We start from the raw sequence: 72,089 nt of genomic DNA, 5'->3' as shown, positions 1-72,089 counted from the left end.
TAGGCAGACCTTTAGTAAGGCCCCCTGACCTTGCCCCCTGCCCCCTACCCCACCCTTTGTTGAACAGAATAAAGTGACGTTGAGTGGTGTTAGATAATTATGCAGTGATGACAGTGGAAGTGATTTAGATGCCGAGGATTTTAACATTGATATTGGTTTATTATCAGATGATGATGGCGAATTTGATGATGCATTGATAGCACTGGAGGCAGTGGTAACAGTCATCATGGTGTGGTGTGAGGCTAATACTATGTAAGAGTGAATGTTGAGAAAAGTACTATATGTAACTAAGTATGCACTAAAATAAGTATGTATACATGTTATAGCATGACAGTAAATTCTTTGTTACATTTATTTTGTATTTATTTGCATGTAATACAAGTCTGGGGGTGAAGCTCCTCTATTTATAGGTATTTGTTATATTAATTCACCCACAGGGTATATTTATGAAAATTTATTCACCCTTAAAAGAGTTAGACCAATTTATTTTTGCTCTCGGGCACCCCTCTCCCTTCCGGGCCCCGAGGCTTTAGCCTACTCAGCCTAATGGTTAATCCTAATGGTCTATACGCACAAAGTCTATCTGTATTATAGCTGCCATTCCTTTTTTTTTAATTTGTTCAAAGTTATCGCTGGAAAGCTCTGCATTTATTGCTATTCTCTGATAGATAATATGTAAGGATGTTGTGTTAATCCAGCAAGAAAAGAGATAACCAGGAATTCGGTAGAGATCGCAGCTGATATGGAGCCCATGCTCTCCGTAATTGCACCACACACTCAAAATCCGTAGGGCACAGTCACCAACAACCTGTCCTGGTCCCCCCATGCCAACACTACAGTTAGGAAAGTCCACCAACGCCTCTACTTTCTCAGAAGACTAAAGAAATTTGGCATGTTAGTTACGCCTCTCACCAACTTTTACAGATGCACGATAAAAAGCATTCTTTCTGCACTGCCCAAGTCCTCAAGGAACTACAAATGTTGTGAATGTAGCCCAATCCATCATGCAAAACAGCCTCCCATCCATTGACTCTGTCTACTCTTCCTGCTGTCTCAGCAAAGCAGTCAGCATAATTAAGGATCCCATGTACCCTGGACATTCTCTCTTCTACCTTCTTCCTTCGGGAAAAAGATACAAAAGTCTGAGGTCACGTACCAATTGACTCAAGAACAGCTTCTACTCTGCTGCTGTCAGACTTTTGAATGGACTTACCTTGTGTTAAGTTGATGTTTCTCCACACCCTAGCTATGACTGTAACACTACATTTTGCACTCTCATTTCCTTCTCTATGAACGACATGCTATGTCTGTAAAACATGCAAGAGACTATATTTTTCACTGTACGCTAATACATGTGACAATAATAAATCAAATCAATTAGCGCGGTTAGTTTCCAAGTTCCAATGTTAATGGCCAATCTGCCATTTTTGTGGTAAGGTTTTGTGCATTATGTGGGTGACTTAATCGACAAAGGGAACCAATAATGACAACTTGCATTTATTTGGCATCCAATAAAACATAGGAAAACATCCAAAGAGAATTCACAGCAGCATAATCAGATAAAAGGTAGAGAGGGCAAGGTACTGTGGAAGTTTGAAACAAGGCTGAGAACGATAAAATAGAAACATTGCCGAAATGGGGATCTATGTAGAATCTGTCACGTTTTGTTTATATAAGAGCAAGTTCTAATTATTATTTATCAAGCAAAGTAATATGATCCAATTGTCACATTGTCTTAAAATAACTAGTCAGAACCTATTTACAGCATCTTAGTGTGTATATAAGGGATGTTGAATCAAAGACTCTTTGGGTGCATGAATGAGTATGGAATTGTAATCTCTGGTTGGAAGTTCATATACATGTTGAGGCTGGAGGAGAACCGGGAATGTCTCTACAACTAAATAAGACGCTATTGGAATAGGTAAACTTGAAAGGTGATGAGTTCTTCACCTTTCTCCATCTCTGTGACCCCCTTGGGTTCTCTCACATTCCAAGATCTCTGCACTCTTCCTATCCTGGCCTCTTGAACATCCCTGTTGCAGCACCATTGGCTTCATGGCTTTCATTGGCTCAGCCCTAAGATCCTCAATTTAATCCTTAAAAGTTCTCACTTCTCTACCTCTCCCTCCTCTTCCAAGATGCTAAGTTGGTACACTCGACAGTGACATAGGTTGTTCTTGATATCATGTGCAATTAATCCCTCTCTCAGTTTTGAGAATGAACATGCAACAGCTACATTGGGTCAGAATCAGGCAGGAAAGTAGAGTGGGGGATGCCAGTCAGAACAGTGCAATGAAGGCAAGGATGGAGGTTTCAGCAGCAGGCAAGCTGAGGTTGGAGTGAAGTGAGGCAGTGTTACAGAGGTGGAAATAGGCAGTGTTGATACCATGGATTTGTAGGCAGAACCTCATGTCTGAGTCAAATATTGCAAACAATATTTTGTTTGGCCTCAGACGTTCCCAGGGCAAGGGATAGAGCCAGTGGCGAAGGTGGGGAAGTGTAGAAAGTACAACTCAGCATTCCCCTTGTCTAATTTCATTCTGCCTATTTTAAACCTGTCAAACCTACATGGCACACAAGAAACGATACTTTTCACTGTATACTCATACATGTGACAGTAATAAATCAAATCAAATCAGGGATCAGCGCTGGGTGGGTAAACTGTTGAGTGGCAAATTGGGCTCCACTAAAGAAAAGGCCATCAAAACTTTGGGGCTGACATGGATATCCATTTGGTTCACTACTGACAAGATGCACTGCAACCCTCTTCACTTTGTTTTGCCCATTTGTGGCTCCAGTCTTATATTATGCAGTTGACCATTAAATGCCCCTTAAGTGGCCTAACAATTCACTAGGGTTCCCCAACCATGGTTCGAAAATGGGCAGCACGGTGGCAGGTGGTTAGCACTGCTGCCTCACAGCACCAGGGACCCGGGATCAATTCCTGGCTTAGGGTCACTCTCTGTGCGGAGTCTGCATGTTCTCCCCATGTATGCGTGGATTTCCTCAGGGTGCTCTGGTTTCCTCCCACTGTCTGAAAGATGTGCTGGTTAGGTGCATTGGCCTTGCTAAATTCTCCCTCAGTGTACCCGAACAGGTGTCGGAATGTGGCGACTAGGGGATTTTCACAGTAACTTTACTGCAGTGTTACAAGCTTACTTGTGACAAATGAATAAACTTTACTTTTACTTTACTGAAATGATTTTGAAGATTTCACCCCATCACCTCCAATTTTCCATTCACCATTCCATCAGCTTCTTCCTCCAACCCATTACTTGTAACCAAAAATGTCCAATGAAAAATGGGAGGAAAATTTAGAATCACAGGGTAACAGGGTCAAGGAGAATCCCAAAGTTTTTTGTGCATATATTGGGAGCAAGAGGGTAGCAAGAGAAAGAGTAGGCCCACTCAAGGACAATGGAGGGAAATCATAGTGTGTGGAGCCACAGGAAGTGGGTATGATCCTTAATGAGTACTTTGTAATGGTATTTACCAAGGAGCAGGACATGATGGATGTTGAGATCAGGGATAGGAGTGTGAAGGCTCTAGGAATGTCAATATATCAAAGGAGGAAGTATTGGGTACCCTGAATTGCATTAATGTAGACAAGCCCCCTGGGTCTGATGGGATCTAAGCCAGGTTGCTGTGGAAGGCAAGTAAAGAAATACCTGGGGCCTTGACAGATACCTTCACATCCTCTTTGACCACAAGCAATGTTCCAGAGAACAGCCAATGTTGTTCCCCTGTTTAAGAAAGAAAGCAGGGATAACTCAGGAAATTTTTGGCCGGTGAGCCAGATGTCAGTGGTGGGGAAACTTTTGGAGAAGATACTGAGGGACATGATATATGCACATTTGGAATGAAATGGACTAGTTAGTGATAAGCAACATGGCTTTGTACATGGAAGGTCAGGTCTCACCAACTTGATTGAGTTTTTTGAAGAGGTGACAAAGAAAACTGATGAGGGATGGGCTGTGGATGTAGTTTATATAGACTTTAGCAAGGCATTTGATAAGGTCTCACATGGCAGACTGGTAAAAAAACTAAAATCACATAGACAGAGAATAGTGGTGGGAGGGTGCTTTTCAGAACACAAATCTGTAGCTAGAGGTGTTCCGCAGGGATCAGTGGTGGGGCCTCTGTTGTTTGTAGTATGTATAAATTATCTGGAGCAAATTATCTTATGGTCTCATGGTCTGATTAAGACCATGAGACCATAAGACATTGGATCAGAATTAGGCAACTAATTAGTGGTCGCCACACTACCAGGAGAATGTGGACGCTTTGGACAGAGTGCAAAGGAGGTTCACCAAGATGTTGCCTGGTCTCAAGGGCATTGGCTATGAGGAGAGGTTGAACTAGGATTGTTTTCACTGTAAAGACGGAGGCTGAGGGGAGACCTGATAGAGGTCTACAAAATTATGTCAGTCATAGACAGGGTGGATAGTCAGAGGCTTTTTCCTACAGTGGAAGTGTCAATTACAAGGGGTGACAGGTTCAAAGTGAAAGGAGGAATGTTTAAGTGAGATATGCAAGGTAAGTTTTTCACAGAGAGAGAGGTGGGTGCCTAGAATGTGCTGCTGGAAAAGGTGGTTGAAGCACAAACATTAACAATATTTAAGGTGCATCTGGATAAGTACATGAATAGGGACAGAATTAAAGGATACGGACCGAGTAAAGGCAGAAGGTTTTTTAAAATTTAGTTAGGGCATCATGAATGGCACGAGCTTGGAGGGCTGAAGGGCCTATTCCTGTACTGTACTTTCTTTTGTTATTTGTTCTTTTTTTTTATGAGTAAACCTCTGAATTATTTAATGTGGTGCTAAGTTTACAAAAGTAATTTGTTGTGTTTTATTTGATCCTTATTGCTTATTGATGTGTTGAATGTAGAACATAGAACACTACAGCACAAACAGGTCCTTCGGCCCACGAGTTGCGCCGATCACATCAACACCTACCAATCTATAGACCTATCTATAACCCCCAATCCCATTAAACCCCATATACTCATCCAGAAGTCTTTTAAAAGGCCCCAGCGAGTTCGCCTCCACCACCACTGACGGCAGCCAATTCCATTCACTCACCACCCTCTGAGTGAAAAACTTACCCCTAACATCACTTCTGTACTTGCCTCCCCGCACCTGAAACCTGCGTCCTCTCGTAGCGATCATTTCAACCCTGGTGAATAGCCTCTGAGAATCCACCCTATCTATTCCTCTCAACATTTTATAAACTTCTATCAGGCCGCCTCTCAACCTTCATCTCTCCAGGGAAAAGAGTCCCAGCTCCCTCAACCTAACTTCATAAGGCATGCCTCCCAGTCCAGGCAACATCCTTGTAAATCTCCTCTGTACCCTTTCAATAGCTTCTACGTCCTTCCTATAGTGAGGCGACCAGAACTGCGCACAGTACTCCAAATGAGGCCTGACAAGGGTCTTATAAAGTTGCAGCATTACCTCCCGATTCCTAAACTCAATCCCTCGATTAATGAAGGCCAGTACACCATACGCCTTCTTGACCACATCCTCCACCTGCGAGGCTGATTTAAGAGTCCTGTGGACCCAGACCCCAAGATCCTTCTGCTCTTCAACACTACTAAGACTCCTGCCCTTGATAGTGTATTCGTTCATCCCATTGGCCAAAATGGACGACTACACATTTATCCGCGTTGAAGTCCATCTGCCACTTCTCCGCCCAGTCCTGCATCCTATTTATGTCCTGCTGCAACTTTTGACATCCTTCCAGACCATCCACAACACCACCGACCTTCGTGTCATCAGCGAACTTACTTACCCATCCCTCCACTTCCTCATCTAGGTCATTTATGAAAATGACAAACAGCAAGGGTCCTAGAACAGATCCCTGGGGCACTCCACTGGTGACTGACCTCCATGCCGAAAAAGACCCATCCACAACCACTCTCTGCCTTCTGCAGGCAAGTCAGTTCTGGATCCACAAGGCCAAAGCCCCTTGGATCCCATGCCCTCTCACCTCCTCAAGAAGTCTTGCGTGGGGGACCTTATCAAACGCCTTGCTGAAGTCCATGTACACCACGTCCACTGCACTTCCTTCGTCAATGTGTTCAGTCACATTTTCGAAGAACTCAACTAGGCTCGTAAGGCACGACCTGCCCTTGACAAAACCATGCTGACTATTTCTGATCATGTCAAACCTCTCCAAATGGAGGCTGCCTCGCTAAATATTTTTAAGAAGCGGGTTGATGGGTTCTTGATAAGAGAGGGGATTAAGGGTTATGGGGAGAGGGCGGGAAAGTGGAACTGAGCCACAACAGATCAGCCATGATCTTATTGAATGGCGGGGCAGGCTCGAAGGGCTAGATGGCCTACTCCTGCTCCTATTTCTTATGTTCTTATGTTCTTATGTTCAAATGCTCGTAAATCTTGTCCCTCAGAAGCCTCTCCATCAGCTTACCAACCACTGAGGACAGACTCACCGGTCGGTAATTTCCCGGGCTATCTCTGTTCCCTTTCTTGAAAATAGGAACTACATCCGCAATCCTCCAATCTTCTGGAACCTCTCCCGTCTCCACTGACGATGCAAAGATCATCGCCAGGGGCTCTGCAATCACTTCCCTCGCCTCCCACAGTATCCTGGGGTACATCCCATCTGGTCCTGGCGATTTATCTATCTTGATAGAATTCAAAAGTTCTAACACATCCTCCTCCTTAATATCCGCATACTCAATCTTTTCCATCTGCTGCAAATCCATAGCAAAATCTCCCAGATCAGTTTCCACTGTGAATACTGAGGCAAAGTACTCATTAAGCACCTCTGCCATTTCTTCTGGTTCCACACAGACCTATCCCCCTTCACCTTTTATAGGTCCTATCCCTTCTCTTCTCATCCTTTTACTTTTCACATATTTATAGAAGGCCTTGGGATTCTCCTTAATCTTACCCGCCAAGGTCTTCTCATGACTCTTTCTGGCTCTCCTAATTTCCCTTTTAAGCTCCAAAAATTTGTGGGATTTTTTGGATGCGTTCCATTCATTTCATATTTAAAATAATTTTTGACATCAATTGCCTGAGGGAAAAATGAAAGAAAATAGAACAGATAGTTATATAACTTTTTAAATTCTTTCTCTGAGTATAGACAATGCTATCCTTTCACAATCTCTGGATCTCTCAAAGCAATCCACAGCCCTTTACAGCAGTACTTTGCTTGAGGTGCATTCAAGTTGCAATGCAAGGTATGTGATAGCCAATTTCCAAACAGCAAGATACCACTAATGACAATGTGATAATGTCCAAACGATCTGTTATTTGGTAATGTTGGTTGAAGGATAAGGCGGTGCTCGACAGACTGGAGGGGCTGATTGTGGACAAGTCCCCAGGACCAGATGGAATGCATCCGAGGGTTCTGAAAGAAATGGCAGAGGTGATAGTGGATGCCTTGGTGGTTATTTTCCAGACGTCGCTGGATTCCGGGGAAGTGCCGGATGATTGGAAAATGGCTAATGTTACGCCGTTGTTTAAGAAGGGTGCCAGGCAAAAGGCGGGGAATTATAGGCCGGTTAGTTTAACGTCTGTGGTAGGTAAAATGTTAGAATCTGTCATTAAGGAGGAAATTGCAAGGCATCTTGAAGGGAATTGCTTGACAGAGCAGACGCAGCACGGTTTCATTAAAGGGAAGTCGTGTCTGACAAATTTACTGGAGTTCTATGAGGATGTGTCTAGGGCAGTGGATAGAGGAGAGCCGGTGGATGTGGTCTTTCTAGATTTTCAGAAGGTGTTTGACAAAGTACCTCACAAGAGGTTATTGCAGAAGGTCGAGGGACATGGAGTTGGGGGTAGGGTGTTAGCGTGGATAGAGGATTGGTTGTCAAATAGGAGGCAGAGAGTGGGGGTCAACGGGTGCTATTCGGATTGGTGGATGGTGACTAGTGGAGTGCCCCAGGGGTCGGTGCTGGGGCCTCAGCTTTTTACCATTTATATAGATGATCTGGAGGAGGGAACCGAGTGTAGGGTGTCGAAATTTGCTGATGACACCAAGATTGGGGGAACGGCAAATTGTGCGGAGGGTGTGGAGAGTCTGCAGAAGGATCTAGATAGGCTGGGCAAATGGGCCAGGAAATGGCAAATGGAATTTAATGTTGGCAAGTGTGAGGTGGTCCACTTTGGTAGGAAGAATGGTAGGAAGGACTATTACTTACGGGGCGAAAAACTGCAGCAGGCGACGGTGCAGAGGGACCTCGGGGTCCTTGTGCATGAGTCGCAAAAACCCAGCTTGCAGGTGCAGCAGGTGGTCAGGAAGGCGAATGGGATGCTGGCCTTCATAGCGAGGGGGATTGAATATAAAAGTAGGGAGGTCTTGCTGCAGCTGTATAGGGCATTGGTGAGGCCGCAGCTGGAGTACTGTGTGCAGTTTTGGGCGCCGCACCTGCGCAAAGATATTTTGGCCTTGGAGGGAGTGCAGAGGAGGTTTACTAGGCTGATACCGGAGTTGAGGGGGTTGAGCTATGAGGAGAGGCTGAATAAACTAGGCTTGTACTCGTTAGAGTTTAGAAGAATGAGGGGAGATCTCATTGAGACGTATAAGATGATGAATGGGATGGATAGGATAGAGGTGGAGAGACTCTTCCCGCTCAAAAAAGACAGTAGGACTAGGGGGCACAGCCTCAAGATAAAGGGGGGGCGGTTTAGAACGGAGTTGAGGAGGAACTTCTTCACTCAAAGGGTGGTGAATCTCTGGAATTCTCTGCCCGTTGAAGTGGTGGAGGCTGCCTCGCTAAATATTTTTAAGACGCGGGTTGATGGGTTTTTGATAAGAGAGGGGATTAAGGGTTATGGGGAGAGGGCGGGAAGGTGGAACTGAGCCACGACAGATCAGCCATGATCTTATTGAATGGCGGGGCAGGCTCGAAGGGCTAGATGGCCTACTCCTGCTCCTATTTCTTATGTTCTTATATTGGCCAGGACCAATATTCTCTGGAAGAACTCCCTTGCTCTTCTTCATATTAATGCCATGGGATTGTTTACATCCAGTTGAGAATGGTGACTGGCCTTCAGTTTAACACCTCACCCAAAAGATGGCCACCAAAATCTTGCTGCCATTCCCACTGGTGAAATCTTATGATCCTGCCGATGGCACATCGCTGCTGTGTGTTTCACAGCAGCCAGGGGTGCATTCAGCAGGAAATTCCATTGATGACGGTGGGACTGTAAGATCCAGTGAGCAAGGCACTGCCTCCCATCACCACAAACCACGCCGCAAAGGGGATGGAAAATCAGGCCCGGCATCTCCAACAATGCAGCGTTCCCTCAGTATTGGACACTCGATTATCAACCTCAAAGTCCTTATGTCTTGAAAAGAGAAGACTACAGACTAGCTCAACAAAGGCTTTTAAAATTATGAAAGAGTTTGATAGGATAGATTTGATTTGATTTATTATTGTCACATGTATTGGCATACAATGAAAAGTATTGATTCTTGCAGTTATGCAGACAAAGCATACCGTTCATAGAGTACATGGGGAGAAGGAAAGAAGGGGGTACGGAAGGGAAGTATAGACAGAGTCAATGGATGGGAGGCTGGTTTGCGTGGTGGACAGGGCTACGTTCAGAACACTTTGTAGTTTCTTGTAGTCTTGGTCAGAGCAGGAGCCACACCAAAGTCTGATATATCCGGAAAGGATGTTTTTTATGGTGCATCTGTAAAAGTTGTTGAGAGCAGTAGGGGACATGTTGAATTTCCCAGGCTCCTGAAAAAGTCAATGTAAAAAAGATATTTCCATCTAACATGGTGGCCAGGGCCTCAGACCATGATTATAAGGAGGTTATTAATAAATCCACTTAGAAATTATCTCAACCAAGGAAGTAGTTAGAATGTGGAACTTGCTACCACAATGAATAGTTGAGGTGATAAGAATCAATGGATGTCAAGGGAAGCTAGATAAACAGACACACAAGGATATGTTGATGGGATTAGATGAAGAAAAATTGGGTACTTATTTGAAGCATCAAAACAGGCAGGTGGGCTAAATGGCTTGTTTCTGTACTATAAATAATACCAATACTGTAATACCTTGTAAGTACAATACCAATGAATCATACACCCACAAAAGGAAGATCTCATTGTGCATTCTGTTAGGTGAAAACATCGCACTGGCCCTAAAGTGAGGGAGGACACTATCAAATTCAAAGAAAACCAGGAAGCAAAATGCACTATTTATCATTTAATTTCTATTAATTTTACAGGGAATAATATAAGGATTGGGACATACATATTACAAGCTAAAAATTATAAATAAGCATAAAAGATTTTTTTCATGGAATTTTTTATTGTATTATGAAAAAATAGAGAGTATATAAGTATACAATTAGTTTTCTAGGACCAGTGAGCTTGCTCAACAGTATTTAGTATCAGACTTAGCGCGCAATTAAAATCATCTCCATGATGTGGAGATGCCGGCATTGGACTAGGGTAGGAACAGTAAGAAGTCTCACAACACCAGGTTAAAGTCCAACAGGTTTATTTGGTAGCACGAGCTTTCGGAGTGCTGCCCCTTCACCAGGTGAGCTCATGCTACCAAATAAACTTGTTGGACTTTAACCTGATTAAAAATCCAGTTACATCTCATTAACAAGAGATTTTTTTTTGGCAGGTTTTCACAGCGATATTACAGCATAAGAAGGGGAACTTGTGTCAGTTCAGTGATATTCTGAAGGTTGTCATCTGTGGGGACTTCAACAGCACATCCTTTTGGAGGAGCAGGCAATTACCATTCATGGCAATTTCTGGATTTGGAGATAGGGATGCCAGGTGTTACTGTCCGTTTCACAGCTTCAATGAAGGCTGACTGTTTCACGATCATCGCAATCGCAAAGTTCCGGTTAACCTAATTAGAAGCTGTCAATTTTAGTTGTAGCGGGAACTAATTAGAGAGTGGCATGGCAGCACAATGGTTAGCATTGCAGCCTCACAGCACTGGGGACCTGGGTTTGATTCCCAGCTTGGGTCACAATGTGTGGAGTCTGCACATTCTCCCCGCGTGTGCGTGGATTTCTTCCCGATGTTCCAGTTTCCTCCCACAATCCAAAAGACGTGCTGGTTGGGCGCATTGGCCATGCTAAATTTTCCTTCGGTGTGCCCAAACAGGTGTCGGAGTGTGGCGACTAAGGGATTTTTGCAGTAACTTCATTGCAGTGTTAATGTACGTTTACCTATAAATAAACTTTAAACTTCTACTTTTCACAATGTTGGCAACGTTCAGCAGTGGAACCATGGCAGTTGAATATTTCATTGATATTCCCTGGTGACATGGCATACTGTTTATTTTAGCTTTTGTAGGTGACTAGTTGTGAATGAGACACTGTCAACTGTTAAGAATATGCCTTTCATGTGCCTAATCTATTAATGGTCTACAAATGAAAACAGAATCGGCGTCTGGCTGGCTCACTCACACGCATCGAGCAGCTGTTTTGACCAAATCTTTTCAGATGCTGCATACACTTGTTAACAAATTTCTACAGATTTTCTTAAAATCTCAAATTGTCCACGTCTAGTTTGTTAAGTTATAGGATCGGTGAATGAATTAACTAATTGAATGAGGAATGTGATTGATATTGCCAGTAAACGGTTTAGCTGAGTTGCTTTGCTGTCGCTGTGATTTACACGCTGAGTCTCCCCGTTGGATTACAATGTTTAATTTAGCGAGTCAACAAGTGATTCAACACCAGATGACTGACACCTTCAAGTAACCAAGGAAAGTGATGTAATCCTGCATATGTTTTACAGTAAACATGTAGCTTAATCTAAAAGGAATCCAGGAGTGGATTTTTTTTGTATGTGTGTCCATTATGTATAATTCCAACGCCTTGTAGATTTGATACAGTTTTCCATTTGGAGATTTCTGTCAATCAGAATTATTCTGTCAATCATAACTAAGGATCCCATGCACCCCAGACATTCGATCTTCCACCTTCTTCCATTGGGAAAAGATACAAAAGTGTGAGGTCATGTACCAACCGATTCAAGAGCAGCTTCTTCCCTGCTGCCATCCAACTTTCAAATGGACTTACCTTGCATTAAGTTGATCCTAGCTATGACTGTAACACTACATTCTACACTCTCTCGCTTCTTTCTCTATGAACGGTATGTTTTGTCTGTATAGCGCGCAATAAACAATACTTTTCTCTGTATGTTAAAATACATGTGACAATAGATCAAATCAAATCAAATCAAATCAATCCTGCTAGCAGTGTGTCTCGCAATCTATGGGTTATGGACTAAGTTGGAAGATTTTTGTAACTGTGCTTTCACATCACCTCGTCACACTTTTCAGAATTATCTCCCAGAGCTTCAGAGCAAGACTTACACCGAAATGCAGTGACTGTCTTAAAATAGAAGCAATTCTTCACACAAAGTCCCACAGGCAGTAATGCAAATCTGACGGGATTCTAAAGTGATTTATAGATGTTGAAGTACTTTTGAAATATAGTCACTCTTGTAATAGCGCCATGACAAAGGAGGCTATTCGGCCTATCTTGTCCATGCCAGCTCCAGGACACCCAAGTGCCCTTACTAATCCCACCTTCCTGCACTGGGACAATAGCCCTGCAGCTTAAAGCACTTAAGGTGAAAATCCAGATACTCTTTAAAGGAGTTTGGGGTCTCTGCCTCCGCCACCAACCTGGCAGCAAATTTTGGACACCCACCGCCCTCAGCAGTGGAATCATGGCACTTGAATATTTCATTGATATTCCATGGTGACATGACATACTGTTTCTTTTAGCTTTTATAGGTGACCAGTTGTGAATGAGACATTGTCAACTGTTAAGAATACGCCTTTCGTGTGCCTAACCTATCAGTGTTTTGTTTAACCTATCAAAAAGCTTTTCTTCATGTCCTCTCTATACCTACTGCCACTTATCTTGAAGTGCACTGCACGTGTGCAGACATGCATCTGCAACATAGAACATTACAGCACAGTACAGGCCCTTCAGCCCTCGATGTTGTGCCAAGCTTTCTCCAATCCCAAGACCAAGTTATCCCACTCCCTATCATTCTGGTGTGCTCCATGTGCCTATCTAATAATTGCTTGCAAGTTCCTAAAGTGTCCGACTCCACTATCACAGCAGGCTGTCTATTCCTCACCCCAACCACTCTCTGAGTGAAGAATCTACCTCGGCCATCCCTCCTATATCTCCTCCCATGAACCTTATAGTTATGCCCCCTAGTAACAGCTACACCTACCCAGGAAATAGTCTCTGCATGTCCACTCTATCAATCCTTCTCATCATCTTATAAACCTCTACTAAGTCGCCTCTCATCCTCCTCTGCTCCAAAGAGAAAAGCCCCAGCTCCCTCAACCTTTCCTCATAAGACCTACCCTCCAAACCAGACAGCATCCTGGTAAATCTCCTCTGCACTCTCTCCAAAGCTTCCACATCCTTCTTATACTGAGGTGACCAGAACTGAACACAATATTCCAAATGTGGTCTCACCAACGTCCGGTATAGTTGCAGCATAACCCCAGGCTTTTAAACTCAAACCCCCTAACATGTGACACCATCCTTATGCGTCCCACATCCACAATGCCAACAGATCCAGCTGGTGTATTCCTTAATGTTGCTCCTGATGTGGATTCACTCCGGTCTTTGAGTTAGAAATTGAGTTCAACTTCGGCTCCAAGACTTGAAGTGCAATCAAGGCTGATCCTCTTGTGCAGCTCTGAGGGAATACTGTACTGAGAGAGGTTCTGTCTTTCAAATACGATGCATCAAAGTCCTGTCTGCCTTCTCAGTTGGATGCAAAAGGTACCACGGCACCAAATGAAGAAGAGCATTGGCAGCTTTCCCTAGTCAATGCTATGAAGTAAAATTGATTGCTCATTATCATGTGGCTGTTATTGGGACATTCATGTGTGAAAATTGAGCCCTGCAATTTCTTGTTACTCTTGGTAACTTGAAACTTGGATGGCACCGTGGCACAGTGGTTAGCATTGCTGCCCCACAGCGCTAGGGAACCAGGTTCAATTCCCTGCTTGGGTCACTATTTCTGTGGTGTTTGCACGTTCTCTCCTTGTCTGCGTGGGTTTTCTCCAGGTGCTCCGGTTTCTTCCCACACTCCAAAGATGTGTGGGTTAGGTGGATTGGCCACGCTAAATTGCCCCTTAATATCAGGGGAACTAGCTAGGGTAAATGCATGGGGTTACGGGGATAGGGCCTGGATGGGATGGTGGTCGATGTAGACTTGATAGGCTGAATGGCCTCCTTCTGCAGTGTTGGGATTCTACAATGATGACTCTATGATCTATGAACAAGTTGCTTACAGTGGGCAGATGTACTGCAGATTTAAATACTCTCTGAAATTATAATCAAACACAATTTGAGAATGAATCATTGATCACTCATGGTGCCAGATAATTATGTTGCTATATTTATCTAAAGAAAAACAGAGAGGCTTTGCTGACGCGTAACACTGTTTTCAGTTATTGGGGTTATCTGCCAGAATTTTACCACCACACCCGCCCCGGAATCAGGATGGCCGCAGGTTGGAGGACGGAATTCTTGGCTGGCTTTGGGTGGGATTTTACGAGCCTCGGCTGAGCATAAAATTCCGGTCATCATCTTAAAGGAGCATATGACAATGTTCTCAACCTCACAATGTAATTAACAAGATAGCCAATTAATGCACAGCAAGCTCCCACAAACACCATTATAATAATGACGAGGTAATGTATTGACTGAAGGGTGAGTATTGGACAGAGCAGTTGGGACATCTTGAGACACTAAGGGACAATTTAACTTGGCCAATCCACTGAACCTACACATCTTGGGATACTAACTGGCAATTTAGCATGGCCAGTCCACCTAATCTTCACATCTTCTTCAAAGTTGTGTCTTGGAATCTTTTACATCCACCTTAGAGAACAGAAATACCTGAATTTCAATTCTCTCTTAAAGGTAACATGGCAATGGAATATCCACCTAGACTTCTACACTCAAATCTCTGGGATGGAACTTGAACCTAGAAACTTTCGAGTCAGACTAAGAACTCTCACATCACCAGGTTAAAATCCAACACGTTTATTTGGACTCACAAACTTTCGGAGCGCAGCTCCTTCATGAAGTGAGTGCTTTCATCAGACTCATCTGGTTTTCAAAAGGGCTGGATTCCAATAATGGGGTGAAGCTGTGAGTCAAGTGTTTTTTGGCACTGAACTATGCCTCAATTTGTTACAACCCAGCAATGCACAACAGGCTCTACCTTATCCCATACTGAACAGTTAACAGAAATGTTGACCTCATAGTGCAACCGCAACTGCTATTTAAGCGTCATGTCTCACTGCCCATGTGGTTACTCTGTAACTAGCTCTTACAATGACCGTCTGATTTGGGAGATAGTAGCAACTGAGCAAGACCAAGAATTCAGGAATGTTGGAGTGAGTCATGTCTGGCATCATTGACATGACTTGTTAGGCGCTGTCTGTGTTTTCCCCCAGTGTTGTCCCCTCTCCTCTTCAAGGTGCTGACCTGTTGCTGGCTCCAATAGGCTGAAACCAGTGTCTGGTACTTTGCCAAGTTCTCATTTTTCAACATCTTCTTTAATCTTGCATCAGTCGTGTTTAATTACTAACCTGACCTACTGCACGCAAAGAATGTGCCATAAGCTCATACCGCTGACATTTTGAGAGTCAGCATAGCGTGACAGCTTCCAGTCTTTGTGTGGAAGTGAATCAGAGTAACCGTCAACGTGTTCTCTCCGTCATGCTGAGGAATTATTTTGTTTTACCTCTGCTCCAATTCTTTTGCAAAGACAGCAAGTCTTGATAGTATCCATGGTTCAACAGGTTCTACTTGCCATTCGATACTTATCCAAACATTGGCGTGAGGCCACAAAATCAGAAAACACTTGTTTTCACAATAAGAGCTCCGTAACTCTACAATTCCCTTCTGCGCCCCCCTCTACCCCCAGAAGCTGTTGGGGTAGAGATGCTGGGGGCTAATGGGAGCTTTCAAAATTGAGGTCAATAGATTTTATTTGTTGTGCCTCATCACAGGTCCCATGGCCACCTAACCAGCTTCAACCTGCCAAGCCAACATTGGGCACTCCTCAACCCTTTCTGCACTGGCCAAGGTCTTTGTGCAGCAAATTAGCACAAGTGGGCTCTTGGAGGGAATGCAGACTGCAGCTGTGGTGCACCCCAATCAATGACTCACATCATTGAAGACTGGCCCATTCTCCCGACAAAGTTCAGCGCGGCAGGGTACCTCAGAATGCCAGGGACCCAGGTTTGACTCCAGCCTTGTGCGACTGTCTGTGTGGAGTTTGCACTTTCTCCACGTACCTACATGGGTTTCCTCCCCAGTCTAAAGATATGCAGTTAGGTGGATTGACCGTGCTAAATTGCCCATAAGTATGCCAAGATCTGTAGTATAGGGGGATTAGTGGGGTAAATACATGGGGATAGGGCCTAGGTAAGATGATCTTTCTGAGAGTCGGTGCAGACTCAGTGGGCCGAATGGTCTCTTTCTGCACTGAAGCATTTCTATGATTCTGAATGAAAGTGCAGTGGAAGAGTCAGAGAGCTCCATTTAGCCACAGCAGAAGCTGATGCCTGGCTTGGTAATCACTGCACACGCTAAAACAAAATTGTTATGCAAGGTCACCAAGTGTTCAAAGGCAGGTAAATGAAGTTGAGATGGAGATGAGCCACGATCTGACTGGATATTGTTAAGGGGCTGAATAGTCCATTCCTGTGCCTATGTTACTGTCTTGATGTGTAAAAAGGTGTCATTGAATACCTAACCACACAGAGTGTCACAGCTCTGTTGGAATTTGTCCTCAATGTCTGTATATTCAGGAGCAGGAACTATGGCTGATTTTATGTTTCCTTCATTACCCTTTTGGGCCTTGGTTTTATACTGATGTTTTAGTCATGCCACATGCTTTGGAGCACACATTTAACAAGATTGCTAGAGAGTCTATGGCTTTCAGATGATGAGTTCAGTCTAATTGAGACAATGGCAGAAGAAATTTAATATCTACTTGTTCACACTGATGTGTGTAATAATCAGAGATATGTAGTGCAGGTTTGTATGACATCCTGCAGTATCATACTGTTCAGGAGGAGTAGATCCACATTTCTTTCATTGGTTCTCAGTAAGGCTTTTAACCTCACATCCCACATATCACTGAGTTAGGAACACCAACAACTACATTTATACGGTGTTCTTAATGCAGGAGAACGTTGCAAGGCTTTGCAGGAATTTTATCAGATAACGAGAGCCACGAAGGAAGAGAGAGAGGGAGGAGAGCTTCAAATTTCTAGGTATCCAGGTCACCAATAACCTGCCCTGGTCCCTCCATGCCAAAGCTATAATTAAGAAAGACCAGAACACCTATACTTTCTCAGGAGGCTAAGGAAATTCGGCATGTCTGGAACAACTCTCATCAATTTTTACAAATGCACCATAAGAAAGCATCCTCTCCAGATGTGTCAGAGCTTGGTATGGCTCCTGCTCTGACCAAGACCGCAAGAAACTATGTTTCGTAAGTGAACATAGCCCAGTCCATCACGCAAACCAGCCTCCCATCCATTGACGCTGTCTACAGTTCACACTGCTTTGAAAAAACAGCCAGCATAATTAAGACCTCCACGCACCCCAGACATTCTCTCTTCCACCTTCTTCGATTGGGAAGAAGATGCAAAAGTCTGAGATCACTTACCAGTCAACTCAAGAACAGCTTCTCCCCTGCTGCTGTCAGACTTTTGGAATGAGGGAGGGATGAGGGCATGCAGGGATTTGAGAATGGGAATAGTCAAATTTTCCATACCAGGAACCAATGTAGGTCAGTGAACAAGGTGTTTGGGACTTTGGTTAGGAGCAAAACAATAGAGTTCTAGATAAGCTCAAATGTTAAATAGAAGAAATGAAGCTGACAAAGAGTGCCTTGGAACAACTGCACCTGAAGGTACAAAAACAAAGTTGAGGTTCTCAACAGCAGATGGGCTAATGACAATGGCCTCGCTTGAATGAGACTGGAAACTCCCCTGAGGTCAACGGATCTTTCCATTGTCCACCCCTCATCTGCTCTGATTTTGTGGTGGGCCGAGCGGTAGAATTCCGGCAGTGATGTTACGGAGGTCAAAGTAGGTGGTCGTTGTAATGGAGAGGTGTGGGGGCTGGAAGCTGAGCTCAGGGTCAATAAGATGCTGAGTTTGAGAACACTCTGATACAGTTTAAGCCTTGGTGTAGGCAGAAGCCAATGGTGTGAGCATGTGGTGGGGACCTAAGATAATGGCTCTGGTCTTTCCAATATTCAATTGGATGAAATTGTGGCTCACCCAAGCCTGACAACACAAACACAGGGTGTGGCGTGGTGGCACAGTGGTTAGCACTTTAGTATGACCAATCCACCTACCCTGCACATCTGTGAACTGTGGGAGGAAACCAGAGCACCCAGAGGAAACCCAAGTAGACACAGGGAGAATGTGCAAACCCAGCACAGACAATCACCCAAGGCTGGAATTGAACCCTGGTCCTTGATGCTGTGAGGCAGTGGTGCTAACCACTATGCCTCTTAGAAATAGTCTAAATACTAAGTTGAACTGGAGCTCCATCTCAGACATAAGTGAGGGCAGGCAATGATATATGAGAAAATTGTCTTACAGGTGTAATTGGAAATTTTGCTGCAATTAACCACCATAATAGTGTAATTACTGGGTGGATAAGCCAGGGAAAACATCTAGGTGTGATCTGTTCTTAGACGCGCTTTCTGTGAATGCTAAGGTAAACATTGATTTATTATCGTCACATGTATAGGTATACAGTGAAGAACACTGTTTTTGCATGCTATACAGACAAAGCATACCGTACATAGAGAAGGAAAGGAGAGAGTGCAGAATGTAGTGTTACAGTCATAGGTAGAGTGTAGAGAAAGATCAACTTAATATATGGTAGTTCCATTCTAAACTCTGATGGCAGCAGGGAAGAAGCTGTTGTTGAATCAGTTGGTTTGTAACCTCAAGTTTTTGTATCTTTTTCCCGAAAGAAGATAGGGGAAGAGAGTGTGCCTGGGGTGTGTGGGCTCCTTAATTAGGCTGGCTGCTTTTCCAAGGCAGTGGGAAGTGTAGACAGAGTCAATGGATGGGAGACTGGTGTGTGTGACCAAGAAGTGCGTCTCTAGAAAGTCACAGATTTGTGCATCAATTTTGTCAGTAAATCTTTGGGCCTTGGGCAGCTGAGGAAGATACAGCTTCTAATCATGAACAATTATAGTTGCGAATGTGTAAGAGACCAGAGTTTTACACTCTTTTAAGATTGAGATGAGGTAAGGTCAGAGAAGGCTTGTGTGGAGAACAGCAGCAGAAAACCAGTAGACCAAATTGCCTTTCTCTATGCTGCAAATTATGTGTAAACCTATGCTTAAGGTTAACTAGCATGTGACCTGCCAATATTGCTCATTGAGGTTACAAGACCTATTTAAACAACTTGTGGAAATAATCACAGCTCCACGTGTTTGAATAGGTTTGCAATCTGTCTCGATCTTTTTGATAGTTAATCTCACTCCTTACCATTTTTTCTAACACTAAATAAACTGATTCCATCTTACAGAAGGAAGTTATTGAATTATCACTTGGTGTGATAACATATTTAACTGACAACACTTCTTCTTTCCAATTGCTACCCTTCTGAAAAATACAGGAAAGTTCTAAACAAATATTTGTCTATGATTTTGGACTCACTCCTAATGTTTTATCCACAGTGGATTATTTCTGCCGTCAAAATTTGTTTGGCCGCCCGTAACCATTAGACTAATCCCGTTGACTGGTGGGGAGGGGGAGAAACATAGAAACAAAAAATAGGCGCAGGAATAGGTCATTTGGCCCTTCAACCCTATGCCATCATTCAATATGATCATGGTTTCAGTATCCCACTCCCGCTTTCTCTCCATACCCCTTGATCTCTTTAGCCACAAGGGCCACGTCCAGCTCTCTCCTGAACATATCTAATAAACTGGCCCCAGCAGCTTTCTGTGGTAGAAAATTCCACAGGTTCACAACTCTCTGAGTGAAAGAAGTTCTTGCTTGTCACGGTCATGAATGACTTATCCCTTATTCTTAGGCTATGACCCCTGGTTCTTCACTTCCCCAACATCAGGAAATTAAAGTTTATTTATTCATCACAAGTAGGCTTACATTAACACTGCAATTAAGTTATTGTGAAAATCCCCTAGTCACCACACTCCGGCACCTGTTCGTGTACACTCAGCGACAATTTAGCACCTAACCAGCACATCGTTCAGATTTTTGGAGAAAACCTGAGCAACCAGTGAAACCCATGCAGATATGGGGAAAATGTGCAAACTCCACATCGACAGTGACCCAAGCTGGGAGTCAAACCCAAGTCCCTGGTGCTGCAAGTTAGCAGTGCTAACCACTGTGTTCTTCCCATATCTAGTCTTGCTAGTCCCATCAGGATTTAATATGTTTCTGAAATCCTCTCTTATTCTTCTAAATTCCAGAGAGTACAAGTCCAGTCGATCCAGTCTTCAAATGTCAGTCCTGCTATTCCGGGAATCAGTGTGGTGAATCTTCGCTGGACTCCCTCAATAGCAAGAGTGTCCTTCCTCAGATTGGGGGACCAAAACCGCACACAATACTCAAGGTGTGGCCTCACCAAGGCCCTGTATATTTGCAGCAAAACATCCCTACTCCTATACTCAAATCTTCTTGCTATAAAGGCCAACATACAGCTGGGTGGCACGGAGGCTCAATGATTAGCATGACTGCCTCACAGCACCAGGGATCTGGGTTCAATTCTGGCTTCAGGTCACTGTCTATGTGGAGCTTGTACATTCTCCTTGTGTCTGTGTGGGTTTCCTCCAACAGTGTGTGGCTTAGGTGCATTGGCCATGCACCTGGTTAAAAAGAAAAAGGAGGCTTATGTCCGGATGAGACTAGAGGGCTCAGGTAGTGCACTAGAAAGCTTTAGATTGGCTAGGAGGGAGTTAAAGAGAGAGTTAAGAAGGGCTAAAAGAGGACATGAGAAGACTTCGGCTGATAGGATTAAGGAGAATCCTAAGGCGTTCTATAGATATGTTAAGAACAAAAGGTTGGTTAGGGCAAGATTAGGGCCAGTTAGAGACAGCAGTGGGAATTTATGTGTGGAACCGGAAGAGATTGGAGAGGCATTGAACCAATATTTCTCTTCGGTGTTCACGCAGGGGGACATAAATGTAGCTGAGGAGAACACTGGGTTAACAGGGTTGTAAACTGGACAGTATTGCAGTTGATAAGGAGGATGTGCTAGATATTCTTGAGGGTTTGAAAATAGATAAGTCCCCTGGGCTGGACAGGATTTACCCTAGGATTCTCTGGGAGGCAAGGGAGGCGATTGCAGAGCCTCTGGCTCTGATCTTCAGGTCGTCGTTGGTCACCGGTATAGTGCCAGAAGATTGGAGGTTAGCGAATGTTGTCCCATTGTTTAAGAAGGGGAACAGAGACTTCCCCAGGAATTATAGACCGGTGAGTCTTACTTCTGTTGTGGGCAAGGTTTTAGAAAAAATTATTAGGGATAGGATTTATAGTTATTTGGAGAGTAATGAATTGATTAGAGATAGTCAGCATGGTTTTGTGGTGGGTAGGACGTGCCTTACTAACCTTATTGAGTTTTTTGAGAAAGTGACCAAAGAGGTGGATGGGGGTAAGGCAGTTGACGTGGTATATATGGACTTTAGTAAGGCGTTTGATAAGGTTCACCATGGAAGGCTTCTGCAGAAATTGCAGATGTATGGGATTGAGAGTGATCTAGGAAATTGGATTAGGAATTGGCTGGCGGATAGGAGACAGAGGGTGGTGGTTGATGGTAAGTATTCGACATGGAGTTCAGTTACGAGTGGTGTGCCTCAGGGATCTGTTTTGGGGCCACTGCTGTTTGTAATTTTTATAAATGATCTGGATGAGGGTATAGTTGGGTGGATTAGTAAATTTGCTGATGACACCAAAGTCGGAGGTGTGGTAGATAGTGAGGAAGGGTGTCTTAGTCTACAGGGAGACTTGGACAAGTTGCAGAGCTGGGCCGAGAGGTGGAGGATGGAGTTTAATGCGGAAAAGTGTGAGGTAATTCACTTTGGCAGGAATAACGGATATGTAGAGTATAGGGCTAACGGTAGGACTCTGAATAGTGTGGATGAACAGAGGGATCTAGGTGTATGTGTACATAGATCCCTGAAAGTTGGGAATCAAGTAGATAGGGTTGTTAGGAAGGCATACGGTGTCTTGGCGTTTATTGGTAGGGGGATTGAATTTAGGAGCCGCAGCGTCATGTTGCAACTGTACAAAACTCTGGTGCGGCCGCACTTGGAGTATTGTGTGCAGTTCTGGTCCCCACATTATAGGAAGGATGTGGAGGCTTTGGAGAGGGTGCAGAGGAGGTTTACCAGGATGTTGCCTGGTATGGAGGGGAGGTCCTATGAGGAGAGACTGACGGATTTGAGGTTGTTTTCGTTAGAAAGAAGGCGGCTACGAGGGGACCTTATTGAAACATATAAGATGATTAGAGGTTTAGATATGGTGGACAGTGATAGCCTTTTTCCTCGGATGGAGAAAGCTAGCACGAGGGGGCATAGCTTTAAATTAAGGGGTGGTAGTTATAGGACGGATGTCAGGGGTAGGTTCTTTACCCAGAGGGTGGTGAGGGATTGGAATGCCCTGCCTGCTGCAGTTGTAAATGCACCTAGTTTGGGGGCGTTTAAGAGATCCGTGGATAGGTATATGGATGGTAAGGGTTTGGTTTAGGTTAGAGGGTCATTGTTTTTTAACTGGTCGGTGCAACATCGTGGGCCGAAGGGCCTGTTCTGCGCTGTAATGTTCTATGTTCTATGCTAAAATTGACCTTAATGTCAGGGGATTAGCAGGGTAAATGTGTGGTGTTGTGAGAATAGGTTTCTGGGTGGGATTGTGGTGGGTACAGACTTGATGGGCTGAATGGCCTCCTTCTACACTGTAGGGATTCAATGCCATTAGTTTTTCTTGCCATCTGCTGTACCTCCATGCCAACCTTCAGTGACTGTTCCACCATGACACCCAGGGTCATGCTGCATTTCCCCTTTTCCTAAACTACCACCATTGAGACAATAACCTTCCTGTTTTTGCCATCAAGCTGGGTAACCTCACATTTATCCACACATTATGTTGCATTTGCCAAGTATTTACCCAGTCAGCCAGCCTGTCCCTTCAGGGACGTGGGGGATGGGATAGACAAAGCCTCTGCCGTTTGAAAAAAAACGTTGACAACAATGACGTGACCGCTTTCCCATGGTAGCCAATGGCCAACCAGGCACTTCCGCCACCAGCCAATGGCAGCGTTGTTACTAAGGTTTGGCGCGGCAGGAGGGGAAGGGGCGGTGCCTAGGGTAGGGCCCGCCCCCTCTAGGGCTGGAGTAAATGGGAGGACAGGGGGCGGAGCAACAGGGAGGGAAGGCCCCGCCCCCGGAACGGGGGCCAATGGGAAGACAGGGAGGCGGGGCCAGTGAAGCGGGACCCGCCCTCCCAGTCTGTTGTCCGCAGGAAGACGGCCGCCATTTTCTAACGTCAGGAGAACAAAGAAGAAGCGTCGAGAGGAACAGAATAAAAACCCTTGGCAGGTAAGCGGGCAGCCTTTATAAAAACACCCAGCAAACATATCCTAAAGACCCCCGGATAAATATAAGCCTGTCCCAAATAATACGAAGAAACAAAAATTATTAATTAATGAATGGTTTCCTGCTGCAGCATCTTTGACCGTGAGGCTCCTCTGTGGTTGCTTAGTGACTTGAGGCGAGAGCGCCTCCATGTCCCACCTCGATATTCTCCCTTTTAATTAATTCCCCTGTTAAAATGAATCGACTGATTGGTGTTTTTGTCTGTGTGTTTGTTAAATTAATAATTAATTTGAATCTAATTTCCTGCTGGTGTGACCATGCTATTTTTTTTCCCCCCAATTTGGTCGTGAGATTTTCCCCTAAGATCTTGTCTTTTTTAATTTATCTTAAAAATACTTTATTTTTGTTTTCCTATCTTTCCACCCTCCGAACGACTAGCCGAATGTGATGAGAATTCAGCAAATTTGATTTAAGTAGGCCCTTTTACATTTTTATATTCACTGAAAAGTAAATTATCCCAGATTTCATACATTCAGTGGATATATGATTTTGTCTATTAAAGTAACCAAGCTCTTGACAGTTGCACCTTTTTCTTGGAAAGCTATCCAACCGATGATTAAAATCTAGTCTATTGCCAAATTTATATTTTGCTGTAGAACCAGGCTCTGAAATTCACCCAGTAGAATGAGAAAACAAGTGTTTGATTAAACCCTTATCATTATAATAGTATGTATTTAAATCTACAGCAATAAATACAGGGTTTAGGATCTCATTCACTCATTTCCCTGTTATCTTAGGGTGTGATTAAATATAATTGGCCCAGCCAATTTGCAGAGTATTGCACCTATTTTTTCAAAATTTCAATTAATTGTTGCTTTGACTAATCAATAATGCAACTCTCTTGCAGGGCTCTTGTTGTGACGGAAACTTCGTTACAGTAACTGGCCCCTATTATTCACCCAGTCTTGGGATTGCTCGCTGAGCCAATTTCATCGCCTGCTGCGCATGTGCTTGGTGTCCTGCCTGGGTCCACGGTCAGCAACCAAATTATTTTGTGCTGGTCCCTTAGAAGTGTTCTTAAATGCCCATTTTATCAGTGATTATTGAAATACACCCAACCTTGTCTTGTTTCTGCATTGTATGTGTTCGCTTTGACCAGCCTCACTCAGTCTTGATCTCCTGATGATGTGTAAAAAAAATTAATGTAATCATTGCTGGTGCTAGTGCACAATCATCATGTGAAAAACACAGGTTATTAAATGACACAAATTGTGATCATAACCTGTAATTGTAAGATCATCACTGGGATTTCAGCAAAGTATCATGTCCTGAGTTTTCTGCCTGGGTGAGAATGTGAAAGTACTTTTGTTTCTCTTATCATTTACTCTGATTTCATTGTTTCCCATTACACTTTATCAGATTTGAGAGAGTCTTTTCCTTGCCAATGTAACCAGTTTTACATAAAATCATAGAATTCCTTCAGTGCAGGAGGAGACTGTTTAGCCTGCACTGATAACAATCTCATCCAGGTGCTAACCCCATAACGCCACATATTTACCCTGCTAATCCCCCTGACACTAAGGAGCAACGTTGCATGGCCAGTTAACCCAACATGCATATCTTTGGAGTGTGGGAGGAAACCGGAGTACCTAGAAGAAACCCAAGCAGACACAGGGAGAATGTGCAAACTCCACAAAGGCAGTAACCTGAGGCCGGAATCAAACCTGGGTTCCTGGATGTGTGAGACAGCAGTGCTAACCACTGTGCCAACCTATGTTCCTAAATTGCAGAGTGATTCTGGCTTTATCAAAAGTGTCTGCTTGCCCCTTAGTCAAAAAGTTGCAGGCTATAAGCCCTGCAGTACACTTGGACAGAATAAATAGAAAGGACCTAGTTAAGCTATCACATCATTTTCTGATACCAGAATACCATTCCTGCTTCAAACAACAGCACCAAAAGGGATCCAAGTTATTTGGTGTCTCATTCTATTAACAGGAGCCTTCTGTATATCAAACACCATCTCGAGGGCAGTCAAGGATGATGAACAGTCAGCAATGCTCAATATGCCATGAAAGCAAGCACATCAGCTATCTCTTTATATTTTAAAACAATGGCCAATATATTTGGAGTGATTCATCATCTTGAAAGATATAAGGATGCAAATATAGAAGCAAGTTTTTTTAGGGTAAAAATCTGGCACTGATAATAAGAAAATAACTCCAAATGCCCAGTATATTCTCCCAACCTAGTGACAGTAATGGTTGCTCCATCAAACAGTTGAGATTTGGGTGCATTTTCCAAAGGAAAATAGTACAAAAAGCATTCATTACATTTCCAGTATCATTATCTTGTGTAGGTTAAAGGTATTTTGTTTCTGAGCCCTCCAGGCCTGATTTTTAGGTGGAAATCAGAAACTCTGCATTGGTTAATGTGTTGGTCTAGTCCTTCGCGTCAAATTGAAGACGGTTGGCCCTCTTCTGTGAAACCTAACATTGTAACCCTGCCTGACTATAGTAGCTATGGAACAGAAAGTGTATCTGACCTTTGTTGCAGTAGGTATGATCTTTCTGGTGTGGAATTACGCTGGCAGTAGCAGTGGGAGATTTGAGCCAGGTATCTTTTGCAGAGCAGGGAATTAAGGTAAGCTTAAAGTTGAAGGAGTGTTTTGTAATCTCTGTAACACATGATGCCCTGGCAAGTTTGGGAAGCTGAACAATATTCTGTTTTAATACATTTTAAAATAGAAACAAAACCTGCAGGAAAATGCCATTTATTTTTAGATGAACTTGTACCCATGACATTGCAGAGTATTTCACATTTAATCTGTGTTGATAGTGTCAGATATTGGTGAGGACTTCGTCTTTTGATTCCAGCCTTGTCCTTTGTTAGTCCCAAATTTCAGTGTTCTTCAAGCTGACCTCTCATTCTTTCTTGACTGTAAAATTTAGCTTCTCTAAAACTGCTACTTCTACACTGTCCTGCTTGTCTCTCATCCTGGCCCTTTAATGATCCACAGTGGCTCCTGACCATCCCAAAGGTTTGAATGCTGAAATTCTCATTCTCTGGTCCAAATGTCTGCTCCATCCTGTCTCTTTAACTTTCTCCTTCAGATCATAACATTCCTGCTGCGCCCCTAGACCTTGCCCTTTGTGCAACCCTCTCCCTTCATTTGCAGCTGTATTTCCATCTGTCCAGGTGCTAACGTCTGAAATTATATTAACACCTTTTTCTCTCCTCCATCATTTCTTCCTTTAAACCAATCTGTCAGCCTTTTAACCATTCTGAGAATCTCCTTTGGTTCAGCGTCCATTCATGTGTGATTAATCCTCTGACATCTTAAAGTAAAGCTTAAGTTTATTTGTTAGTCACAAGTAAGGCTTACATTAACTCTGCAATGAAGTTACTGTGAAATTCCCCTCGTTGCCACAGTCCCGCCTGCGCCTGTTCAGGTCAATGCAACCAACCAACACATCTTTCGGACTGTGGGAGTAACTGGGGCACTTGGAGGAAACCCACACAGACACGGGGAGAACATGCAGACTCCACACAAACAGTGACTCAAGCTGGGAATTGAACCCGGGTCTCTGACCCTGTGAGGCAGCAGTGCTAACCACTGTGTCACCATGTTGCCCGCCTTGGGTATTTTTGCTTAAATTAAAGATGGTAACTAAATTGCCAGATTTCCTAGCCATATGTTTCAGGCTTCAAACTGCCTTCATATTTTTTGGTAAAATGTTTAGGGTATTTTTGCTCAAAACATATCTATGAGCACAGCGCAGTAAAAGAAGAAGCAAGAGGAAGTGATGCTGATTTCATCAGTTCACATCAATTACAGTTGGCAACTGTGTTGAACTTAGTGGTTACCTCATTTGGAAATTTTTGAATTCTCCCTTGTGGCTGTTTTAATCTTTGGCTGTAGTTTAGACCATCTAATTTGTGTTAAAATAGCTTCCTGTACGTTCAAATTAGTGCTTTTTGAACAGTGGATCCCTGTAATTTGTAGCTGAATCTAAAAAAGAATGGTTAAATTTGTCTCTTCCTCCTCTCCCCAATCCTCCCATCCCCCAGTAAAATGAGTAGATTAGCAATGTGCTGAACAATGAAACAACTCCAATGAATAGATAACACAAGTAGGTCAGAATTGGAGAACTGTAAGTACATTTTCCCCATTTTTAAATTAACATTCCACATTAATTCTGTAAGCCAGAGTTCTGTTTACTTAAATATTTTATAGGTTGTTCGTAGCAGTACGTTTAGCAAACGTACTTAAATCCAGTTTCAAATAAAAGTTTCAATATCAAATTTATTCTCATGAAGTTTGAACCATGACTTACATCCATCAAACTATGAGATTCTTCACAAACAAGTCATCAAAACTATCAGAGCTCACAGCATAAATTGCAACAAATCTCATTTTACAGAAGGCTGCTGAAAGAATCCAAACAAACATCAGTCTTGCTCAGAACTCAGGGCAACTGATTTGCTGTCGAAAAAATGGGATTCCGATCAGCTGCAGTTTCTTCGGCATGACTACGTGCACAAGCACTGTGCGTGCAGTTTTATGCCTCTGCACGTTGGTAGTATTTAATTAATGTACTCAACGTTCATGTTGTCAAATTAAATTACTTTGCCATTTCATTTATTTCAGGTATGTAACCTTCAGATTCAGACTGTCGAAGTCAGGATGTGTATAAGTTAACGCTAAAAGAAATTACTTAATATAAGTTTTCTTTGTAAAAAAGCAAGGCAGTTAGTCTGAACAGGCTGGAAGATTTTCCTAATTCCAATACATTTACTTTTAACAATGGGTAAGCACATACTTGAGCCAAGCACAATTTCATCCTGACCCATGAAAGGGAATAGGGAAAGAGAAGCATTGAATTTAAGCATCTTAGGAACAGAGGTAGGCCATTCAGCCACTTGAATCTGTTGCAAGTTTTGATAATTAAGCTGTTTGTGATGAAACTGGTAGCTTGATGGCTGTACATCATGATTCAAACTTTATGTAATTTAATGGGGAAGTGAAACCTTTACTTGAAACTGGATTTAAGTGTGTTTGCTGAATGTACTGTATTGTAGAAGCTTGAGCAAATATGTGTTTTAAATTTTTCATATCTGCTTCAGATCCTAGCTTTGCAAAACAACGGTATTCAACAAAAGGAAGAGAACTAAACTTGCAGAAAAGGAAAATGAAACTTGGATGTTTAGTTGAAGTTTCAAATTTAGTAATGGATGGATTTTTGCTTGAACTGCTTATCATGCACTTGGTTGTGCTTGTACACCGCAGTAGAATTGATTCAGTAGAGTATCTTTTTTTAAAGTTAAATCTTTCGTGCTAATTTTATGAATGATGGAGTTGATCCTTTTTATGGGCATGCCTTTGGTGAATTGCTAGAAAGTCTCACTGAAACCATGGCTACTTGAATAGTTAAGTCTTATTTTTGTTTCAATGATATTTGAAATTAAACCATAACAGCAATTTGTAGTGAAAGGTGATGCATATTATAATATGCAAATTTAACCGCTCTTCGGAGAATTTCTAATTAGGCACCTAATTTTTAGGTGTGGGTTCTTCTTCCTAGAGGAAGCTCCAAACAATTTAAATCCGTGACATGAATCCTCAGTGATGATTACTTTGGTCGATTTAACCTTTTACAGGTATCAGACTCCATCTGGTATGCTTGTGATTGAGCAATTTCTGGAATGGGGATTTTCTGGATTTTGAATGCCGGGTTTGGGGGTGCAACAGTGGTGTTGGGTGAAATTGAATCTCTCACCATGGTTTCAAGAAATTTTGCAGTTTATCAGATCCAACAAGCTGTTGGTGTGTAACAGTGTCTTCTGATGCTAATCCTGAACCCAAAGAGCGGGGGGCTGGCATGCCATGACTCATCCAACAGTGCCAGTTGAGGTTTTGTTGTTTCCAGGATGGGATCAGTTTTCAGACACTGATCTGATTGATACCTGTAGATTATTGTGCATGCTTATAGCCAGCCAGACTTATTCCTGATCATGCTGAATCTAGTTTGTAAAAGACCCAGTAAACTATCTTTCAAGATGCAGATTTTAAAATAGTGAGGTGTTTGCTTGTACCTTATTATACAATTTTGCTTTCAATTACCTCTAAGTTTGAGGCACAAATTTGGATCATAACAGGAAGTAGCTGGTTTAACCAATTACATTGCAGTAACTGGCATCAAACCGTTATTAAATTTCTAGTGATTATAAATACACTGCCATCATCTCGAAGGCAATAAGGATGACCAGAAATGCTTACTTTACTTTTGATGCTCATATATCATTAACAACTTTTTAAGAGTTTGAAGGGATAGAAAGAGGATGTTCCAGAATTGCACAGCCATTGGCTCTGTTGGACTTTGTTATGTTGAAAGGCCAGTCACTTTTTTTGAAAATTAACAAGATTAATGCGTGATCTGTAAGTCGAACATAGCCCTAGAGTGTAATGCACAAAGATAAATTACTATCATATTTACTATGAGAGCAATTAAAATAATTGGACAATTTTGCATGTTCTTCAGATCATTTAGTGACTTAACAAATGATAACTTTTAAGCTCTTAATCCAACTACTGGATAAGACTGACAACTAGTAATTGCATCCTCTATTGTAAAGTCAAAAAACATCAAAAATTCCACCTTTTCATTGAGTGATGCAGAAGTGAAATTGTCAGAATTAGTCTTTCGTCACATCTATAATGTAAACTAATTTTTCAGCACGAAAGGAATGAAACTTGTTTTCATCAAATTCAGTTTAGTTTATAAATCAAATGATTTTTGAGTAGCTACATTTATTATGCCCAGAGGTCCAATGGAAATGGGGGAGAAGGCAGGAAATGCACACTTGAATGTGTGGGCACTTTAAGAGAACATTCTTTGCATTGTAAATAGAATTTAACTTTTAAATGTCAAGAATTGATGTTCAGATATTCAAGGTATTATGAGTACTGTTGAATTTAGTAGTTGCAAAGTTCTATGCTTTGGCATTGGATGCTGTACTGATTTCGTACTTAAGTAACAACATGCATTTATATAGCGCTTTTCATGATCACCAAATGTCTCTTATTGCTGATGATTAATTTTGAAGTGTAATCAATGTAAGAAACACAACAGCCAATCTAGATCAGCATGGAAACTTCTGATAGTAGGCTTGATCTGTCATGACAACTGTCAAAACTTTTGTATGTTTCCATTGTAAATTTTCAGTTCCTTTTTTAAAGTTCTAGAACTTCATTTTGTTTTAACGCGTAGTCAGGATACCATTTATGCAGTATGTTTTGTTCAGTGTTATGCTGTAATAAATGATGGTTTTGTATTTTCAAACTTTTTATAAGTTTGTACTTCATGCTCGTGTGTGTGTTAGAATAATTCCTTATTTAGCAGAGCCAATTTACATTCATTTCTTTCAGATTGTTACAATTGGTACACAATACTGTGACTAACCTGGATCCATTCTATGCATTTGTCTTGCAAATAAAAGAATTAGTTCAGAATCCTAATAATTTTGTGAATGTAGGATTATTATGAATCTCACGTGCCTAAGAGGCTTTCGTATTTCTAGACTGCAATCACTTATTCAGTTTAATGGTTCTCCTTTACAGAATTGTTATTTAGACTGCATAAAATAAATCTGATATGTTATCGGGAAAAAAAATAACAATATCTTTGACTAGAGTTTCATGTCAGATTTGCGCCTCCTTCAAAGGGTTGAGGCAATTTTAAAATGTTGTTTTCCAGTTGATATGTGCTGTATAGTCATTTTATAGTCCCATTTAGTTACATATGCTGTTTTAAAATGTGTTTAAGTCTCCCTTTCATTATCTTATTATTATTAGTCTCTTGGCTGAGATGGGCAGTGTTGTACTGAATGTCAAGATGGAATGTAAATCGTAGAACCAAGTTAATGTCTTGTACTAATGTCCAGCTTTGAGAAATGAAAGTAAGTTAAATCGCAGTGGCTGCCTTTGCCATGATTCAGCTTCAATAATATAATTTGGGTCATCTAATCCCCTGTAGCCTCTTATAAAATGCACAATATCAATCATAGTTCACCTGGGGCTACTTATCAGGTGACTGGAATGCTACTGTAATGTACGCACTTCACAGAAAATCAGACAGTCTTGTTCCAATATCATAGAAAATAATGGGAACTTAGTGTTCAGTTAGGTTACTGATTGCTGTTTTTAATTTCATAGGAGAAAATGTAATAAGTTCAGTCTGTTACGTGAAGCCAGTTGGTTTTAGGCTATAAACAAACATGGTTTTTGTTTTGTTTACGGATATGCATCTTGCTTGGTGAGCCTTAAAATCAGTTAGTTCCCAGTAAATGTCGAGCATAAATGATATAGATGCTTTAGTAAATTCTATGCAAGCCCTGCCATAGGTAGAATTTTGATAATGTATACTGCCCCTTAATAGGAGAGGATTTCAGCAAAAGAGATGTTGTTTTGACTGATATCCAGAGCAGATGACAGCAATTTCTTTAATCGTGCAGGTTGATTGCATTGTGATGAGGAATATTTTCAGCTTTGCAATTATGAAAGGTTTGGAGGAATAATTTCTACGTTTTGCACTTACAATATTAATACAAGCAAAATTCTATTTGTGCTTGAGTGCAAACTTGATAGTTTATTTCACTTGGAAACTGAGAAGTGCTTTGGATGATTAGTCCTGGAGATAATCTATCACTTTGCACAAGACTCCATTTATTCTGGGATATTATATACAAAATTAAATAATTTATTCAATTGGAAGCGTAATTTTCACATTGTTGATTGCAAAAAGCTTTATATACACTATAAAGAATCATTTTAGAGAAAGGTATTTAAAGTAACTGCAGCTGTGGAAAAGCTGCTTGTGACATGCGGCAGAGCTAGTCCCTGTTTTTAAAATGCCTTCTCTTTGCCACTTCTCATCTAGTAACTTTCTTTAAGTACTACATAGTGTAAATGTTCAGTTTTGTCATGCTAAGTTCACCTTTTTGTTGCTGGATTAAATGTTTATATTGTGGTGTTACCCCAAAATGATATAGCCTAGTTGTGGTTCAAGATTGTCCTTACTAAGTAGTAGTTATGAATAATTTGGGATGTACTGCTGGCTTCGGAAGCTTGTATTCTGTGGTATTTTACATCATGTTAATTGTGGATGTTATAGTTCAAAACAACCCGTGCAGTATTTTCTGTTACTGGAATAAAATCTTTAAATCTTACATCGCAAAATAACGTTTCCAAAGTTAGCAGTGTTATTTAGTTTCTAGCTTAGAGTCAGAGAATCCCCACAGTGCTGAAAGAGGCCATTCAGCCCATCGAGTCTGCACCAACCACAATCCCACCCTGGCCCTATTTTCGTAATCCCGCATATTTACACTGCTAATCCCCCCAGCAAGATCAATTTACCATGGCCAATCAACTTAACCCACACATCTTTGGATTGTGGGAGGAAGCCGGAGCTCCTGGAGGAAACTCATGCAGGTATGAAGAGAACGTGCAAATTCCACACAGTGACCCAAGGCTGGAATTGAACCCAGCTCCCTGGAGATGTGAAGCAGCAGTGCTAACCACTGTGTCACCGTGCCACCTTCAAAACTGTGTCGCAATAAATTGTTGATATGTTTATAATTCAAGTTATTTTTCACTTAGGAGCTGAGATCCAAACTGGGAAAACAGTCTAATGAAATTTGATATTTTGTCATAACCCAATTTTTTAACTCTATTTGAGCTTAAAAGTGGTGGGGCAGATTCTCAGGCTGTTGACACTGGAGAGGTTCTCTGGTCTCGCTGCTGTGGCCGGAGGTTTGGCTGAGCATCAAATTCTCTGGCCGTCATCTTTTAATCCTATGGTGTAAATCTTATGAGAATGTATAATTAATATAACGTAATGACATAATCAGATTATGACACAACTACTTTTCATTCATAGATCTATATGCATTATCTGGTCAGCTTTCAACTGCATTTTTCAGCAGTTTGTAGATTTATTTTTGTAGATGCTTATTTACAATTTTTTTCCAAAACTGTAGATAGTATCTTCTTATTTATACCTAATTTGTAGAATTAAAATCCTGAGATGCGGTCTAAATCCAGATTCGGATGTGTTTGGTTTCTAGAAATCTTGCGTTGGTGTTTTGTTTAATTTAGTTTTTTTTTGTATCAATGCATATTGGAGGGAATAATATCATTCATGTGCCTATCCTTAACTGATGCTTCTATGAACAGACTTCATCATTCTATTTTGCAATAATAATGATTTTTAACTTGATAGAAATGACAATATAGAACCCATGCAAATTGCTATTTATGCTCCACAGCAGTAATTCTAGATCCGTGTATCTGGTGCTCTGTTTCTTATTCCTTTCTTGTAACCTATTAAAATGTCAACATGGTCTTTGCTCCAGTCATTGAATATGTTACATCGTGCCTCAACCCTTTTAAACAAAAAAGCTGCCTAGCTTGTTAGCATAAATCTTGCATTTAGTTTATTTGTGTCCACTGAAAACCAAAGTGGGGCTTTCATAAATGGGATTGAAACCATTTGTGGCACTTGCAATGACAGAATATATTGGTCTAATGTCATCATCAGCTTTCAAAAAAATCTAAACTTTCTACACCAGTGACCTAATTATGGAGCTTTGATCAGTAAGATCGGCTTAGTCTGAGAGAATGTTTTCTTTCTCAGAACTGTTCAAGCTGTTTCAGTGGGAATAAATAATACAATAGTTACATAAGTGTCCATCAGCATAAATGTTGGTGCTTGCAGGTTTTGCCAGCTGCATTTGTTTATAGCTCCAAAGGAGTAGAAAATCATCTTTTCTATTTTAAAAGTATGCCTCCATTTCTTTAATTAAATAAAACAAACCCATTAATTTCCAGTTAGTCTTGGGAAGGATTCATCAATAAGGTTACAGTTGCACTGTCATCTTGGGTAAATTATCTACTTAGTTGACGATGTGTGAATTGTTTTTGCCTCTTATTAAGCTAAATTTACATTGCAGAATACCCTCAACTATTGGCACATGTTCTACTTTTGTGCACCCTGACGTCCAATGTAGCCAAGGTTAAGACAGGAAACCGAATCTGCATGTTTTGGTTTCTGTACATAGGTAATGGATGTATTGCGAGCTAATGGAACGGAGGGAACAATGTGAGGCATTTCTATTTCAGGAAGTCTCGACTATAAAAATATGATGGAAAAGCTGCTTTGTTTAAAGCATCTATTTCTCAGGTAACTTGTTGCTGTTTTTTGCAAATTCCGTAATTTGAGGCTGAAGTGACTTGCTGATGCATTAATTTCTGTAGTCATTGTTCTCACTTTGGAAAATAAATCTTTGTGAGGGTTATTTAATAGCCGATACAGGTCTATAAAGCAATTCCTATGATAGAGTGAATGAGTAATACAATTCCATCTCTTTCAACTACAATAAAACAGCTTTCACTTACTATAGCAAGTGGGCATTAGACTAATTGGAGAAATAACTCTCAATCTCTCTTGTCAGTAATGACTAAGAAGGCTAACATTGAAACTTGTTGAGTGAAACTCATCATGTTCTCATGTTTCTACTCTGAAAAACCAATTACATCCCCTTCCTGACTGTTGTTTGGTTTGGTGTTTCTAATAATATCAGATGTTTGAAGTGGGGAGGGAAGGAATTTTGGCTGCTGTGAAAGTTTCTGATTTGCAGATGCTCTTGCAAGGGTATTTTTAAGTTTATTTTCAATTTGCAGCAGTGTAGAAAGACTGCTGGAATGGTAATTCTGTCGAGGGCTGTAGTCCAAAACAGAGAGCAGAGCTCAAGTAATTTGTGTGAAGGAGGAAAATGGGTGGAATTTTCTCCTGGGCCCCTCCCTAATACAGAAGAATTCTTAAAACAATTGCTTCACTGCTACTTGTGTAACATGAGAACCTCAACTTGCCACCCTATGTAAAATTTAATGCTACCTATCCCTTTCTCAAGTTAATACCTCTAGTATTCCTGCAGAATAATCAAGCATTTACCAATATAGTTAATGTACAATACCAGTTGATTATAATGCAGTACAGTTGAGGTTTTTCTTGATTAGCTGAGCTTCTACCTTAGCATTCTAGATTGCAATATTTTTGCTTCACAATTCTTACATCTCCAGAAATTATTAGAATTTCTGGTGACATTTTATTATAACATGAAAACAAAGATGGGAAAAACTATAGGTTTGTGCGCAACATGGTGGCACAGAGATTAACACTGCTGTTTCACTTTGCCATGGGCTTGAGTTTGATTCCTGGCTTGGATCACTGTGTTGAGTTTGTATGCACTCCCCATGTCTCCGGGCACTCCTGTTTCCTTGCACAGTCCAAAGTTGTGCAGTTTAGGTGGATTAGCCATAGTAAATGCAAGGGTTTAGGGTGGGTGTAGGCATTAGTAAAGATGCTGTTTCAGAGGGTCAGTGCAGACTTGCTAAGCCGAATGGGTTCTATGGTTAGCATCTGAAAGGGGAATTTATTTTGCTATTGCTGTCATTGTATACTGATGAAGCTGGATTTTCTTCCCTTAATTAGATGATGAATTATACTTGGATTATTTATCAGTTAATTGAATTTTATTAAAAACAGGATGGGGGGTGTTAAACCAGCCCTGTATTACAATTAAATATTTAGGATGGACATTATAAATTTTGAGTCATAAATCACACCTGTAAAAATTGTGGAAGTGTTACAGGTTATCAGACTGTACATGAAACAGCTATTTTAACCAGTGGCAAGTGATGGAAACCATATTTTCATGGCTAAGCAAAAATATTGTTAGGTGCAACTGTACAAGATGATAAATAATTTTGGAGGAAGGGCAAGGTATTGCCAGCAATATATGAGAGTTCGCGGAATATTGTATGTTCCTTTGCGAACGTATAGATTGTAACTTGTTTTAGGCATTCTCACTTCCATCAAACTTGTGTTAATTGAATAACCAAAGTATTTCTTTAACATTATAAACCTAATAGCTGGAAAAAAAAGATTTACTGGAAAATTATGCATTATAAATGATGTGCTGCACTCACCTTGCAAGTTGCATTGAATAACATTTTTGCATTAATCATTTGTAATCTAGTTCAAAGGGCATGATTGTGTATTCAGTATTTGTTCAGTGACCTGTTTTAATACTAGAAAAATATAATCCAAACAAGTCGGGGCTTGCTTTACACAATTTCATTTTTTTCAACTATTTACTTCCAGCTTTGTGTTCAAATTTTCCCATTGACCAAATTTTCTCATATCTGAAAGTGGTATAATGATCTGCAGATTGATTGTGTAGAGCAATGTGGTTTATATAAAAAAACTTCTAGTTGTACCTCTGTTGCACAGTGCAAGTTATATTTACTCATTTCTCTTAGCTGATTTGTCTGAGCTTTTAGTTTTAACTGTTAACATCCACCAACACGCAACCAATTATTACACCACATGCAGAATATAAAAATAGTATGCAATTCAGTATACCAATGGAAAGAACCTCTAGTCATTGCGTGGATAAAGCTGACAGATGGTGAACAGGTGATCAACATTACTCTCCGAGCTCCCAAAAGCTTGTTTACATTTCAAAGTTCCTCTTACTTGACAGTTGGTTCTATCAGTTGCTGGTCCACTTTTCAATGAGCGGTCTATCCTTGTATCTTTCATTTTAAGGTATTGATGAATGCTGTATCTAAAGAAATATAAAATCTGAGATTACCAAAAACTTTTTTTTGCTGATACGATTGTCTAGAAAATTCAAATCTTGGAAATTTTGATAGAAACTATTCCATAATCTTTTAAATAAGAAATGGTTTACAATATTGATTTGTTTCAAATACCTGAGCCCATTTTTTTAATCATTTAAGATACCATTATGTTAAATCTATTGTGGTTTTTTGCAAATAACAAGTTGTAATTCCCAACCAACAATTGGGCTCTCTTTCTCTCTCTGTTTTCTTCCCCCCACCGCTGCCACTGCCACCACACACACACAATCCTCTTCAGTTTCGACTATGCATTATGTATGTTATTTTTTCTTTTTCTGATATTTGACAGCTATGATGCACCCGCCAATGCTTGACCTTTTGCATAATCACTGAGTGGACTCAAAATATATAAAGTTAGCAGGTAGCAACAAATATGAAAGTGAAATACTACAGATACTGGAAATCTGAAATAGAAAGAAAGTACGGGGATATGCTTAGAAGAGGTCTTTTTCTAAAGAAGTCGTATTTGGCTCAGCATTGGCCCTGCTAAATAAATTTGTGGCTAATGTTTAAGCTTTCGTTGCAACCAAATTATTTTGTTTTCTCATACAAGTTAAAATTGGAATAATTATCAAATGAGGCTGTTCAAATGATTCCAAATTTACTCTGAAAAAGGAATGTGCAAAATTATGGGGATACGGCAAGGGTTGGGACTAGGTCGATTGCTCTTTCAGATAGTTAGTGCAGACGTGATGGGCTGAATGGCCTCCTGCACTGAAAAAAATTCTGTGATCCCGTACCCAATTATTCTCTCTCAAAACATTTTTAAAATTATGCTTGAGCCCATTCAAGGTTTTGATGTTAGTATATGATGCCTCGTTAAAATGTTGAGTCATTGTCTAATCTCACACCATTAACACAACGCATAACTTCAAAATTCTGTTTGCTGTTGGTCTGGAATTTTTGTGTGAGGTTTCCCATTGTCATACTGGAGAGTTAATGAAAGCATTGTCTGACACGTACTCGTGATTTCCAGTGTGAGCTAATTTCATTTGAGTTAACATTTGTGCATATAAGGATGAGAGTACATTCAGTGTATCACTGATCAGAATCTCTGCCCTGGTAAGTGGGAAATATACAGAACACAGTTTCAGATCAAAACAATTGCAGGAGTAGGATGGTGGATGAAGCTGGTGTTGGGTATAAGGCATATTCAACACTAGTGTCAGAAAACGCTTCCATTGGCTGTTAATTAATCCTGACAACCAATAGAGAATCTGTGATGGGGAAATGATCGTGATCATTTCAGGGTTTTTTTTGTGGCCTTTTTAGTAAGCTATCACATTTGAACATTGAAAGGGCAATGCGATACTTTTGAGGTGGTTGTATTTGCCAGAACCCTGTGCACTTGTACCACAAGGTTTCAAACTATACCTTAAACAGGATTTTAAGTATCATAATTTGTATAATTGTTAACCTTCAGAATGTTATGTTCCATCCTGAAGCCATGAACTGCAACCACATTTGGAATTTGCTTAAAGCAGTTTTTATGTTAGCTTTGACTTCTGGATACCTTGGCTGTGCAAGTAAAATTGAATCGTCTGTGGGTTTCATGTACTCGCTGATATCCAAACAACATGCCATAAGTCCTTGTACAAATTGTATATTTAATTTTTTAAAGAGAATATATCGTGCACTTTTTCATATTCTGTTAAACTCATTAAGCTGCAGCTGACTCTATCCCAATCTTTTGGCTCTTTTTCCAATTGTAGCATGCTAGTGAGGAGTAGATATGAATACCCTCTGCTTTAAGAGGCAGGGTTCGAAGGGCAAAAGCAACCAGGTAGGTTGCTTAGACCCCCATTGTGCATGAAGAGATATGTTGTAGAGGGCAACCGGTGTTCATGAAACTGTCATCAAGTTGCAATAACATTTTAGAAGTTCAAAGTCTGTGGCAAACTAAACATGGTCGTCAATTTGTAAAAAAAACATATTTGTCACCATCATGTAATACTTGTGGGAAAACTGGGTGTACTTAATGACTTTATTGATAGAGCCATAGCAATGATCCTTGAGAGAAAATGTTCTTGCTGATGAATTGCTTATTATAATGGAATTTGTCACTGATAGATTAGGATTAGTAAGAAAATCTGGAGGCAACATGTTAATGTAAATAATAGATTATTTGACAACATAGGATGGGGAAGAACCTAAATGGCCAAAGTTGATTGGACATAGATCTGTACCTGCTGGTGTCTGGGCATATGACACCAAACCATCTGATATTTTAGTCAGAAATCTTCAATAAAATTGCTGGGTCATGAAGAGATCACCAAATCTCTGTTGGAATAAGTTGAAAGAGGTCCACCCTCCCAAGAATGTAAACTTGTGAAATGTTTCTAATATTGTGCAAATGTTTTGAAACAAAAAAAATCTGTAATATGTTGCATTCTTGCAACCCTCAGTAAACACATCTGACCAATTGCTTTGTGTATATTCCTCAGCAGCAAAGGAACCATTGTGTTCGATCTGCCATTTGGTTGTCCTTGTACCCATTAATCTTGTTCAAATTGTAGTTCAGGAGGAATGTATGTGGTTGTGTTAGTTTCATCATTGAGGCATGGGTGTAATTGGACTTGTTTTCTTGCTGCAAGGGCGTGTTTTTAGACAGCAGGAGCTATGGCCTTCAGCCTTCATTGCAATTAGTATTCAGCAGTGAGATTCATTAGCTCGTGACTCAACAGATGGCGCCACTTGTTTGTGCCTGTAATTCTATTTACAAAATCCTTTGTCTTGGACTTGCACTGAATCTGAATTCTACGAAAGTTTATTGTATTTTATGCTTTACTGTTGGTGAAGTGATTGTTCTTTGCCCTTTGTTTTCCCCAACACCCCTCCAACAAAAAAACCTGTTGCTGAAAGTAAATAATTTAAGAGCAAACATATTGGAAGCAGATGTAAACCCAGTAGTTGATCTTTTTTGATTGTCAAGCCCATACTGCTTAACCTGAGATTTTATGCTTTTCCAAGAGGATTATCACTTCTGAAATGCTTAGAAAGTGCTGATTTTTGCGTTTAACCATTTGCTACAGTAATTTTACTTGTAGTAAATGAGGATGAGTGGATTGCTGGCTGTTGTTTTTGAAGTTGCATCATTTGTTCTGCAAAACTGATGTTGCTGTTCATGTCTCCTGACTGGCACAGCCAGTTAGTAGTTAAATCTTAAATCTGATAGCTGAAAATATGTCCCAATAATTATTTAATCAAAAATGGTTAAAAGTTGACAATAACAGGCATTTTCACCATTTATTTCCCTTTGCCTTTACTCTGTGAAATGTCAAAGTTACCGACATCCTACTTATTATAAAGTCTTTTGTAATCATCCAGCAAAAATTGCATCTGTGCATTGAAACACCACACGCTGCCAGCTAGTAAAGCAAGAGTTTAATTCAGTTTTGAGTAACCTTTAGGACCATTTTTGTCAGTCTCATCTGGAAGACTCCTGCACAAAATTAACTTCCAAATAGTTCCTCTGACTTACTGAAGTGTTTCTATGTGCTTGATGGTTTCTTCTTAACTTCTATATTTAAGAAGATATCAGTGCATTAGAAATCTTTTCATTTAACTATTTAATCTGTTAACCAAACTTGATAAAAGACTGGGATAATTGCCTTTTTAAGGATAGCTTCAATTTGAGTGCACTGTTCAAGTGCTTTTATGTTGCATTTTGATCCTTTTGCGATAAGGAAATGCTGTGAAATGGATAGAAACCAGCTGAGGGCAGCATTGTTCTGCAGCTTTCCCCAGCCCCGCTCTTTCTCTGGCTCACTGCCATTGCCTTCCCACTGCAAGTTAGTGGCTGTCAGTTGGTCACACTTTGTGACGAAGGAGGAATATAATTGGATCAGTTATTTTTGTGTGTGTGACCTCACAGTTCAGTATTTCATTGCTCTTCCCAGTGTTTCAGCTTAGTTGCGTCTCAGCTCAACTAATGAAATTGTTTACTGGAATGTTTGGCTGACATCCAAGAGGACTTTATCTATCGGCTATATGGTTGAAAGAACCTAAACCCTGGGAATTTCATTGTTGTTACAGGATCCTGGCAGTATTATTGACCACCTGAGGAAAAAGACACTCCAACTGGATTACAGCCTCTGTCTTCATAGAGCCTGCTGTACTTGTTTTGTCTAATGTGCTTTAAGGATGAGCCCAGCACTAGGAGCAATGGAAGTGGAGAACTATGCAAAGGGAGTCCTCCTAGAACCATTTGTTCACCAGGTTGGAGGACATTCGTGTGTCCTCCGTTTTAATGACAAGACCATTTGTAAACCCCTCATTCAACGGGAACACCAGTTTTATGAAACACTGCCTGCAGAGATGTGCCAGTTTACACCACAGTATAAAGGTAAGTACAAAAACCCTTTTCCAGTGTGACAATGTATTCATGTTTTGTGTTTTTTCTTTCCTCCTTTGTTCTTGTACCAAGTCTAATGGTGTTGGGTTATCTTGGGAGGGTGGGGAGAAGAATATTTGTCTCTTGTTTTTTTTCAAATTTATCAGATGAAAGCCGTGTTCTGACAGGTGGTTGCCAACTAGATCGCAGTGTAGTTGCGTGACGCTTGAGTAGCCTGTAATCTGCTATGCTTTAGTGAGTCTGCTGATGGAGGTAAGTTCACCCAAGAAGGATGATAAAATGTTAAGTATTTGTAAAGTTGTTTTTCAGGTTTTAATCTTGAACTGAAGTAGATTTTAAATAAATACAGTTTCTAAAGGCTTGCCAATGTGCAAAATTGTATGTTTTTATTAAATTGAAGTGTAAATGAAACCGCTGGAGCTTTTCTCTCTCTAACGATTTCAGTAGGCTTTAGCAGGCTTTTTAAAGTTGAGGTAAGAGCTGGAAAAGCAGCATTCAGAGCCTGCCGTCTTTCACCTAGAGGGAACGGGATCGACTTGGAACAACTAGCTCCACCAGGGTGTGAGTCAGCAGTTCTGTTGTAGGCTGTAGTTGGGAAAATTCCTAGTACAGTAAGTGACAACATCTGGACATTGCAATCTCATGTGCATTTTTTCTATTTATGAGGAGAAAATAATGTGCACAAAATGTAGAGGAAATATGTTCATAGATTTAGTTTCTATCAGTATTTGAAGCAATAAAGTATTTTAAAATGAGGAGGTTAACTTCAGTACTGGGATATTGGCAACAGTTTTTATTCTTTAAAAGTAATTTATGCCAATCATATAACATTCATTGGAATGCTTTAATGTGAAAGATTAAGTTGTATATTTTCAGAAAGATATAAGCTTCTAACCTTGTTGTAATGAATAATTTTTTTAGATGAGAATTTTGTAAAATTAAGTTTTAGACTAATTTAGGTTAACATATATCGCATGTGCTTGTTGTCAATTTAGAATTATTTTCAGGGATGTGTTGTCTTGTGCTTTGGGGGAGGTGGGGCTCACAGCTCCTCTTTGTCCCTTCATGTTTTTTTTCCAGGATAAAGCCCTAGGCCTTGTCCTAGCTTCCCTTAGTTAACCCTGCCTGTCTGAAGGACAACCTGGGTTCCGCCACCCCCTGGTTAGATCCATTCTTGATGTGTACTCCATGGCCAGCTGCTCAGTGCACGAATCTGAACTGCGGTTCCTTCATCCAGAATGCTCTGTCTGGCAGTCGTGCAGGATGACAAAAGACCCATTCAGGCTGCTGTTGGACTGGTCAAAAAAAAGACGAAGTTAGGATTGAAGCAGCAGTCATCCAACAGCTGAACCAAATTCTTTGTAAACTCATTAAGCCAAACCAAAGACTGGCCTCAGATTTACTTACAGACCTCTTCAATGAACTTGCGAAACAACAAGCACAGGTCATTGACTGTGTGTTGGGGAAGGGGAAATGCACTACATCTACAATAAATTGCAGAACAGTAAATGGAAATATGAATTGGTGTTTTTTGCATAATTGGCAAAAAAATTGGAATGTAATAGTTCTTGACTTAACCCTGTAATTGTTTGTATGTAGAGCTTATGGGGGATTATGTGCTGGCTTGTCTGTCTCATAATTGCAGTTTACCTGAGATTAACAAAGCTTTACAGGATTCTGTATTTCACTGTGTCAGAATGTTGCAGCAAGCTTTGTATTCACTATTCTGCATCAGCCTCTTTACCATTTGGCTTTATGAATTGAATTGCTATGCTCTGTTTCATAATTGGAGAACTATGGTGCATTGGCCTCCATGATTTGGATGAAATGGTATTTTCCATGTTGCTCTATTGCATACATTTTCTCAATAAATTGCACAAAAAAAAACTTCAGTTCCAATAAACAACTTCTTCAAGTCTATTTGTCTCACTTGTTTTATTGACTCCTATTTTATTATGTGCTGATGTATGTGCAGTGCATGGGGTGGGTTGTTTTGTATAAATTGGAAGTCTATTTTTTTTCCAGATTACAAAGGTGTCTTTGTCTAGTTTTTTTTGATTTGTTAGGTTGAAAGCCGGCACAACTGCATAAAAACTGAAGGCTTGGGTAAGCAAACAGGCTGTTTTGTTGTCACTGTTACTCTGTATAATCAAGTGACTAAATTAGCTGTTAAGGGTTTTATGTCTGCTTTCTGCCAACCTGACAACAATGCCTTTTCTGCTCTTCTTGTAGGCGTCGTTTCTGTAAGTTTTGAGGAAGACGAAGAAGGAAATCTATGCTTAATTGCCTACCCATTATCAGGGGACCAAGCTGATTTGGAAAATGTAGATAACTCCGAATGTGAACCTAAAAATAAGCTAATAAAATGGAGTAATAAGAAACCTGTATTATTAGAAAATGACAATTATGGAAAAGAGCGGGTCAGGCAAAACAGGAAAGAAGAAAAAATGAAAAGGTTGGTCTCAGAAGTGAAGCACTTGATTTTTTTTCTTAATTCTGTAGAATTTTAAAATTAAGTATTATTTAGCTAAACATGTTACCTGTTGGGATAGAAATCTTTCACTCTGTGGGTGCCTATAATTGATTGGATTTATGCTGTTAGTATATTTGCACCACAATAGAATTCCTTTTGTCTTTTCCATACATTTAGTTTAAGGGGTAAATATATGGCCTATTGGCCTTCAATTTATGTTATTAGTTTTCTATTAAAGAATAAGTACCATCCATTTTTGGAACTTCTAAATTATCCTGCTGTGCTTTGGCAGAAATTGCAATAGTAAGAAGCCATGTCCAACTTCTTCCCCAAAGTAATTTTTGGAGAATAGTGTTTAATGTGTTATTCACTCATTTATTCATCAAATCCGGCTTCTTCAACTTGCCCTTCATTACTGCAACAATTGCAATTTGACTTTAATAAAGAAATGTACACTTAAAATACATAGTTTTATATTTAATCAACCAGGAGATACGGAGTTAGGTGGTCTGCTTTGTGTACTGATTAAACAGTGATGTTTTAAAAACTCTTTTGTGTTCTCAGAACAGAGACTGAATTTAACAACTAAGCTTTTTTGATTCTGTTTTTACAGCCATAAACTAGATGAGGAATTTGAATCTAAGAAGTCGGAGGTATTATATTATAGTATTGAGAAGAAATCGGGGAAGGTAAAGCATAACCCTTGGAGCATGAAGTGTCACCAGCAACAGCTGAAACGTATGAAGGATAATGCCAAGCACAGAAACCAATATAGTATCCTTTTCTTGGCTGTAACATATGACCTAAGCTCATGTTTTCCCTGCCTCTCACTCGTCCGCTCCCCTATTTTCAAAGTGTGTATTCACAAACAATTTGTGGAAGTGTGCAGTGATGTTTTATAAATAATTTGTACATAGTGAATGCATGTTTCTTGAATTACTGTGCTGGGATCAGGGCAGATTGAAGTGATTTGCTTGATATAATTTCTTGGGGATCAAGTGGTTGTGGCAGAATAGTTGAAGTACAGATGATCATATCTTTTGGTTTTGTTGCCTTTCGTGGTGGGTGCGGTCTGTCCTGTCTGAACCACCTAGAATGAAACCAGGCTGACTGGTATGTATGTGCTTCCAGCTGGAGAGTGAACATGATTTATTTTGATTGGCGGATGCCCAGTTTTATACTCCTTCAGCAGGTTGGCAGGCATTTGCGCAGTCTTTGGAGAGGTTTGGAAGGGGAGTAAGATGTACTCCAGCCATAAACATTTCCTTTATCATCGAGATTAACGTTAGTGCAGACATAAACATGCATTTTCTGTTTTTGTTTCAGATTTCTGTCTTAAATTATATTTTGCTTTTGTATGCAGTGAAGGTTTATCAGGCTGATTCCTGGGATGGCAGGACTATCACATGAAGAGAAACTAAGTCAATTAGGATTATGTTCATTGAAGATTAGAAAATGAGAGGGGATCTTGTAGAAGCTGAAAATTCTTAACAAGGTTAGACAGGGTAGATTCAGAAAGAATGTTACATATGTTGGGGGAGTCCAGAACTTGGTCATAGTTTGAGGATAAGAGGTAAACCTTTTTGGCCAAAACGTAGTGTGATTTCAAGAAGAAATTAGATAGCTTTTGAGGCTAAAGGGATCAAGGGATGTGGGGAGTGGGGGAGGAAGGCAGGATCAGGATATGAAATTTGATGATCAGCTATGATCAAAATGAATGGTGGAGCAAGCTCGAATGGCCTACTCCTATTTTCTGTGTTTCTCTATTAACTAACTTTATTCTGAATATCTGAGAGTTGCCTTAACGCTATTATCAGAATTTATTTTACTGGAGAATTTAACCTGCCGGTATGAAGTCCCATGCGTTCTAGACTTGAAAATGGGAACACGCCAGCATGGGGACGATGCATCTGAGGAAAAGAAGGCTAATCAAATCCGTAAATGTCAGCAAAGCACTTCAGCTGTTATTGGTGTTCGGGTCTGTGGGATGCAGGTGTGTATATTTACTGCCATGTTAAAAAGCATTTTACGGGGTAATGGTGGTCATTGTATTTTTTTTGTAGTGCACAGGCTCTTTAATTTGCTTGTTCCACTCCACGCTTGCATTAACTTAAAAGGGGCCAACTTGAATGTGCCCTGTGTGGGGCCTTTGGGTTCCTGCATGGCCGCGTAACTTTACAGGAAAGAAGATTAGTGAGTGGGAATGGAAAGGAGACTTTTACAGAACACCTGTATTGGGTGTAGCAGGTTGAAAATTGAAAACTTAAGAAATTGAGACAGGACTAGCCCGTACAGCCCCTTGAACCCACTCTTTCGTGGCTGAAGTTCCATCTCAACTCTCCTTTCTTGTTCAATCCCCAGAGTAACTAGATTGCACAGCCTTTGTAATGTTTTGGCTTGAATTATTTAAACCCGTAAGCAGCACATTCATTGCCAAATTTAAAGATCTTGCTGCATTCTATGTGGAATATGTTCAACATTTCAAAGTCAAGGGATATACAATTAAAGTGTATTTCAGTAGTTCAGTTTAAAAAAAAATTGAACAGCTGAGAGACTTTTATCAGGCTGGAAATGGATTTCTGTGGCACCACATTGAGCAAAATGCATCAATAGTGATTTGGTAGCTGCGAGCCCTGAGTTGGCTGTGTACATATTTGAAGGGATAGACAATTATATCAAACCAGTTGTGCTATTTTTTAACAATTGGGTTTTGGGGCTGGATTGTACGCTGTTCCTGGGGGATGCTGATGCTACATTATGACTTTAGAAGCTTTAAGCTTTTTCTTTCCAATACAGACATGTTCATAAAATGTTATAATGGGAAAACTAGATTTTTAACACTGTTATTTCTTTGTCTAGGTATATCAGCTGGATTCTGGCCAACTCATGTTCATGAACAAATACCATGGAAGGAAGCTTTCTGTACAAGGGTTTAAAGAAGCACTTTACCAGTTTTTAAATAATGGGAAGTACTTGCGCAGGGACCTGTTTGAACCTGTTCTTAAAAAACTGTCTGAACTCAAATCTGTTCTGGAGAAACAGGAGTCATATCGTTTTTACTCCAGCTCCCTGCTTATCATTTATGATGGCAAAGAGTCTACTATGGATTCCGATTCTGAATATTCTGAAGACCTTTCTGAAGAGTCAGCTGATGAGTCTGCAGGAGCCTATGCTTATTCAAACTCCAGCAGCAGCATGGTTGACGTCCGCGTGATTGACTTTGCTCACACAACTTGCAAGTATTTTGGGGAAGACAGTGTGGTCCATGAAGGACAGGACACTGGCTATATCTTTGGACTTCAAAATTTAATAACTATTATTAAAGAAATAAGAGATAACAACAATGAATAAACTAGAAAAGCGTAACGCTGTTGTGAATGGATTTTATTTGTAGTCAGACTATCAACTGACCAGTCTCACGGTCTTGATACTTGCGGACCCGGTGGGAGACACTCATCAGCAGGAGACAAACAGAATGGGCATTTCCTACAATGGTGCTGGAAATTGGCACTTACAGATATCTATTTATTTTCAATATTTCACAAACATTCCATATTATTTGAGATGTCAAATACCTCTGTATTCCTGTGCGTAACTGTTCATAAATAAAATCTTGTTTTGTGGTAAAGTGTTTCTTATGCTTTTGTTTTTATTTGATTTTTGTTTTAACTGATTTTTCAAAGTGGGTTCTGCTGCAATTTGATGCATTAAGACTTGCTTTTTATGATACGAGATGAACCCTGGTTTACTGACTGAACAACGAGAAGAAGGGTGCTCAGCCATTTACTGAGCTGAGAAGTATAACTGTAAGCCCATTCACCATTAACTGAACTGGAGAAATATGATTATAAGCCTTTCCCTCATCACGACAGCCAGCTTCTCAGCTGCTGGGCATGCTGAGATTATCATCCGATGGGTGTTGATATCGGTGTGATTACCTGAGCTGATTATTTTATGTGGATGCAGCTGTTTATGGCGGGGTTTTACTTGGTGTGTGGGACGCTCTAGGCTGCCAGTGGCAAAAAATGATGTCTGGCAAGAGTGAACTTCGAGTGAAATGGGGCTGGTGTTGCTACAGCAAAAGGATCAGGAGCCAAATATCCAGCTCCTTCCTTTACTTAGCTTTAAACAATCAGTGATGACAAAGTCAAATTCATTTCTTCCAGTTATCCCTGAGAGTTCTACTAATAATTTGAGATTAATTCTGTCTAAAAGTCATTGCTTGATTTTATGTCCTAACTCACACCAGGCCCTGTTCAATCAATGAGCTTGCCGACCTACATTGGCTCTCCATCTAGCTACCTCATTGTCAAATTCCTCTATGGGCCTTTCCCTCCCTTTTTCCAAAACCACCTTCAGTGCTTGAGAACCTGCTGTTCTTCCAACTCTGGCTTGTTGTGCATTCCCTACTTACTCAGTTATTGGACCTTGAGATGTCTAGGCCCTAAGCTTTGGTCAAGTCCCTTTTCTGCTTCTTGTGTTTTAAAAGGCTCCTTAAAACCCATCTCTGACCAAGCTTTTAGTGATCTTTTGACTTATGCTTGTGTGAACCACTTTGAGGTACATTAAAGATTCAAGTTGTAGATAATTTTTAATGTCCCCCCCCCCCCCCCCCTTTGCATTCCCTGTATTGCCTCAGGTGACCTATTGTATTTGGAATTAAATAGATCAATTCTATTTTGCTGTAATCACCAGGGAACATAGGACTTAGGAGCAGAAGTAATCATTTCAGCCCTTTGAACTTGTCCCATCATTCAGTAAGATCATAGCTGATCTGATTATGGTTTCAACTCCACTTTGTCTTCTGCCTCTTCTGTCTAAACCTGCCTTAAATAAATTCAGTGACCCAGTCTGTACTGCTCTCTGGGGAAGAGAATGCCACAGGTACATTGCATATACGAGTTTGAGATTAGGCCAGGGGTGTAACTTCTCACTGATGCAAGGTTCCTTAACCTTACTGAGTGCATGCGTTAAGTGAAATGGTTCAATGTGTATGCAGTATTTGCAAGATTGAGGTATTCTGAATTTTTGTGTTAAAGTGAAAAGCAAAATATTGTGGATCTGAAACAAAAACAGAAAATGCTGTCAAATCTCAGCAGGTTTGACAGTATCTGTGGGGAGAGAAAATAGAGCCAACGTTTCGAGTCTGGATTACCCTTCATTAGCTCTGACAAAGGCTCATCCAGACTCAAAGTTGGTTCTATATTCTCTCCCCCCAGATACTGTCAGACCTGCTGAGATTTTGCAGCATTTTCTGTTTTTATTACATTGTATTCTGTGCAAGTCTTTAAAATGTTTTGGCAATTAATGACCTGGAGGAATTGTTTCCACTGCATGTTTTTCCAAATTTCTTCACTTTCTGTAACCCATGATTCATGTCGGCTAGTCCCAGCAGCCTTGATGACTGTTAAGTTTATTAGTGTCACAAGTAGGCTTACATTAACACTATAATGAAGTTACTGTGAAAATCCCTATTATTGTAACGATGACCATAATTGTGGAACAATTTAACAAAGAGTTCAAGGGAAATCGTGTTCCTGGACTGATCATGTACTCGAATCGAAATGGACTATTAACAATTCAGACTGGGAATCCTGTGAACATTTTAGAATGCAAATAATCTTGATTCTTCCCTTCCTTTTCCCACCCCCCTACAAAGAGTGGACACACACAAATTGTCATTCTGTTGCCTGAGTTGAGATTGGCACAGTAAGAAGTCTCACAGCATCAGATTAAAGTCCCAACAGGTATTTTTTTAGAATCACCAAGCTTTCAGAGCACTGCTCCTTCATCAGGTGACCCTCCATCACTCACCTGATGAAGGAGCAGTGCTCTGAAAGCTCGTGCTTCCAAATAAACCTGTTGGACTTTAATCTGGTGTTGTGAGACTTCTTACTGTGCCTACCCCAGTCCAATGCTGGCATCTCCACATCATGAGTTGAGATTCATTTAGATGGGTTGAATCTTTAACCTTTATAGAGTCAGAGTCATAGAGGTTTACAGCATGGAAACAGGCTCTTCAGCCCTTTTTTAAAAGCCCTAAGCTAATCCCAATTTCTGGGTTGTAGGATGCAAAACAAGGACAGCAATGTTTGAACATCAAAATAGTTGCTAATGGAATAAATTCATACTGAAATCTAATGTATTGCAAGCCAGGTACATAAGTTAAAGTTTATTTATTAGTCACAAGTAAGGCTGACATTAATACTGCAATGAAGTTACTGTGAAATTCCCGTAGAAGCCATAGTCCGGTGATTCTTCGGGCCAATGCACCTAACCACTGAATGAAGCTTTCTCTAATTTGTCTCACTGATTCATCTTCAATTATGCAAGTCATTTACAGTGTTGTCTACGACAAATCTGAGCAACTCCATAGCGCAGGAATTTTCTCTTCGAAAGTCTAAATCCATAGGCTCCCTATTGTGCAGAAGTAGGCCATTTATCCCATCAAGTCTGTATCAACTCTGGCAGAACATCTTACCCAGTCTTATCCCCATAACCCTATATATCTACCCTGCTAATTTCCGCCCCCCCCCCCCCCCCCCCCCCCACTCAACCTACACATCTGGTGACACAAGGGACAATTTAGAATTGCCAATCCACCTAACCTGCATACCTTTGGGGGGAAACCAGTGCACCCAGAGGAAACCTACACAGATACAGGGAGAACGTGCAAACTCCACACAGTCACTCAAGGTTGGAATTGAACCCGGATCCTTGGTGCTGTGAGGCAGCAATGCTAACCGCTGTTGCCCCAAATCCCAACTAATGCAAGCATTCATTTAAACATAGACAGGGAATTCTGCTTGTGTGCTCTAAACAGAAAGGAAACCTGCATTTATAAAGCTTTCGACAACCTTGTGACCTTCCTATGCACTTTCATCCCAGGAAAGTATATTTGATGCAGTTGCTATTGTAGAGAAAGTTGGTGATAAATTAGCATATTACAAGATCTCACCATGGCAATGAAATGGTGGATCTGTCAGTTGAGGGATAAATGCCAGGCAGGAGTCCCTTTGCTTTAAAATATTCCCACAGGCTCTTATACTTCCCTGAACAGATTTTAAACATTTGCCTTAGAAGTGTAGGGTTTCTCAGGGCTGCAGTACAGGGCAATAACCTAGCTTTTGCATAAAAATCTCTGAACTAGAATCCATAACCTTTTGACTAAGAGGAAAAATGATACCACCGAACCAAGGTTGCCACTGACACGTAGCTCATAAAGATAGAACGGGAACTTTGGACCCTCGTCTACTGTACTTGGACCTGTGTAACTCATTTCTCAGTGTGCCTTGTGGTGTCCTGACATTTGATTCCGTGTAATTGTTTTCAGCAGGGAACATTGGAAATAAGTTCCAGTCGTCCAAATTAAACCCAGAAATCTAGGCTAGATTGGAATCTGCGTCATAGGCTATGCTAACTTTCAAATGTACGTTTCAGAAATGCAGTGTGTTTACACACACTTTTGATAATAGTTTCAGATTATAGCAGCAAAGTGTAGTCCAAAGATACAGATAACAATGTCTGTAATGGTGTCAGTGCCCTCTGTTTTAAGAAAGAATTTCTTTGCAGTCGGCCTGTTAGTGAACTATCATTTTCTTTTTAAGAAGCAAACATGTTGCTGAGAATGGGTGTATAAATCTTCAATAGAATTCACTCTCCTGCACCATCTCCACATCCCTTGATTTTTTTAATATCTAGGATTCTATCAATCTCTGTCTTGAACATAATGACTGAGCCACTACAATCCTCTGGGGCATAGGATTCCAAAGATTTGCCAACCTTTGAATAAATTCCTCATCTCAGTCCTAAACCGTCTTCCCCAAATTCTGAAACTATGTGCCCTGATTCTCGATTCTCTCTCTTTCCACTCCCCTCCCACCACCCCAGCTAGGGCGGCACAGTGGTTAATACAGCTGCCTCACAGTGCCAGGGACCTGGGTTCGATTCCCAACTTGGGTCACTGTCTATGCGGAGTTTACACATTCTCCCTGTATCTGCACGGGTTTCCTCCAGGTACTTCAGTCTCCTCCCACAGTTTGAAAGACATGCTGGTCAGGTGCCACCATGTACCCGAACAGGTGCTGGAGTGTGGCGACTATGGGATTTTCACAATAACTTCATTGCAGTGTTAATGTAAGCCTACTTGTGACTAATAAATAAACTTCAAACTTCAGGGGAAACAACCTGCATACCCTGTCAAGGCCTGAAAAAATTTTGTATGATGAGATTACCTCTCATTCTGCTAAACCCTAGAGAATACAGATCCAGCCTCCTCACAGGACAATTTGTCATCCGTGGAATCAGTCTGGTGAACTTTTGCTGCACTCCCTCTATAGGAAGAATATCCTTCCTCAGATAAGGAGACCTAAACTGTATGCAATACTCCAGCCAAGGGCTGGGATTCTCTGGTTTTGCACTGCCACTGCCAGCGAGACAGAGAATTTGGGACTTGGACAAACGTCCATTCACAGCAGCGGGACTGCAGAATCCCAGCCACAGGCAAGGTTGGGGAAACCTAGCTGCAAGTGAGGTCAGAGAATTCTGACCACGGTCTCACCAAGGCCCAAACACTGGATCATAGATCACAGAATCCTACAGTGCAGAACGAGGCCATTTGGCCCATCGAGTCTGCACTGACCACAATCCAACCCAGGCCCTATTCCTGTAACACCACATAATTTACTACCTTTACCTACAACATTTACCCTGCTAATCCCCGACACTAGGTCAATTTAAGGTTTAAATCCAACCGATTTATTTGATAGTAAACTCGCAAACTTTCGGGGTTTGCCCCTTCGTCAGGTGAGTGGAGAGTTCTCTCCATTTAAACCTGGTGTTGTCAGACTTCTTATTGTGTTTACCCCAGTCCAATGCCGGAATCTCCACATCATCACTAGATCAATTTAGCATGGCCAATCCACCTACTCCTGTAACACCACACATTTACCTTGCTAATCCCCCTGACACTAGGTCAATTTAAGGTTTAACTCCAACCGATTTATTTGATAGTAAACTCGCACGCTTTCGGGATTTGCCCCTTCGTCAGGTGAATGGAGAGAACCCACGCATCTTGGGACTGGGAAACAGGAGCACCTGGAGGAAACCCATGCAGACACGGGAGAATGTGCAAACTCTACACACACAGTGACTCAAGCCGGGAATTGAACCTGTGTCCTACAACTGATTCTTGTAGTTCCTCACTAGTCACAGCCTGCCAACCTTGGGTGCATCCTGTTAAACTTACTCTTCTTTTTCGATCTGTTAACCAATTTTCAATCCATGCCAGCATATTACCTCTAACCCCATGCACTCTAAATTTGTTCCTAACCTATTGCGTGGGACCTTGTCTAAAGCCTTCTGAAAATCCAGACCCGCTGGTTCCCCTTTATCTATTCTACAAGTTACATCCTCAAAAAACTGCTTTGTCAGACATGATTTTATTTGCTTGACATACAAGTTGTCTTCATCAACATACACCCCTCAACCAGCACCACTCTAACAGGTGGACTAACCCTGTCTTCCTGTTTAAGGGAGTTCGTTCTGCGCAAAATGTACTAGATTCCCAACGTCATAACAGTGACCATACTTCAAAACGACTTGCTTGGCTGTACAGCTCCCTGCTGCTTATAAATGCAAGTCTTTATTCTCTTCGATAAGCCATAAAAGGGAATAAAGGAGCAATTATCTGCATGTGCTTTGGAACCTCTAACTAACTCTGTATTTGGAGATATGGCGGGCACGCCGCCTGCGCTTTATTATCACGCACCGTTGGCAGACAAAGCTTTTCTACCTGTGGCTCATTCAGCCTTAGTATTAGAAACTAGCAATGTGCCGACAGTCAGGAATCTGGTGTTTTATCTGTCTTAACAAATCGTACTTCGGTGGATTGGTTGCAAAGTCCAGGGGTATATATCTCACTGCAGATAGAAAATGTCACTTGTTATTACTTACCTGTGACTCACACTGTTCCAGATGTGATAAAAGACTTTACTGGCATTGAGATTCTTCCTTCTGCAAGGGGCGTATCTCTAGGCTAGCTGAGTACGCAGAGCGCTAACTGGAGAAATATTGTAATAATTTTTAAAAATGCATGTTGAATCTGCGTCACTTCAAGTGTTCTTTCAATCTCAACTTTTTTCTATTTCTGTTCCTCTCTATAGATGTCCCGAGTCCATCCATCCCTAACTATGAAATCTGATCGCGCTGGGCACGCTTATCTCACTCAATTTTATTACTACAAAATTTGGCAAGGGTGATGAACAACTGTGTCCGTGTAATGGACTAAACCCCGGTTGAACAAATCTAAAATTCCTATTACTGATTCTCAAGTATTAGGCAGTACACTGGTCTTGGGTTGAGAGAGAAAAGGTCGGACTTTCAAGTAACAGATTATGAGGTGGCGCCTGAGTGATGCAATTCTGGTGAGCCAATGTGAAGAGGTTAGAATTAAACATTGAATGAATCCATGCAATTCTTAAAATTCACCTATTCTAAAATTCTAAAAACACTCACCTGATGAAGGAGCAAAGCTCCTTATTCCAGAGAAACCTGTTGACCTGGCGCTGTGAGACTTCTTACTTATTCTTAAAATTGACAGAGGTATTATTTAAGGAGAGGCTATAAAAGAGATATACAACAATGGTTCCAGGGAGACGCAGTTATGGTTACCTGGATAGACTGAAGAAAGTGGGGTTCTCAAACCAAAAGAGAAAATGCTGGAAGATCTCAGCAGGTCTGGCAGCATCTGTAAGGAGAGAAAAGAGCTGATGTTTGGAGTCCAGATGACCCTTTGCCAAAGTGGGGTTCTCCTTAGACAAGAGAAGGTTCAGAGGAGATTTGATTGAGGTGTTAAAATTATAAAGGGTTGGATGGAATAAATAAAGAGAAACTGTTTCCAATGGTTGCTGGCCTTGAAAACAAGAGGATGCAAGGTTAAGATGATTGGAAAATGAACCCAAAATAACCTGAGGAGAATCTGTTTTGCCCAATGGATGATTAGGTCTTGGATTACATTGACTAGTAGGATGCTAGAAGCTGATTCAATGGTATCTTGCAGAAGAAAATTGGATTAAGGAAAAGAAACATTGAGGACTATGAGAGACAATAAAATAGTGGGATTAACTGGATTGGCCTTCGTAAGAGCCAGTACAGACTTGATGGACTGAATGGCCTCCTTTGTAATATACTGCTATTCTATGATTCTATATAGGTTACAGTTGAAGGCATCAGATTTGCAGTTTAAATTGGTGTAATAATCTTCCCCGACCCCATATCCAGAAAGATAGCCAACTGATATTTAACGAAATCCATATTTTTCCATCCAATATAACAAAATATAAGCAAAATACTGGAGATCTGAAATAACGAAGTTCCAATAAAAGAGTCACATTGGACTCGAAACATTAATTCTGTTTCTGTCCCTTCGCAGTTACAGCCAGACCTGCTGAGTTTTTCCAGCACCTTCTCTTTTCTTTCTACCTCAGATTCTTTAAGAACATAAGAAATAGGAGCAGGAGTAGGCCATCCAGCCCTTCGAGCCTGCCCCGACATTCAATAAGATCATGGCTGATCTGTCGTGGCTCAGTTCCACATTCCCGCCCTCTCCCCATAACCCTTAATCCCCTCTCTTATCAAAAACCCATCAACCCGCGTCTTAAAAATATTTAGCGAGGTAGCCTCCACCACTTCAACGGGCAGAGAATTCCAGAGATTCACCACCCTTTGAGTGAAGAAGTTCCTCCTCAACTCCGTTCTAAACCGTCCCCCCTTTAACTTGAGGCTATGCCCCCTAGTCCTACTGTCCTTTCTGAGCGGGAAGAGCCTCTCCACCTCTATCCTATCCACCCCATTCATCATCTTATACGTCTCAATGAGAGCTCCCCTCATTCTTCTAAACTCTAACGAGTACAAGCCTAGTTTATTCAGCCTCTCCTCATAGCTCAACCCCCTCAACTCCGGTATCAGCCTAGTAAACCTCCTCTGCCCTCCCTCCAAGGCCAAAATATCCTTGCGTAAGTACGGCGTCCAAAACTGCACACAGTACTCCAGCTGCGGCCTCACCAATGCCCTATACAGCCGCAGCAAGACCTCCCTACTTTTATATTCAATCCCCCTCGCTATGAAGGCCAGCATCCCATTTGCCTTCCTGACCACCTGCTGCACCTGCAAGCTGGGTTTTTGCGACTCATTCACAAGGACCCCAAGGTCCCTCTGCACCGTCGCCTGCTGCAGTTTTTCGCCACGTAAGTAATAATCCTTCCTACCATTATTCCTACCAAAGTGGACCACCTCGCACTTGCCAACATTAAATTCCATTTGCCATTTCCTGGCCCATTCGCCCAGCCTATCTAGATCCTTCTGCAGACTCTCCATACCCTCCGCACAATTTGCCGTTCCACCAATCTTGGTGTCATCAGCAAATTTCGACACCATACACTCGGTTCCCTCCTCCAGATCATCTATATAAATGGTAAATAGCTGAGGCCCCAGCACCGACCCCTGGGGCACTCCACTAGTCACCAACCGCCAATCCAAATAGCACCCATTGACCCCCACTCTCTGCCTCCTATTTGACAACCAATCCTCTATCCACGCTAACACCCTACCCCCAACTCCATGTCCCCTGACCTTCTGCAATAACCTCTTGTGAGGTACCTTGTCAAACGCCTTCTGAAAATCAAGAAAGACCACATCGACCAGCTCTCCTTTATCCACCGCCCGAGACACATCCTCATAGAACTCCAGTAAATTTGTCAGACACGACTTCCCCTTAACGAAACCGTGCTGCGTCTGCTCTATCAAGCAATTCCCCTCAAGATGCCTTGCTATTTCCTCCTTGATGACGGATTCTAACATTTTACCTACAACAGACGTTAAACTAACCGGCCTATAATTCCCTGCCTTTTGCCTGGCACCCTTCTTAAACAACGGCGTAACATTAGCCGTTGTCCAATCTTCCGGCACTTCCCCGGAATCCAGTTTAAGAAACTGGTCTTGATCTTGCAAAGGAAGAAAGACTGTAAACCACTCAATAGTGAGATAGTTGAAGAATGGGGTGGTATTGTGGCACAGTGGTTAGCACTGCTGCCTCACAGCACCTAGGACCCGGTTCGATTCCCAGTTTGGGTCGCTGTCTGCGTGAAGTCTACACATTCTCTCTGTGTCAAATGATCTGTCATATGACATATAGATGATCTGGAGGAGGGAACCGAGTGTATGGTGTCGAAATTTGCTGATGACACCAAGATTGGTGGAACGGCAAATTGTGCAGAGGGTGTGGAGAGTCTGCAGAAGGATCTAGATAGGCTGGGCGAATGGGCCAGGAACTGGCAAATGGAATTTAATGTTGGCAAATGTGAGGTTGTCCACTTTGGTAGGAATAATGGTAGGAAGAACTATTACTTACGTGGCGAAAAACTGCAGCATGCGACGGTGCAGAGGGACCTCGGGGTCCTTGTGCATGAGTCACAAAAACCCAGCCTGCAGGTGCAGCAGGTGGTCAGGAAGGCTAATGGGATGTTGGCCTTCATAGCGAGGGGGATTGAATATAAAAGTAGGGAGGTCTTGCTGCAGCTGTATAGGGCACTGGTGAGGCCGCAGCTGGAGTACTGTGTGCAGTTTTGGTCACTGCACTTACGCAAGGATATTTTGGCCTTGGAGGGAGTGCAGAGGAGGTTTACTAGGCTGATTCCAGAGTTGAGGGGGTTGAACTATGAGGAGAGGCTGAATAAACTAGGCTTGGACTCGTTAGAGTTTAGAAGAATGAGGGGAGATCTCATTGAGACATATAAGATGTTGAATGGGATGGATAGGATAGAGGTGGAGAGGCTCTTCCTGCTCAAAAAGGACAGTAGGACTAGAGGGCACAGCCTCAAGATAAAGGGGGGGCGGTTTAGAATGGAGTCGAGGAGGAACTTCTTCACTCAAAGGGTGGTGAATCTCTGGAATTCTCTGCCTGTTGAAGTGGTGGAGGCTGCCTCGCTCAATATTTTTAAGACGCGGGTTGATAGGTTTTTGATAGGCAAGGGGATTAAGGGTTATGGGGAGAGGGCGGGAATGTGGAACTGAGCCACGACAGATCAGCCATGATCTTGTTGAATGGCGGGGTAGGCTCGAGGGGCTAGATGGCCTACTCCTGCTCCTATTTCTTATGTTCTTATGTGTCTGCGTAAATTTCCTCCGGGTGTTCCGGTTTCTGCCCACAGTCAATAGATGTGCGGGTTAGGTTGATTGGCCGTGCTAAATTGACCCTAGTGTAAGGGGTAAATATATGGGGTTAGCGCCTGGGTGGGATTATTGTTGGTGCAGGCTTGATGGACCGAATGGCCTTCTTCTGTACTGTAGGGATTCTATGAGCTGAAATCACTCTCAAGGTTGTAGATTCCTGACTTGCTCTGGGGAGCTGAGTTGGGCTGGGCTGGCACTTTGAGTGCAAGTTGTACTGTTGGAATTGGTTATGCCTCTGGAGGTGGAATTAGTTAATTCTCAATCTAAAACTTTCACCTATTTTCATGCAAATTTAATTAGATTGCCGTTTCCCTTGTGTCCTCTTATTGCTCACTTGACCTGCTTCATTACCCCAAATTAAATTTAATATTGAATTCTTCCTCACTGGACATGGCAACTAACTGAATAAGGAGACATCCCAAAGTGGATGTTCTTGAAGAGCTGAACGCAGTACAGCTGAAGGCATATAAAATGATCAGAGAATTAGATAGGGTGGTCAGTGTGAACGGTTTTCCTCGGATGGAGATGGCTAGCATGAGGGGACATAGCTTTAAATTGAGGGGTGATAGATATAGGACAGATGTCAGAGAGGTTCTTTATTCAGAGGGTAGTGAGGGTGTGGAATACCCTGCCTGCAGCAGTAGTGGATTCGGCAACATTAAGGGCATTTAAATGGTCATTGGATAAACATAAGGATGATATTGGAATAGTGTAGGTTAGATGGGCTTCAGATTGGTTTCACAGGTCGGCGTAACATCGAGGGCTGAAGGGCCTGTACTGCGCTGTAATATTCCATGTTCTATGAACTGTTTTCAGGAGGAATGAGCACATTGCAGTGAAACGGCAAGAAAAGTGGGAGTTGTGGAGTTGGTTGGTTACATTTCAACTCCAAACTTTTCTCTGGACTCTGATTGGAATTTTCAGCACCTCCAAGCTCATTGGCATCATTCTTAATCCCACAATCCCGGATCCTACAATCTGATTTTTCATTTGACCATAGAATCATAGAATCCCCATAGTGCAGAAGGACGTTATTCGGCCCAATGAGTCTGCACTGACCACAATCCCACCCAGGCCTATCCCCATAACCCTATGCATTTTACCTTAACTAAACCCCCTGACATTAGGGTGAATTTAACATGACCAATCCACCTAACCAGCACATCTTTAGACTGTGGGAGGAAACTGGTGCACCCAGAGGGAACCCACGCATGTATGGGGAGAATGTGCAGATTCCGCGTAGACTATGACCCAAGCTGGGATTCGAACCCAGGTCCCTGGCACTGTGAGGCTAACCCTGTGCCACTGTGCAAATTGTAGGCTGCCACAGGGTTCCGATCTCAGGCTCAACTATATTAATAACTTGGGTGCAGAGATAGTAGGTACCAAATTTGCAGATGACACTAAAGTAGGTGGAATACTAAGTTGTGATAATGATAGAAGAAATATATATAAATGGATATGGATAGGTTAAATGAATGGGGTAAAATGTGGCAGATGGACTTTAATGTGGATAAGTGTGAGGTTATCCATTTTGGCAGGAAAGATGCAAAGGCAAATTATTGTCTGAATGGACAGAAAGTTTGGAGTGCTTCAGTGCAGAGGGATCTGGGTGTCCACGTGCATGAATTGCAGAAAACTAGTATGCAGGTACACCAGGTAATAAGGAAGGCAAATGGAATTGTGGCATTTATTGCTAAAGGAATAGAATGTAAAAGTGTTGCTGCTACTGTACAAAGTATTTGTGTTTTCAAAAATAACTTCCCACTGATAAGTTTCTTAAAATTATTTGATTGAGCCAAATGGTTTGTTCCTGTGATGTATATTCTGTGTTTGTAACTGCTTCTATGAGATGCAGTAAAGGAGCTGTGTAAATGCAGGTTGTTGTTGTAGCAGTTGAGTTTGTTGTTGCCTGATCGCCACTTGTTAATTTATCCCATATTTTCTTCTATTCTGAATGTAGTCCTGGTGTCTGAGCTTTGGCCCTTTACCAATGCAAGCAAACACAGCAAATTATTTGAAGGAAACAATTAAAAGATGTTCGGTTTAACCTCAGACAGTGGAATGTAAATGGTCTTCCTGGTTTGACCATTTTACATTTGCAGTTCTTGTAAACGCCCCAGAGTACATTAATAACTCATTTCACCATTTCTTTGTCCAGCCGCAGCCCATCCACTGCTGAAACCCTCAAGCCTTTATAACCACCAGATCTGACCACTGTAATGCTCTCTTGCCCAACATCCTGCCTCTCACGCTCCCTAAAGTTGAGCGAATGCAAAACTCTGCTGCCCACATCCTAACTCACTTTGCCTCGCCTGTTTCATTTGACATGATTTATTTGATCTAATATTTGATTTATTATTGTCACATTTATTAACATGCAGTGCAAAGTATTGTTTCTTCCGCATTATACAGACAAAGCATACCATTCATAGAGAAGGAAAGGAGAGAGTGCAGAATGTAGTGTTACAGTCATAGCTAGGATGTAGAGAAAGATCAACTTAATGCGAGGTAGATCCATTCAAAAGCCTGACAGCAGCAGGGAAGAAGCTGTTCTTGAGTCGGTTGGTACGTGACCTCAGACTTTTGTATCTTTCTCCTGATGGAGATGAATAATTAAGGAAACCACACACCCCGGACATTCTCTCTTCCATCTTCTTCCTTCGGGATCTTTCTCTATACTCTAGCTATGACTGTAACACCCCATTCTGCACTCTCTCCTTTCCTTCTCTACGAATGGTCTGTTTTGTCTGTATGGCGTGCAAGAAACAATACTTTTCACTGTATAATAATGCATGTGACAATAATAAATCAAATGAAAAAACATCAAAAAAGGTAGAAGAGAGAATGTCCAGGGAGTGCGTGGGGTCCTTAATTATGCTGGCTGCTTTGCCGAGGCAGCGTTAAGTGTAGATAGATTCAATGGATGGGAGGCTGGTTTGTGTGATGGACTGGGCTACATTCACAACCTTTTATAGTTCCTTGCAGTCTTGGGCACAGCAGGAGCCCGTACCAAGTTGTGATACTTGCCGTTCTGCACTGGCTCCTGTTCTGTCAATGCCTCAATTTTAAAATGATCACCCTTTGTATTCAAATCCTTCCATGGCCTCTCCCATCTTATCTACGTTGTTTCCCCCTTTCCTACAACCCTCCAAAATATCTGCAAATTCTTGCATCTTGGACAATCCAGATGACATTCCCTGCACTGTTGATGACCATGCTTCCAGCTTTCTGGGCCCAGAGTTACGGAATTCCTAGTCCAAACCTCTCCACCTCTCGACCGCACTGTCATCCTTTAAGATGCTCACCTTTCTCATTGGCTAAACTTTTGGTCACCTGTCCTAAAATCTCCTTTAGTGGCAGATGTCAAGTTTTGTCTGGTAAGATTCTTGATAAAGGCGGCACGGTGGCACCGTGGTTAACATTGCTGTCTTACAGCATCAGGTTCAATTCCGGTCTTGGGTGTAGAGTTTGCACATTTCTCACCCTGTCTCCGTGGGTTTCCTCTGTGTGCTCTGGCTTCCTCCCATGGCCCAAAGATGTGTAGGTTAGGTGGATTGACCATGCTAAATTGCCCCTTAGTGTATCAGGACATGTGGGTTAATAGGGTAAATATGTAGGGTTATGGAGCTAGGGCCTGGGTGAGATGCTCTGTAGGAGAGTTGGTGCTGACTCGATGGGCTGAATGGCTTCCTTCTGTACTGTAGGGATTCTGTGATTCTATGAAACACCTTGAGTAATTTTACTATGTTAAAGGTGTCATATAAAAGCAAGTTGTTGTTTTGTTGCAGTTAGAGTTGAAATGCTATGTACTTGTACCTCCTCTACAGTATAGACACTAGCATGGATCTGTGGGGCCGAATGGCCTGTGAACATCCTGTAAGTAGTTTGTAACTGAGGACTCAGTTGACCAGTGAGTACTTTTGCCTATGTGTGCTTAGCTCCTCAATTTAAATCTTCTAGAAGAAGCGCAGGACCAGTGCAGGCAAGAGAACGGGTTTGTGGACATGTAGATACAGCTGCAACTCTCGAACCAGAATACTGTCACACATTCCTAACTCAGTATCCACGTTTTAAGTGAAATCTTATTCCTCACTTGGTCCAAAGGAATCCTATACACCTGGGTACAAGAAACCGAGGCAAGACCAACATCATTAAAAGAAGTTTGGATGAAATGTTATTGGCCTGAAACAAAGAGCAAAGAACAGTACAGCACAGGAACAGGCCCTTCAGCCCACCAAACCCTCTGTTCGCTTCCCAGCTATATGTCTATAAAGATGCACCTTGAACGTTGCTAATGTGCCTGCTTCCAGCACCTTCACTGGCAGCACGTTCCAGGGACCCACCACCCCGGTTGTGCGAAAAGCTTTCCCCGGACGTCTCCCCTAAACTTACCCCCTCTCACCTTGAGCCTGTACCTTCTTGTAGTTGCCTCTTGCACCCTGGGAAAAAAAACCCCTGACTATCCGTCCTATCTATGCCTCTCATAACTTTGTAGACCTCTATCAGGTTGTCCCCTCAGCCTCCATCTTTCAAGTGAAAACAATCTGAGATTATCCCAACCTCTCTTCGTACCTAAAACCCTCAGACTAGGCATCATCCTGGAAAACCTTCTTTGCACTCTCTCCAAAGCATCCAGGTCCTTCTGGTAGTGTGGCAACCAGAATGGCACTAAATGCGAACGTTAACTCTATTTCTCTCTCCATAGACTCAACTAAACCTCCTGAGTATTTCCAGCATTTTCCACTAATATTTTCCAGTTTCCAGCTTGTTGGACTGATCCTTTAATAATTGCTTCAATGCGTTAACCGATGCAGTGGTGGAATGAATTTTTAAACCAATTGGATTTACATTGCGCCTTATCTTATTCCCAGAACACTTCACAACTGAACAACAAATTCATTCATTTCCTCTGTTACGTTTTGGGCTCTGCAAGATTCCACAAACAGCAAATGCGATGAACATGGGGGAACGTAAGAAATAGGAGCAGGGGTAGGCCATTCAGCCCTTCAACCCCCTTTGCCATCCAGTGAGATCATGGCTAATCTTCTACTTCAATGCCGTTTAGATGCGAGATGAGTGTTTCCAATGGTGTGGGCGTCCAGACCCAGGGGTCACAGTCTGATTGTTTAGGATGGAGATGAGGAGAAATTTCTTCACCCAGAGTGTGGTCAGTCTGTAGAATTTACTCCCACAAAAAGCAGTTGAGGCCAGAACATCGCGTGTTTTCAAAAAACGGTTAGATATAGGGCGGCACGGTGGCACACTGGTTAGCACCGAGGCCTCACAAAGCGAGGGACCCGGGCTTGATTCCTGGCTTGGGTCACTGTCTGTGCGGAATCTGCACGTTCTCCCTGTGTCTGCTTGGGTTTCCTCTGGGTGCTCCGGTTTCCTCCCAGAGTACAAAGACGTGCAGGTTCAGTGAATTGGCCATGCTGAATTGCTCCTTAGTGTCAGAGGGACTGGCTAGGATCAATGCATGGGGTTAAGGGGATAGGGACTGGGTGGGATTGTGGTCAGTGCAGACTTGATGGGCCTAATGGCCTCCTTCTGCACTGTAGGGATTCTGTGATCTGTGATATATCACTTGAGGTGAAGGGGATGAAAGGGTATGGGGGAAGGCGGGATCAGGCTATTGAGTTGGATGATCAGCCATGATCGTAATGAATGGCGGAGCAGGCTCGAAGGGCTGAATGGCCTCCTCCTGCTCCTATTTTCTATGTTTCTATTTTGCTTGTGTACCACCACTTCTCCTCCAGGAATGCCCTTGAAGAAACTCTGCCCGTTTTTCTAACAGGATTTCCAATTTGTTTACCTTCATTATTCTCTGTTTCGCTTCTTGTGTTTGATCTACTAAAACTGCCTTTCGCAGTCACATCTCCATCCTCAGCAGCTGTTTCCAGTTCTGGCTGATACCATGTGGGCTCCAACATCTGCTGGTTCTGCTGAAAGTTCGCCGGCCTGAAACGTTAACTGTCTGCTGCCTACGGGTTTTCCTGCAATTTCCATTTTTTAAAGAACCCCTATGGTGCAGAAAGAGGCCATGTGGCCCATCGAGTCTGCACCAACCACAATCTCACCCAGGCCCTATCCCCTTAACTCCACATAATTACTTTGCTAATCCCCCTGACACTAACGGGCAATTTATTATGGCCAATCAACCTAATCTGCACATCTTTGGAACCACAGACACGGGGAGAATGTGCAGACTTTGCACAGATACTGACCCAAGCTGGAAGGGAACCTGGGTCCCTGGCGCTGAGAGGCAGCAGTGCTAACCACTGTGCCGCATTAATATAAGGAAAAATAAGGCACCCATCTCACTACCTGTCCAATCAGAAAGATGGTGGACCCTTGGTCATCGTTAGGCAAGCTGCAGTGCTAGAGAATGGAGCATTCAACAATGAGCAATGATGCTTTGACCACACAGAGGGAAAATGAGGAGGTGTTAACCCAAAACAATCCAAACTATTTGTCCAAAGATCATTAAAGCAATCTTTATTGTCTCAGAAGTGGAAACCAGCCAAAAGCGTACAGAAGGCACAGATGCCAGTTAGGCTTCCATCATGGATCCCATTGCTATATACATCTCAAGAGGATGGATAAAGAGCCTGCATTTATATAGCGCCTGTCACAACCATCCCAAAGCACATTACGGTCAATGATGTACTTTTCCAAAGTGTAATCACTGTTGTAGGGAAATGTCACAGCTGATTTAAGATCCCACAGCTTTGTAATTTATTTATTTATTAGAGTCTCAAGTAAGGCTTACATTAACACTGCAATGAAGTTCCTGTGAAATTCCCCTAGTCGCCACATTTGGACACCTGTTTGGGTCAGTGCACCTAACCAGCATGTCTTTCAGACTGTGGGAGGAATCCGGAGCAAACCCACGCAGATATGGGGATAACATGCAGACTCTGCACAGACAATGACCCAAGCCTGGAATCGAACCCGGGTCCCTGACGCTGTGAGGCAGCAGATAACTACTGTGTTACCGTACCAACCACAAAATTGTAGTTAGCAGAGGATGGTTTCACTCCATTGACCTCTGGGTTATGGGCCCAGCACGCTTCCGCTGCACCACTCTGCTCCTGACACTGGATAAGTGTATTTTTAGCCATGTTGAAAGAGGGGTAAACTCTGGCCAGGGTGCCCAAGGTGAAGCCCCCTGATTTTGATTTGATTTATTATTGTCACATGTATTAACATATAGTGAAAAGTACTGTTTCTTGCGCGCTATACAGACAAAACATACCATTTATAGAGAAGGAAACGAGAGAGTGCAGAATGTAGTGTTACAGTCATAGCTAGAATGTAGAGAAAGATCAACTTAATGCGAGGTAGGTCCATTCAAAAGTCTGACAGCAGCGGGGAAGAAGCTGTTCTTGAGTCGATCGGTACGTGTCCTCAGACTTTTGAATCTTTTTCCTGATGGAAGAAGGTGCAAGAGTGTGTGTCTGGGGTGCGTGGGGTCCTTAATTTGATTTATCATCACATGTATTATTTTACAGTGAAAAGTATTCTTTCTTGCGCACTATACAGACAAAGCATACCGTACATAGAGAAGAAAAGGAGAATGTAGTATTACAGTCATAGTTAGAACGTAAAGAAAGATCAACTTAGTGCGAGGTAGGTGCATTCAAAAGTCTGACGGCAGCAGGGATGAAGCTATTTTTGAGTCGTTTGGTATGTGACCTCAGACTTTTGTATCTTTTTCCTGATGGAAGAAGGTGGAAGAGTGTGTGTCCGGGGTGTGTGGGGTCCTTGATTATGCTGGTTGCTTTTCCGAGGCAGCGGGAAGTGTAGACAGAGCTAATGGATGTGAGGCTGGTTTGCGTGATGGATTGGGCTATATTCACGACACTTTCTTAGTTCCCTGCTCCTTGCAATGGGGGCTATGGCACCCTTTTAGAACAATTGGCGCCACGAGCAATCTGAGAGATTCTTAACATTACTTTAACATCTATTTGCAAAGATGATCTCGTGGGCAGTGCAGCTCTCCTGCGCTGAGCTATCAGCCTGGAACACGTGTTCACAACTGTGGGGTTGCATACTGCAGACTGCAAGTGGGTCTGAGCACAAGGCTGCCCTCATTAGAGTGGATCTGAAGTGGTTTCCACATCGCTATTGCTACTGCAGCCTCTATTTTTAACCAGACTATTATTGTTATTATTATTATTCGTGTGGGTTTAAAAATAACCAGTGTGCAAGACATGAGGCTAACCGTGTGCCGATCAACAGTGCACCCAGAACAAAAGTATTTCTTCAGGGTGAAAGGAGATTAGGAATCTGGAGAGGGGGTGAAGGAAGGGGGGGAGTTGGAAATGTGCAATAAACAGGAATTGGAATTTCTGAGAATTGTTGGAACGACCGCATGTTCCAATTGAGGTACTTTCTGTAAACAATTGAAAATACCGTGTTGATGCCAGACTGAAATTGAATGTTTCCTGTGAGATACTGCAGCTGCAATTACTTCCAGACCTCATTCCATACTATGGGTGTCATAGGTTCTGGTTGTTGATTTCCAATCCAGCATTAAGCAGAGTTTATTTTCTTTATCTTTCCCTGGGAGGTGGATGTCACGGACAAGGGCAGCACTTATTGCCCATTCCTCATTGCCCCTTGAGCTCAGTGTCTCACTAGTCCATTTCAGAGGGCCATTAAAGAGTCAGCCACATTGCTGTGGCTCTGGAGTCACATATAGGCCGGTCAAGGACGGCTCCTCTCATCAGTGTGGAGCCAGATGAGTTTTCACAACAATCAGTGAGGTTTAACAATCACTCATTACTGAGACTGGCTTTTGATGCTCCAAATTAAACCCCTGGCAGGATTTGAACCCATGTCCCCCAGAGCCTGAATATTCTGAGCCAAGAATGGAGCCACATTACTGCCACACCACCGTCTTAACTCTGAGGTTAAGTGGAGTTTCTAAAGCGAGTGTAGGTCGAGTGGTCACAGGATGGCGCGGCTACGAAGGGTCACATGACGGGGGCGTGGGAGTTCTCCCCAGAGTGCAGGCGGAATACAAGCAGGGAATCGCTGATCAGCTAATGGCTAGTACCACTGTGTAGACAGCATGGTGGCACAGTGGTTAGCACTGCTGCCTCACAGCGCCAGGGACCCATGTTCAATTCCCAACTTGGGTCACTGTCTGTGTGGAGTTTGCACATTCCCCCCCTGTCTGCATGGGTTTCCTCTGGGTGCTCTGGCTTTTTCCCTCAGTCCAAAATTTATTCTTGGGATGTGATATCACTGACAAGACCAACATTTCTTGCCCATCCCTAATAGCGCTGAAGCAATTAATACTGCACAGCTTTGCTGGAGAAAAACTCTCCCCCCTCCCAACTTAGACACGGTGGTTAGCACAGCTGCCTCACAGCGCCAGGGACCTGGGTTCCATTCCTGACTTCGGTCACTGTATGTGTGGAGCCTGCACATTCTCCCCGTGTCTGCATGGGTTTCCTCCAGATGCTCCAGTTTCCTCCCACAGTCTGAAAGATGTGCTGGTTAGGTGCACGGGCCATGCTAAATTCTCCCTCAGTGTACCTGAACAGGCAGTGGAGTGTGGCAACTAGGGGATTCTCACAGAATGAAGTATTGTATGTTACAAGTCCTTGGTCGCCAGTTTTTGGGAAGCCTGCATTTCCACAATAAGTATATTTAAGAGACTGAGCAGCTAATTAAATATTAGGGCACAAATTGCTTAATTTCCCAGGTAACAATGCTCAGAACTTGCTGACCCGTAACATTGTCAGCTGAGGTTGTGGACAGAGTTAGTCTGTCATCATGACCTGAGATACTAGCTCTGCTTGTCTCCATTGCCTGATCTGCTGGGTGTTCCCAGCATTTTTATTTTTATTCCAGGTCTGTTGTATTTTGTTTTTGTAACAGAGTGGCAATGTGGACAGACAGACGTAGAAATGGCAGCCCTATCCATTGTGAAGAGGAACAGCGCAACACTCAGAGAAAATGCCATTGCCCTTCTTCCAAAGGAGAATAAGGGTGACTAGGCAAATAGGTTAATGTCCATTTTGTTCACTTGCAACCATCCGAACAGTGATAATAGGGTTTTGTTAACCACACACACTGATCAATCTTTATCAATGAGTGTATAAGAGACTCAGACATGTCATGAGGGGTACTCGCAATGGTGGAGAACTCTTACAACCATGGGTCCAATTCACCTATTTTGGCCAAATAAGCTACACTTACCACGTGTCTCAAATGACTTCCATACTTTATCCCAAAATGATGAGGTTGGTTTTATGCTGCATTTTGGGTGACATGGTGGTACAGTGGTTAGTGCTGCTGCCTCACAGTGCTAAGGACCCAGGTTTGATTCCCATTTTGGGTCAGTCTGTGTTTTTTGCACATTCTCCCCATGTCTGTGTGGGTTTCTTCCAGGTGCTCCACTGTTCTCTCACAGTTTGAAAAAAGTGGTGGTAAGGTGCATTGACGTGAACAGGTGCCACAGTGTGGTGACTAGAGGAATTTCACAGTAACTTCATTGCAGTGTTAATGTAAATCTTACTTGTGATAAATAAATAAACTTTTACTTTGAAACTTTATGTGTCTCAGGACAAAAGAGGGAAAAAAATCAACCAAATTTCTCTCTTGTAGCTGCTATTACTTGGTTCCTGTTGCAAAATCACTGGATGGAATTTAATGTCCCCTCAACCCTCCTTCCTCATCCCCCTCCTCACTTCCCCCCACTCCCCCGAGATGGACTGTAGAGTCAAGTGGGAAGGTGTCGGGCGATGAGGGGGTGGGGGGCAGGGAGTGAGTGAGGAGTGGGGAAAGAGTGAAGATGGCCTTCCAATCCAGAAGCCAAATGAGGTCAATTAATGACTTCCTCCAGCTGTCACAGAGTGGGGGTGAGGGGCTTATGTCACATGGACAGGGTGCCCAGTGAAAGCTGACTTGGGGGCACTTGCGCACGAAATACAGAGAGGTGCAGCAGCTGATCAGGAAGGCTGATGGAAAGTTGGTCTTTATTTCAAAGGGTGTTGAAGGAGAGAGTAGGACAAAAGTGCTGCAACTGTACAAGGTATTGGTGAGGCCACATCTGGAGCACAGTGAGCAATGTTGCTCCCCTTATTTAAGAGAAGATATTATTTCATTGGAGGCAGTTCAGCAAAGGTTTACTCAGATAATTTTTGTTATGGAGGTTGCCTTATGGGGAAAGTTTAAACAGGTTGGGACTCTACTCACTGGAATTTAGAAGAAGGAGAGGTGATCTCATTGAAACATAGAGGATTCTTCAGGGCTTTAACAGGGTGAATGCTGAGAGATGTTTCCCATCATGGAGAGTCTCGGACCAGAGGGCAGAGTCTCAGAATAAAAGACACAATTTAAGACAGAGATGAGGGGGAATTTCTTCTCTTAGAGGGTTGAGAGCCTTTGGAACTTCTTACCACAGAGAGCTGTGGGGGCAGTGTCCTTGTATATTTAAGGTTGAGATATATTTTTGATCAGTAAGGGAAATAAGTGTCACAGGGAAAGAGCAGGAAAATGGATGTGAGGAATATTGGATCAGCCATGATCCTATTGAATGGTGGTGCAGGCTCGAGGGGCCAAATGGCCTACTCCTGCTCCTATTTCCTATAAACAACCATCTTGTGGGCTTGGCTGGGTTGGAGGATTTGGGGGGGTAGCAGTGCGGAGGGGGGACTCTCCTGATCTTATGGGCAAGTGGTGTCCCTGTTAAATGCAATTAGCCACAGAAACCAGGAGATTCTAAATTGGTTGCATTTAGCTAAACACATTGGCCGATCCTGCTGTACCAAACAGCTGAGATCAGAGATTAAACCCAAGATTTGATGGAAGTGTTGAAAAAAACACATAGAAGGCAGTGCAGGAGGAAGAAATGCTTTAGAGTTCATCAATAGACCACCTCCAGTGTGTGTTGCCATAAGGCTCATCCTGGTTAATACCCTGAGAGGGGTGAGTAAGCTTAGGCATGAAAACCTCCCTGAAATTTCTTCCTGAATGCAATCATGTGAAACTCCAGGGCTAACATCAGTCTAACATTCCGTTCCATTTAGCTCAACCATCGCATGGTAATGATTCAAAAGTCCTCATAACAAAAGAACCATCAAGATCAACAGTGTTGCTGAAGATCTTTGTCTATCTTTATCCTCGTAACCTTCAAAATTCAGATTGGAGTTTGTCCAGCTCCTATTTAAAGCAATTCATTGAGGAAGTTGCAATAATTTTTGCTGGGTGTGCCTCCAATTTACGCAGTACCTTGAGAAACGTGGAAATTGTTGCTGTTGTATTTAAGTCCTTTAGTTATATTAATGAAATGCTGGCCTTTGTATATAGGAGTTCCTGAAATTGTGGTATGCATACCCCTGAGGGTACACAAGACATATTGGCAGGCGCGAGAGGAATTATTTAATGATGTGGATTTAATGGGCAGCGGCACAGTGGTATAGTGGTCAGCGCTAATGTCTCACAGCACTAGGTTCCTGGGTTCAAGTTTCAGCTTGGGTCATTGTGCAGAGTTTGCATGTTCTCCCCGTGTCTGCATGGGTTTCCTCCAGATGTTCCAGTTTCCTCCCACAGTCTGAAAGATGTGCTGGTTAGGTGCATTGGCCGTGCTAAATTCTCCCTCAGTGTCCCCGAATAGGTGCCAGAGTGTGGTGATGAGGAGATTTTCACAGTAACTTCATTGCAGTGTTAATGTAAGCCTACTTGTGACACGTTAAACTCTCTCTTCCAACTCATGCTCTCTCTCACACATTCCCTTTGCTTTCTTTTATTTCTCTGCTATCAGTTGTACGTGCACTCAGTGAGGAGATGGCACTGACATCAAGGGCAGTTAAATAAAAGAGTATTTGGCATTTGCTGGCAGCTTTTGATTGGATGTAAATTTTTTGAGAGATCAAACTTGAGGTGCCGTTAGCCGTTATTAGTTTAAAGTTAAGATTATCACCACAGTCACCACATAAGTTCATAAGTCCCTCCATCATAAGGTCATAAATGGGATGTTCACCGATGATTGCATAATGTTCAGCACCATTCGCGACTCCTCAGATCCTGAAGCAGTCCATGTTCAAATGCACAAGATCTGGACAATATCCAGACTTGGGCTGCCAAATGGCAAATAACATTCGCCACACAAATGCCAGGCAATGACCATCTCCAATAAGAGACATTCTAACCACCGCACCTTAACATTCAATGGTGTAAATGGTGAATCCCCCACTGTCAACATTCCTGGGGTACCAGAAGCTCAACTCAACTCACCACATAAACACAGTGGCTACAAGAGCAAGTCAGAGGCAAGGAAGCCTGCAGTGAGTAACTCACCTCCTGACTCCCCAGAGTCTGTCCATCATCTACAAGGCTCAAGTCAGGAGTGTGATGGAACCCTCCCCACTTGCCTGGATGGGTGCAGCTCGAACAACACTTAAGAAGCTTGACTCCATCCAGGACAAAGCAGCCCACTTGATTGGCACCACATCCGCAAACATCCAATCCCTTCACCACCCTCAAAAGCTGCAGAGTGTATTATCTGTAAGATGCATTGCAGCAATTCACCAAAGATCCTTAGACAGCACCTTCCAAACCCATTACCAATTCCATCTAGAAGGACCAGGGCAGCAGATACACAGGAACACCTCCACCTGGAAGTTCCTCTCCAGGCCAAT

At 42.0% G+C, this 72,089-nt stretch overlaps 1 protein-coding gene across 3 annotated transcripts; it reads left to right on the top strand.

The window, feature by feature from the left end:
- The first annotated feature begins 23,506 nt into the window (after positions 1-23,506).
- LOC145363462 (inositol hexakisphosphate kinase 2-like) lies at positions 23,507-47,830 on the top strand. Of its 3 annotated transcripts, XM_080218669.1 has the most exons (7): positions 23,521-23,616; positions 24,521-24,647; positions 41,411-41,720; positions 43,962-44,184; positions 44,816-44,976; positions 46,020-46,195; positions 47,062-47,830. In XM_080218669.1, exons 3-7 carry the CDS (start codon positions 41,519-41,521, stop codon positions 47,551-47,553), a joined length of 1,254 nt encoding a protein of 417 aa, XP_080074795.1. In that variant the 5' UTR covers positions 23,521-23,616; positions 24,521-24,647; positions 41,411-41,518; the 3' UTR covers positions 47,554-47,830. The 3 variants fall into 3 exon arrangements, with proteins under 3 accessions (XP_080074797.1, XP_080074795.1, XP_080074803.1); XM_080218671.1 differs by lacking the exon at positions 24,521-24,647 and having other exon boundaries at positions 23,507-23,616; XM_080218677.1 differs by lacking the exons at positions 23,521-23,616; positions 24,521-24,647 and having other exon boundaries at positions 41,200-41,720.
- Positions 47,831-72,089: the final 24,259 nt, after the last annotated feature.

This window comes from Carcharhinus amblyrhynchos, chromosome 3, assembly GCF_965287045.1.
Source record: "Carcharhinus amblyrhynchos chromosome 3, sCarAmb.v2.hapA, whole genome shotgun sequence".
Taxonomy (NCBI): Eukaryota; Metazoa; Chordata; class Chondrichthyes; order Carcharhiniformes; family Carcharhinidae; genus Carcharhinus; species Carcharhinus amblyrhynchos.
Note: the sequence above shows the minus strand (reverse complement) of the source record. Positions and strands in the feature narration are given on the sequence as shown.

Coding starts and splice junctions, on each gene's coding strand:
- LOC145363462 (XM_080218671.1), top strand. CDS start 41,519: ATGAGCCCAGCACTAGGAGCAATGGAAGTGGAGAACTATGCAAAGGGA. Junction 44,185..44,815: donor AAAGAAGAAAAAATGAAAAG/GTTGGTCTCAGA, acceptor CTGTTTTTACAG/CCATAAACTAGATGAGGAAT. Junction 44,977..46,019: donor CAAGCACAGAAACCAATATA/GTATCCTTTTCT, acceptor CGCTATTATCAG/AATTTATTTTACTGGAGAAT.